Source organism: Haemorhous mexicanus, chromosome 3 (genome assembly GCF_027477595.1).
Source record: "Haemorhous mexicanus isolate bHaeMex1 chromosome 3, bHaeMex1.pri, whole genome shotgun sequence".
Lineage (NCBI taxonomy): Eukaryota > Metazoa > Chordata > Aves > Passeriformes > Fringillidae > Haemorhous > Haemorhous mexicanus.
The window spans coordinates 106,392,799-106,464,887 of NC_082343.1; the positions used below are offsets into that span (position 1 = coordinate 106,392,799).

The 72,089-nt window shown below is 38.6% G+C and overlaps 1 protein-coding gene across 7 annotated transcripts; it reads right to left on the reverse strand.

The window, feature by feature from the left end:
* Nucleotides 1–1,253: 1,253 nt before the first annotated feature.
* Nucleotides 1,254–57,600, reverse strand: CYRIA (CYFIP related Rac1 interactor A). Of its 7 annotated transcripts, none has more exons than XM_059842911.1 (13): nt 57,467–57,600; nt 41,687–41,737; nt 39,803–39,871; nt 20,735–20,814; nt 12,926–13,047; nt 11,908–12,013; nt 10,745–10,881; nt 10,583–10,660; nt 10,192–10,308; nt 10,018–10,097; nt 8,399–8,525; nt 4,546–4,616; nt 1,254–3,414 (listed from the first exon to the last, which is right to left on the reverse strand). In XM_059842911.1, exons 4-13 carry the CDS (start codon nt 20,805–20,807, stop codon nt 3,351–3,353), a joined length of 975 nt encoding a protein of 324 aa, XP_059698894.1. In that variant the 5' UTR covers nt 20,808–20,814; nt 39,803–39,871; nt 41,687–41,737; nt 57,467–57,600; the 3' UTR covers nt 1,254–3,350. The 7 variants fall into 7 exon arrangements, 6 of the variants coding, with proteins under 6 accessions (XP_059698894.1, XP_059698891.1, XP_059698892.1 ...); XM_059842908.1 differs by having other exon boundaries at nt 4,546–4,667; XM_059842909.1 differs by lacking the exon at nt 20,735–20,814 and adding an exon at nt 21,002–21,081 and having other exon boundaries at nt 4,546–4,667.
* Between the last annotated feature and the right edge of the window lie 14,489 nt (nt 57,601–72,089).

Sequence of the window (72,089 nt, forward strand, 5' to 3'; positions counted from 1 at the left end):
CTATTTAACACCTTCACAAATGAGCCAGAGGATGGGGCAGAATGACCCTCAGGAATTTTCCAGCTGATAGAAGACTGGGAGGAGCTGTTGAGACACCAGATGGTTGTGCTGCCATTCAGAGGGATCTTGACAGACTGAGAAATGGACATCTGTACTGCTTTGGTTCAGATGTGGCATGAAAATGTGATGCTCCATTTCCCAAATGGGAATCTACTGAACTGACACTGTATTGTCATAGGAATATATTGATTACACCAAACTGCTCAAGAAATAAATGGGGGAGGGGGAGGACAGATCATTTCATGTGAAGAATTTACGTCTGACATTGTTTAATTCAGAATGAATGTAAGAATGCAAGCAATTTCATACATTTATGTCTTACTTCCAGTTCAGATTTAGCTGAAATACAAGAGAGAAAGCAACTCAAGAAGCAAACTTCTTGTTTGCTTGTTTGTAAATTGTAGAAGACATGGAAAATGTAAAACAATTTATCTGAGTGATGTAGTCCACCAGAGACCAGTAAATGCAATTTCAGAAGCTATCTTTCATGACAGCCACTCAGTAGCAGCAGAAAGCTTAGAAGTCATAAATCATGTTTCAAACACATTCTATTGTTCAAAGTGACAAATCTTAGTCTTTCAAATTCATACAACCCTAAAATAGTATTTTCTTCCATCACAAAACTAGCAAAATTTTTAGGGCTCTTCTGAATCAAACTATTCACACTTATTAGTGAGCATTCTGAAGTACTGTCATTATGAGGCTTAAATATTTATCATACCATAAACATTTACTCTTACATAACAATGAGACAAAATAAGAAGAAGTATTGACAAAATGGAGATCAATAACTTTGACCATTGGTCTATATGGATCTTCTTCCAAAAGCTATTCATTTGAATTTATCTTACAATTAAATGAACAATCCTGGTAACCTTATTGATTATAATCACAACCTGAGATGGCCCCCACAGGTCAGGATGACTAATGTGAAGATATAAAAGTCAGAGAAGGGATATTCATGCCCTCAGCAATATCAACAACTCCCCTTGGCCAAGATGACAAACAAATGCTAATATATGTCAGAAAACCACAAGATTTTTTAAGTGATGTGAGGTTATACTGTTGTAGCACACAAGTAAAACAAGTGCTTTTAGGACACATAAAGGTAAACCTACTATATGATCCAAAACTTTAAATGAGGTATTTCTCAACCTGTTTATGTTGTCACTAAATACAGGGAGTCCCAAATCTTACTGTACCAAATTTTTTATTATTTCAAACAAACTTCTGTACAAAAACATCAAAGCAGGCCAAGAAATCCCATGACTTCACAAACAGCACATGACAACTCACAGAATGCTTTAAGGTTTACATTTTTATTATACAAGTGACAAATAGTTTTTCTCTGGGCTACTTAAAGATAAGACTTCATTGTTTGACAAAAAATTGCAGGTAAGCATATATTAACTTCAGTTACCAAAGCTCAACAGAATGGCCTGTCATCCACCTAATTTACCTAACTGGAAGTGACTATGAACAAAGCAGGATTTTCCCTAACACACATTTTTAAATGCCCCCCCATTAAAAATGGAGCCTGTAAACAGTGGATTTACTACTGTGAAAAAAGTGTGGTCATTGCTTTCAGAAAAAGAAAAAGATCTAATGTGAGTGAGTTCTAACTCTCTCCCCAACAACATCATAGCAACCGGCTGCTGCACCTGCAGGGGTGTGACATGAATGCTGGAGCTGTGGTGCTGTCCAGCATCAGGACGTGCATGACACTGGCACCTGTGGGTTCTGATCAGGTCTGAGAAACCTGACAGGGGTTGCTCTGCTCAGAAATAAGCTCTCAAGTGAATCCCTACTCCAGAGAACTTGACATAAATACTGTTTAAGGACTGAGTTCAATGACACAGTTTGTCACAGTGCAGCCGAGTTCCAGCAGACCAAATGCATCTTCAAAGTCTTAAGGTAATGTTTTTAGAAGAGATGTGCATGAAAATTCCAGTGAAAGCACACAAACCCTGATTTATCTATATGGAGATAAGCAAATACAAATCTGAATCTGTGCACAAGCACTGGAGTTTCCACACATACATGCAAGCAAAGTACACAAAATCAAACACATTTTCTGAACGTGACCTCTGCAAGAATATGTACAGCAACTGCAGACCACCCAGTAGACACACATAACAGAGCATGAGCACTTTGCTGCTTTTGGCAAAGTATTTCTATTCCATTAACTGGAAAATTTACCAGAAAGTAAGAACAAACAACTCAGCAAGGAACTTAACTGCTTGAAGTATCAATCACATCTTAAAAGCCAGTGAAGAGCAGTCAGCTGATAAATATTTCTGTGTTGACTCTGAGTCATCTAATGAATAATACTACCAGGAACTTAATGGAGCTCCTAAGAAAAGATCAGCTCCTAATTATAAACCATCCCTAGTCTGATGCAGCCGATATGACACCAGGGAAATTTGCTACAGAAGAGTGTATTAGTTTAGATCAGCCAAAAAATTACTGGCCAGAGCTGTCTGGTAGTTAATGTTCACTGTGATTTATTTACACTGACAAACCTTTTCCGGTTAAGTCAAGGCATTAGTATTTTCCCTTTCCTTTCTAAATCTAATAAAATTATACAGAGTTTTCAAAATCTAGCAATGATCTTTAAGCATATTTTCTGTTTATTTATACTGCACCTGAAAAAAGGATATTAATTTCCTCAGTTGATGAAAGGTACGGGTTATACTTAATTAAAAAGGTAAAATTACCTGTTTGAAATTTTTGGATGCCAGACAGCACATAATCCATAAAATTAGGTGGATCTCCACTTATTACAGGAAAGACAATGCATTTTATGAGTGATGAACATTCAGATATTCTCCTATTCATACTAGTTTGACAAGATCCTAAAACTGACCAAAAAACTGTGCCCATGTTCTTCAAAACATATCAAATTAATTTTGCTTTCTCTTATATTAACTTTTTTCTTCTTTAAAATTCCTTTTCTGTGGTACCTTTGACATTTCAGTTTGATTTCCATTTTGTCTTCACTACTACTTCTCTGATAGAGAAGGTGTTTAAGGATTAAAATGCACAGATAAACTGTCTTAACTGAAGCATCTAAGTAAAAAAGTATTTTAAAAGTCAAAAGATAAAGGCTAGAATAAAAACTTAGGTTGCACTATGTAAAGTCAGTCAGGTTATGAACAGATTCATATATTTTAGCAATGTGAAGAAAATGGTTATGTAAATACACACAAGTATTAACATCAAACTGTATTAAATTATGTAAACATACACATCTTCTGTGATCAATACAAACATCTGCTTGTCTGTGGATACTACTGCAGCATAGCTCGAATTTGTTTTGAAGTAGATTCATCATTCAGGTGTTTTGTAGTGAACCTAGAAATTACAAGTTAAAACAATAATTTATAAAATGAACAGAGATAGGAAAAGTCTGAACACTTGAGCATGTTTTTGAAATCACCACAGTACAGTTACACAAAGGAGGAATTTACATGTTCTTCTACTGATCACTGGAATTTAACTGGCAAGAATCTGGTGCTCTTTATCTTCTAAATACCCCATGCAATAAATTATTCCCTGTTAAAAGGTGGAGAACTGTGGCTAAATCCTGCTTGGTATCTGTCTATGACATTGTCATAATCTTGGGTCAAAATTATCTCTCATTTTTAGTAGTTAAAAGCCTCAAAAGAAGCAAAATCATGAAAAGACATAAAAAATATGGTAAATACTAAAATCACTTAGGAATCTATACTGAATTTTGGCATAATCTATGACTTTAAGCAGTTTTCTTAACTATTCTTAGAGGAATGAAGAGCTTTAGTGTGTTTTTTTCCATTTAAACCCAAGCATTCTCCAATGTTTATGCTAATAGGGAGACTGATTATAACATAAGCTTGAAACACATTTGATACCTGTAGATTTAACTCCACATCAACTTTAATTCAAAAGACATGATAAGCAAATGTGGAAGTGCAGCTCTCCCTCTATCCAAGCATTCAACAGCTAGAGAACTCAAAAAAGCTCTGAAAAACTTGGGTTTGACAACAACATTCTCAGCTTCAGAGAAGTGTCAGACCCCTCTGTGTCTTCCTTCCCAAGACAGCACCATGAACAGGACTGGGATTTAGGATGCTGTTTTCTTGAAGCTGAATAATTTAGGAAGATTACAATAAAAAAAAAAGAAATCTTACTGAGATGGAAAGAGAGAAGGGAAGTACTTAGGGCTTGAGAAATAGAAATCTGACACTTCATTTCTAAAATGTTCTAGATTCTGGGGGATTTTATATAGTGAATCTTGGCTAGGATATACAGTTTAAAATATTAACATTTATTGTTTATTCAAGTGAAATGAAATGGGAGGAAATTAATATTAAAAAAACCTAGGTGATGAAGAAGAAACATGAGAGGATAATTTTATTAAATCAATGTTCTAAAGCAAAGAATCTCAACTATAAAGAGTTTGGGAGAAAAACAAAGAGAAATTTTCTAAGGCTGAATCTCACATACCTGAGAGCATTCAGAAGTCCTTCCACAGAGTCAGGTGGTTGTTCCTTTAAAACTTTTATGCATCCCTTCATCTGGGAACAGAAGCATGCCACTATTGAACAATAATATATGAATTGCACTAGCTGAAAACAAGGAAAAAATTCACCATATACAGGCAGGTTTCTTTTCTTACTGAGTGTTAATGCTGCTTTACATGACACAAAAGCATTACAACTTATTAAAAATTATCTCAAACTTAAAAACTTAACTAAGTTAAAACTCAACAAAGTTAAAAACTTAAACATCTACTTTAATAAGTGTTTGTAGAGAGTGAATTATGTGTAGAGTGTCTATATTTTAACCTACACACTGTTTCTTCAATTCCAAGTAAAAATTATAAAAATCAAAATTATCTGATACAAGCTGATAAAAAGAGATTTTGGGAGTTCCCTGTCATTGCTGTTACGAACTCTAAGAAGAGATGTTTCAACTTTGACTTTTATTTTTATGCTTGCATACAAGGAAGTAATTTTCAGTATTCAGTTTTTAGTTGTAAACCTAACCAGTGACAACTTATTATTTGTTTCATAACTAGTGGTTAAAAGTTTAATCTAATTTAATCATGGTGATGATTTTAACACCACACTGAATGAACATCTTTGTGGAGACTGTAAAAACAGGCTGAAACTCTGTCCAAATTTACAAAAGGGGAAATGAGGCAGAGAAAGCAGGAGTAGAACTCTTTTGACCCATTGTACAGACTCCATAGCTAGTCAATAGAGAGAAACAAGGAATTTTTCTGACCTTTTCAGAATATATCTTCCCCAGTAGTACTTTTTTCTTCCCACTGTTATGAAGACATCGAATCTAGCTATTCAGAAATTAGCCTAGATTAATTCCATCTTATTCAAAATGACAGATAAAGACACAGCTGAGTCAAGATTTGAATGCTTTAGTTTTCCAAGTCACATTGGAGTGCTAAATCTACCTGTAGAAATTTCTTTGCAGCTGAAGAGCACCTCTGCCTTATTAAGGAAGCAGATGATGAAACACTTAATTTAAGTCAGGGTCCCTTTATGTGCCAGCAAAAATCAGTCAGAAAATGTAGCTCAGCATCCCAGACAGGGAGCAGCCCAACAAACACTGCTCATTGCTCAGCTGGCTCATTTCTACCTGGAAAGTGGAAGTAGCTTTGGAAATAACAGATCAGATGAGATTCTCAGGCTAGCACAATGTGTTTCGAAGTGACACAGTTATTTTAACTAAATTAGAGAAGCTCAAGTCTATGTGCACATCACCCAGTACAGGTTTACATGCCTCAGCAAATCTGATCTGACCAGACCAAGTCAAAGGAGATAAAAATTCAAACAATTATTTTTCATTTCTGTTAGGATCAGAATACCTAAAACAAGTAGGATAACGTTGGGGTTTAGGATTCTTCCTTTTGTTTCTTTCTCTCACTGAATATTTCTCCCATACGTGTTGCTAGGAGACAATAATGACCGGGTACTCCAGAGAGAAAAAAGGAGTTGCCACCGCTCAGTGGAAGAGAGCAGCTGCCTCCTCTCTCTTTTACCTGGGGGTTTCTCTGGGAAGGGCAGAGACACCACGAGAATTGGGCTGGGAAAAAGGGGTTGGGTGCAGCTCCCAGCTCTCCTGTGCTTGGCATTCTGAGGGGAGAGAGGCTGCAGTCACTGTGGGGAGAATTCATCACCATTGCAGGGTTCCATCTCCTGCTGCATTTCTTCTACTGCGAGCGGAGCTCTGCTCCTAAGAGCAGCCCTTGCACTGGGACCTTATTAACACCCCACCTTATTAATGCCTCACCTAGGCAAACAAAGGACTCATCCCCATTTGCTGGGGTGCCTCAGGGCAAACCCCAGGATGCCAAGCCCGCCTTTCCCCTGCTCTGCTCACTGCTGCTCACCTGCTCAGGCTGTGGCTGCCCTGTCTCGGCCCCTCCATTCCTCTTCCATGACTCCAGTTTTTCGGCTGCACTGTAGCCCCGCACCCCCTGCCTGTCAGGACGCCTGAGGTTCCAGCTACAGAGTTTCTCATACAACTCCACCCTCCACCACCCGGGGACTTGTGCTCCTTCCTGCCATTCCAGCTTGCTGCTCCCGAGGAGCCGCTGGGGCAGTGGGATCAGCTGCCCCCGGGTCTTTGTTCCATCCTGCCTTTGTTCCATCCCGCCATAACCGCGTGCTCCCCGAGCCCGCGCCACAGCGCCCCCTGCAGCCGCGGGGGAATCACCGCACCTGCCCTGCCTGCCAGGAGCCAGCAGCGCCCCTGCCGGCCATACCTGAACTGCACCCAAGGGGTGAGAGCAGGAAAATTGTTGGGTTTTCTGGGGTTTTTTCTTTTGCTTGCTTTTGCTGCCATTGTTGTTGTTTGCTTGCCTTGTTATACACATACATACTAGTAAAGAACTGTTATTCCTTCCCCCGTATCTTTGCCTTGCACTTAATTTCAAAGTTATAATAATTCAAAGGGAGGAGGTCACATTTTCCATTCCAAGGGAGGTTCCCACCTTCCTTGGCAGAGACCTCTCTTTCAAACCAAGACAGATGTCTAAGCTAGGAGACTGTCATTAATAGCTTAAAGTAAAACCTCCAGTCTTGAAAGAGTAAGGAAAGGGTAATATACTCCACTGTCCCTGAATTTCTCTTGAAATGGCTTGAATGGCTGAAGTGAATAGTTTGGAGAAAATAATTGTTTACCACAGTAAAACAAACTCATCATCTGAAACATTAGCAGATTTTTTGAATTACCAAAAAACCACGGAGCTAATTACGCAAACCAAGATTTGGAACCAGGTACTCATTTTTTTAAACTGAGTTGTGCATCTCCTGACTCCCATTTACACCTACCTAACTTTCCTGCACAATGATAGGGCTTTAAGATAAATGTGAGAAACAAAGTACACACAATGTACATTTGGTCCTATCAGAATTTCATTTGTGTTGCCTCTGTAGGCAAGAGACTGAATCAGCATTCAAGAAATCTGCATTCAAGTCCCTGGCTCTCTCTATGTGTTTCAAGACCTTGAGCAGATCTGTTCACCTCTGTGACAAAATCTTTCCCTCTGTAGAGAGTCAAAGAGGAGATATGACAGAATTCTTCTATATGCAGATGCAAAATGCTAAGGAAGACTGAGTGTCATGGAGGGCAATAATATATGGTTTTTTTCTTCTCTTTTTAGAAGTCTCTCTTGTGAAGCTAAAGACTTGGCATCTTTTTCATTATTAACAGCTTATTTCTGCTAAAAGAAGTGATTTGTGAGATTCACGTTTGTAAAAACATGTAGAAAAGACAAGAGTACTCTTTTCATATGTGCTTGTAATTTCTCAAATGAAAAAAATAAGACTGATTTCTCTGTGACTGGCCATGTCAAGGATAAAACTGAAGGGTCATTATCAACATTACAACAGTAACATTTCAGTTCTGTTACTTCAGATCTCAGACAAAGCAGAGACAACATTGAATATCTACTTATTTACAAGAGGACTACTGCCAAAGATGAGCATTTCAGCATCGATATATGACATGATTTAATAAAATTATGACCACAGAACATATTCCAGGCTAGGTGTAATATGAAATTATTTTAGCCTAACTAAATAGTTGGCAAAAAAGCAGAGGTATCTAAGAAAAATTATTATCTGTGTCTGGAAGAAAATAAAAAGGAAAAAAGCTGGTCCTTATTTTATTTTCAAACAAACTGGTGTATTAAAGAGCACAGTTGAAGACAAATTCTAAATTGCCATTCAAAAGTAATTAAAACTATTTCTACCGAGCCATAAACTTGTGCTGAAAAAGAGCTGCAGACTAGTACTTTCAAACCTACAGAGTATTAAAGAAAGGCTTCTCTTACATCAATCTTTGATGTCTTTGAGAAAGCTCCAACAGGGTGAACGTGATCGTACAGGATAATAACTCCCACCATTACTCGCATGCAGAACATAAGGGTCTCTTCACTGGTGAATCTACTCCTGTACTCTCTGGAAGACAAAACAAAAGAAATAAACATTCTAGACCTTTTACTAGACAATTTTAAAAACTATACTGGAAGTGCATGAAATCTGAACCAAAAGTATATTTTAGGGGTGCAGGTGCACATTAGTAAGACTCTGAATATCAGTGAATTCTGCAAGCCTGTGCCAATTTACAAGAATGGTTAGAGAGTAGATAGATAGTAGTAAACCTCTTGTCATACCCATGCACAGCTGAGATCCTCAAAATGTATGTGGTGATGGCTTCATAGAAAACTTAATGAAATATAATGGAGATTGATCTGAAACACTTCAGTTTAATCTCAGAAACACCACATGCCAGGACCTCAAAGGAAAGCCACTGTTTTTGCTTAAATTTCTACTTTGGAATAGTCCAGTGGGACCCAAGTTCAATAGTTGGGAAGTTCAGGGCTTCACCAAGATGGAATGCAACAGTCACGCTCTCTCTCTCTCTGTGTATTGTAGTAACCTCTCAGTCTACAATAACTTCAAATTTTATCCTTCCACCGCATTGTAACATGAACAGACTTAAAGGTGACAGAAATTTTGATGTGAAAATGCTTGATTATCCCACAACTGGAATTAGATATCACATAATCTTCTAAACAACTCACAACTTTTTCCTCTACTTTTGCCAAAAAAAAGAGCTGACTCGTAAGGCTACTTTTCAATTACCACTTCTATGATGTCTCAGGATTGTCAGATGAGTCCTACCCCTACAGACACTCCTCCAGAATTTTCATGAACAAGCACAAACCTCAGGAATTCTACCCTTTACATGGCTCCATGAACAAATGATTCATAAGCAGAAAGACTACCTTGACTCTATCTTATATGTGTTTTCCAGTCGAAGAGACATCTAACCTAAAATACACTCCACTAAATGCATAGCAAAATAAAGAACCCTACTGGCTATTACTGCCTACTTAAGCTGATATGAACACAATTGTACAGCTGAATACATTTATATGAATGGAAATGCATGCAGCTGATTTTTTTCATATCTAGAATAAGATGGCTGCATCCAAATAAAGATCCACTTAAATGATCCTTGAAATAGCCTCTGTGTACTTGCTAAAGTACTGCCTGGAAGAGCCAAAATCTTGCCCTCTGTGTGCTAATAATTGAGCAACATGGGCAAGAAGGAGGCCTTTTGCCCTGGTTAGACAAGACACAGCCACTGAAGCCTGCGAGTGGGTAAGAAAGATTACTACACTGTATTTTAACCTTTTGTGAAATGCAGGCTGACCATGTAAGCTCTCCCCAACAGAACTCAACACTGACTCATGAAAGATACCATAAGGTGGTAAGAACTGAAGGCGAGGCTTTCTAACACCAGGTTATGCTTTTTATGCAAAAGAAGTAACAACTTAAGGCAAAGATATAGGAATTCACTTGGAAAAAAATGTGTTATCCCAGGTGGCTAATTAAAATAGAAGTTCTATCATACAAACCCCCCAAGATTTAAGATAAAACTTACGGCGTTTCCAACATGACTTTACATACACTGGCCATAGTACTTAGACAGTCCGTTGTATTTTCAATTGGTAACGTTTTGTTCTGGAAGGGTAAGAAAAAGGCAGTGTTCAGTAAACTATCTTGTAAAATTAAAATCAAGAATGTCTGTGTTAGACCTTTCTCCCCCTTTACATACTTCTGATACAAAATGTGTTGTTGCATTACTGAGGGTTTTCAGCATTGGTGTGGCCTCTGCATAGAACAGGGACATCCTATTGGCCATTTCATTGTTCACTTCATTCTCAATGTCTAGCTGATAAAAACAGGAGAAAAAATAGTCAATAAAGCTCTTTAAATCTTGCCAGCAGAAAGAAAAAGATGCAGTACATGTTCATGTCAGAAAACAGATTGTTACTTGAATAGTCCTCTCTAATCACTTCATCCAGACTGCTGATTAACTCTCAGTGTGAAGGAAAGAACATGACAGCTACTAAATCAAAAGCAAAAACTTTACCAAAAATGGCATAAACACATCCTGATAAATATATACCTCACTGTGTGCAGCACATCAGAGTTTATTTACTTACGTGCATGTTGTTTATTCTGTTGCGACTTATTGTCCGCCTGTAATAACTGAAGTCATTCTGAATTGCTGGGTTTCTCATCTTCCAGGAAGAGAAACAGGAAATAATCAGTTTTGGTTCAAAATACACAGCAACAATCAACATATAATGAAAGACTTTATTAACCTTAAGTTCATCAAAACGAAGAGTAAAATGTAAGATTTCTGCAAACTCTTTTGCTAGAGCCTGTTCCCGTTCCAGGTGCTGAGTTGGAGTGTAGGGAGGGCATGTCAAGGATTCCAGTAAACTCTGCAGGGCTTTCTCTGAATAGAAATCAGAAGCACAAACTGTAGTCAGTCCACACAAAGTTTTAACTACGTATCTAAAAATACTGCATTTGAAGGAAAGAAACCCTCCAAACATGCCGAGCCCTAAACATGTTTTTTCTTACTATTCTGAAGTGAGAAGCATTAATTAAAGACACCTGCCTCTTCAGGCTCTGCTTTTTCCTCTCCATTTTGTATCACTGAATTATTTTCCATTTTTGTCACCCTTTATCTGGGATCCTTATCAAAAATTCTAGAGGAGGCATTTTTCTTGCATTCAAATATTCAACACTTTCATTCTCCTCAATTAGCCATCAGCTCAGTATAGAGATTATTCTGGCATCTCTGTTACTAAAAGTGAACTCTTAGGCACTGACAGCAATATAAATCAGCTTCTGTGCCTGTAATTACTAGCATAAGTCAAAAAGTGAAAGACATAGTTAGAGGATGTTGTAGAAGAAACCCCTTGCACTAGGAGCCTTCTCACTTCATACATATTATTTTCATTACAGAGTGCTAATTCAAAGAGTAATTACATCACCTCCTGTGTTTGTTGGGATGACAAAGTCAGTGTACAACACATTCAACTTTGGATTTTTACCCTGTGAGAGAGTTTATTGATACACTTTCCCCATTATCTCTGCTTTTAAGAAGTCTCAAAAAATGTCTGGCTTATATTCCTTTCAAAGCTCCACGGGATCCAAATTACAAAAAATAAATTGCATTGGTCCAATATGGACCAGAGAAGGGCAGAAACATGGCAGGAAATAGAGAAAACCAGTGTAGTTTTATCATGTTTTTTGCTTGTATGCTATTTAGGTAATATACACAAACTAACAAAATATGAAATTAGGATTAAAGAGACGCCTTGATAAATGCAATTGCAATTAAATGTCCATTGATATCAAAGAGAAATAATATTACCTCTAAAAGTCTTCAAAAAAGTTTGTGGAAAGACAAAACTTCCACTTTCATTATCTATAAAAAAACCCTATAAAACAGAGGTACTAAAACAGGGCTCACCTAATCTGAGTGAAAACTCATAAAAGCGCTTTAGCCTTACAACCAGGGGACAGACTGAATTCCATGCTTTTTCTTGCAGCTGGATATCATTGGGATTTTGTATTGCCTGAAATGAAAATATTACTGTAAAGACCTGTGATAAATAAATAACAAGCAGGAGGTGGTTTGGAATTTTCCTACATTATTTTAAAAAGTATTGTAAAACACAGAAGAATTCTGAGAAATGACATTGCATAGGATTCAAAAAATACCATGTTTTTCACCTTCCCTCTCCCCCTGTAATGTACTGTTTCAAAATCATTCATTACAGTGAACCAATGACACATAGAAATACGTTCTAGCATATTCTTTTGGGAGCAAACTATTGTAAAAGCATCAAGTAAAACCTTTTGTGTAACTACTGGTTGCAAAAGTAGCCTCTTTTTTTCAGGTTTTAATGCTTTTGAAAACTTCAACATGTTGAGGTTTTTAAGTAACCAACACCTCACACTAAGAGTATCTACAAATCTGATGCAGGAGAAGTTTTGGTCACTTGAGAAAAATTCTAAGTTACAGTTCAGAAGTGTACTTCAGGACCGGTTTCAGAGAATAAGAGGCCTCTAAAGTGGATGTGAAGTTATAATTTACTGAGGTTCCTTATTCCACTTACAGAACAGAACAACTACTATCTGTATCATGTATTTCTGACACCTGAGTATTACTTCTTCCATGTCCTCAAATTTAACTTCTGCCATGAGATACATGAAACAAGGTATATGATATGGCGTTTCTTGAAGTGAAAAATAGTAACTGATTACTAACAGAAAACCAGAAAGAAGTTCCAACAGCTATCAATTAATGATTTCAAGCTAGAGCTTTATACTGAATGTTGCACATAATCTGGTAGGTATTTTATAAATAAATTTTAAGGAGATTTTCACTTCAGTTCATAGAATGTGCTTGGATAGAGAACAGAAGCAAGGAACACATTGAGTTTTGCCTGATTTTGCTTCTAAAGAACTGTCATTAACAAACATACATCTCTAATTTCTTGTCCAGCTCCTTTGTAAGCCTGAAGGTCTGCAAGCATGCTTTCTGAGTCCTGTAAAACTGCACTGATCTGATTCCAGACCTCCCTTTCTCCATCCGTGGGCTGTGCATCTAAGAAAGAGAAAAGCAAAATGCACAAAGTCAAAAGGAAGCTGCTGTACAAATGGCAAGATTACTCAGTTCTACTTAACAATACCATATGCAGCTTGAGTATGTGTAACTCCATTCTGATGTAGTTTTTTTCCAAATATACAATTATACAGCCATTCTGCTAACATCCAAGCTTCTGCTTTTTATAGCAAGGAAGGAAGAACAGTACAGTTTTTGTATGCTCTGGCTCATAATGCCTCTTCTCATAATGCAGCATTTTAAAGAGCAGCAGTATCATAAAGCAATGTTATTAGAAAATAGGATAATGCATCAGTTCCTCTCTTTCATGAGCTCCATGGCTCAATTACAAAGAATTGCTCACTTTTCTTGCAGCTTGGGGATAAAATCAGGCCTTTCAATGGATGGAGCAGTGGGATATTGCTCCACTTTGACTTTCCTCCAGGCTTCCTCAACCAGGGTAATTTATTTCTCCTTTTGTAAAACAGATACAGTACTATTAAAAATAAATTTTTTCTTATGTATGTCAGGGATCATTCCTGCCACTAAAATAAATCCAGCTCTGCCAGTTATCAGTATCACACTCAGGGTGTGAGTGACCTGTAGACCTTTACTGTTGAGAGAAATGACATTTGAAAGTAGATCAATTTTCCTATTCAAATCTCTTCCTATGGGATTTATACAGCAGTGTGACACCAGGGAGTGATGTTATACCCAGAACACTGACACATTAGACAAGGTAGAGATCTTCTGTCTTCTTTTGCTTTAAAAGATAAAGATGACAGGCACTGACCAAAGACTGGATGACCTACATATGGGATTGCAGTCTATATGTGAAGGAACAATGAGATCTCTATGGAGACCCAACTATTTCTTCCCTTAGATTTGTATTAGTTTGTAAAGATAGAATGTTAATTTTTATGAAAGGAAAAAAATCACCTTGAAGTTGGATCTTAGAACTTAAAGACTATTTGTTTGAATTAAAAGCAGTGAGGTAAATTCAGTTCAAAACTCACCAACTAGGATGAGCTACTGTATTCATGTCTACATTAACAGACAAGAAATATTAAAACACTTATTCTATTTTGTTGTCTCACTCTCTTTAAGAAAACTGACAGTTTTCTACCCATGTATCAGTATGGGATTAATTTACCCAGTCCCCCTTAGAAACAAATGAACTGGTTCACACTGGAGTATATGGAAAACAGGCATTCTCTCCATGATGTTTCAGGTTAGGATAATTTGTTTAAATGTATGAAGTTACCTATAGATCTTGCACAAACAGGATACAAACGTAAATGAGATTTACATGTCTTTAGCTTCAAATCAACTCATACTTAATAACCCTTCCCATATTCCTATGGTACCATGAGTTCCGTGAGTCTGGGCACATAATACTGATAGGACTTTCCTTTTGTTCTGGAAGTTTTACTTTCTCTTATTTAAAAAGTGAAAATAAATATAAACTGGGCTTACTTAGCTGGGTGTTATAGTCAAAATATTTCATGTAACTAAAAAAATTCCACTATTCTTCAAAAAGTGAAGGAAAGGAGCACCGAAGAGAAAAACTCCCCACAGGAAAATCCCATCTGGGACATGGCTGTTGAACTGACCCATCAGTCACTTTAAATTTACAGTGTTTCAGACTGGTTCTTTCCTCAAGCTGCAAGAAATCTCAGGAACACACCGTAAGGGGTCTGCCATCTTGTGATAAAGGAGCAAAACAGAAAACTCTTCTGACTTTAACGAGGAAAGCAGTGATCCTGAGAAACAGTTGCACACCATACAACAACAGAGCAGGGGAAGGTGAGAGTCACATAAAAATCAGTATCTATATTTTATTAGTTAAGATAATGAAAATAACATTTCAGTGAATACGAACACAAAAGAGAATAAATAACTTGTTAGTGCAGTTCATTAATGTCAAATTTGCATGTGCAGGTAACCTGAAGCATCTTGTTTAACCTTGTTGGTTAACAAGGTACTTCTATGTTAATTTTTACAATTTATTTGCTTTAAAAGTACTAGTGCTTAAGGGGGATGCAAATGCTATAGACTGCCCAGCACTTTGGGACTTCAAAAAGGCCTTTAGTAACATCCTTTATTTTAAGTCTTTTTCAAAAGTTCCCAATTCATCTTTTGGAAGTTTGTGGAAGGAAGAATATTTGAAACTCATTGAGCTTTCTGTAGTATCCCAGCACCTGGAGATAGAGTAGGAGCAAGAGCCAGGTAGGTGTGTGGAAGAGGAAAAGAAAGGGCAGGGAGAGGAAGAGGGCTGCAAAGGCTCCAGAGCAGCAGATTTAGCTTGCACTTGCAGAAGCAGTTCATATTTATGTTGGAAGTATTTAGCTTAAAAAGAAAGGTAGGGAGGATGATTCAGGCTTCTTCTTTTTTAAAAAAGCATGCATTTACTTATGAAATAGAAGTTATGCAAACAGATGTTCTGATAAGACCATGGCCATTTTTCAAAAGGGATTTTACAAGAAGATCCTGCCAAAAATGGTCAGCAAAAAAAACTGAAATGGATCACTTTGAAAACAATTTCATCTTACTGTCAACAACAATAATAACAACAGCAGCAACAACTAAAAGGAATTGAGACTTCTTCATGACAGATTTTGACTTGTAGAACTGGTTTGCAATTTCAACAAAACCAAAGCTTGTTTTTCTGCTCTGAATTAAACAATGCCAGCCCTGAACCATGGTGTGGAATCACAGGTTGGCCGTGCTCACCTCTTATCCCCACAGTGCCAGAGAACCAGCATGAGCTTCAGAAACCTGAGCCCATTTATAAATGAAACCACTTCCATTGGCCAACCCATGTGAAAGCAAGCCCCCTCAGTAACAAGTTACCATAATGGCCAGACTCACTGCATTTCAAGGCTGAGTTTTTAGAATGCTCATGATTAGCAATCAGAGCATTCTATCTTTAATAAGACAAAACAGAAAACCCTTTACCTCCCTTTGGACAAATGTTTGTAATGTGAACCCTAAACCAAACAACTACATGAATCCTGTATCAAATTAATGCAAGAGTCAGATGAGGCCTGAATCTCCCATATACAGATTCTACCAGCAAAATTTGAAAATTTTAGATCTGGAAAGAAATACACTTCCAGTGGCTCCATCAGAATTAACCAAGACATGATAATTCATCCATTCCAATGAACACATGCTCTTTTTCACATTTACACATGGCCTATACCATGTTTTGGATGGAACTTCAGACTTCACAAAGAACAAGAGGAAACCTGGACCCAATGCTGTTCATTTGTGGATGCATTAAGAATTTCAGATGAATGCTGGGGGGGCATGAAAACGGGGTCATGATTAATTTTTTAGCAAAATACCTGTCATTTTTTTCAGAAAACCCTCCTAACAGAGTTAGTTAGGGTTAGTTATCTACCTCATCCTTCACCAAAGGTGCATTAGAAACAAACATAGAAACTTCTAGATAGGTAAAACATTAGTATTCATAGGATAAGACTAAATATAGAAAGGATGTGATGCCTTTATCAATACCAAATGAAGTACAAAAATACCTCAGTAATCAATTTTAATGAAGAAAGAACAGTACTATGAAGAGTACTAACAACAGGACTACAAGAAGCACTTGCAACTCACACACCCTTTCTGAATCCGAAATGCAGAACAACAGCTGAGAACTTCATTCTACCCTCAGGTGGTTAAGAAGATTCCCACTGAGGCTGGTTAGTTCTTCCATTTCAGTGAATGTAGAATCATATTTTTCATAAAAATACCATGCTCTTCTGGCCTCCTCAGCATAGCAAAAGAAAGTGAGTTCAACAAAAGCTTTCATGGGCTCTGCTTTCAGCTTTTCTTGTCATGCCCACTGCTGAACATGGCAAATAATTCCTCAGTCAGCTAGAGAGCAGTATACATATTTAACTGCATCATGCTAAAGCCCTATTTCAGATCTGTCACCATGACAATGATTTTTTCCAGGCCAATCTGGGACAAAATTAAAAGAAAAGCTCAGAAATGAGCAAAGGCATTATAATTACAGTGAGTAATGCACTTTAGGAGGGTTCCAGAACCTGCTACACTCCATACATTAATGAATCCCCAGTGTTGGATAGAAACAGTACCCTATCCAGGCTACACAGGATTTTCTCATTTCATTCTCTCTAAACTAGCTAGAATAAAGTGAAGCTCACAAAATTGTTAATACTGGCTCCAGGCAGGGTACTGTGCCAGGGAGATCAGTGCCCAGCTTCAGCTCTGTGGTGGATGGGGGATGGACACACAGCACCTCTCTGACTGAGCTGCAGTTTCTGCCTCAGGGCACTCCACAGCTCGGGAATTGAGTGCAACCTCCCACAGGCTGGACCCAGATTATATCCTCAGCCTTGCTGCCTGTGCAACAAGAGTATTAATTAATAGCCTATTATGTGAAAAGTGGGCAGTTGCTCTGCTGCCAGACACATTCTAATAATAGACCCTTTTAATAGTACATGAATAATAACTGAAAATTTCATTAATCTTTCTGGGGATGTGGGGGAATCCTAGAAAATAAGATTCTTGGAAGGGATGAGAGAGATTTAACTAGGCTCAAATGAAATCCACCTAGCTAACAAAAAAAAAAAAAAAAAAAAAAAAAAAAAAAAAAAAAAAAAGCCTGCTCACATTAGAAACATCTTTTGAGAAGTATTTGAGGAGAGGATGGGACTGAAGGTGTCACTTAAGGACATCTTCGAATAATCTATAAGCCTTACTCTTTTAGATTCAATTTAAATTGTTGCCTCAACTTTCAAATTATTTCCAAGAATTCCTGTAGAATTATTTGTTTACTTTGCCTGAAAAAGGCAGCAGTGATTTGACAATAGATTTTCTGCAAAAAAGAGCAATTTTAAGATGGTACAGAAAGAGCTCAAATACCTAGAATTAATTTATCTGCAACTAATTTAAATAAAGTCAACATAGAAAGTACAAAACAGTTCTTGAACTGACAAAACTAACAAATCCATTTCAAGAAAATTTGATGTGAAATTCTGAAAGTTACAAACTCTCAAGACTTGCCACTCTCATGACTTGCCAGGCACTCACTTTTCCTAACACTATTTTCAAGCTGAGCACTAAGAAGGAATTAAAGTAAAGTAAATGATATATAATCAAACTAAGAGGTAGTAGCTTGATTTAAAATACTCCCATCAGGATCCAAGTGTAAAAAGCAAAATGGTGCACTTTCTAATAAGGATTAAATTATTTTTCTCTGTTTAAACCTTTCAGTAGACCTTAAAAAAGAGTAATTCGGCTGAATGCATTAAGTCTGCAATACCCCTTTAAAGAAAAGGCCTTTCCACCTGCATGGAGAATGCTGTTCTCCACACAGACCCAGCATACCTGCCCAACTCTAAAATGAGTACTGGGGAGCAAACAGAACTGCTTTTGCTATACAGCATTAACTGAAATTAATGCTGGATTCAAGTTTTTTCAAGTATGACCATGGAGTTACAAAACTTGATTTTCTTGTATTGAAGAATAATGTTAGGTGTCAAAAAGAATTGCAACTGACAATGTGGACACCTGCATGAAAGTAGGGGAAAAGAGGCGATTGTAAAACTGGTTTAGTTTTTTTTGGTTTTGTTTGGTGTTTTTTTTTGTTTTGTTTTTTTTTTTTTTTTTTTTTTTTTTTTTTTGTTTTTTGTTTTGTTTGTAGCCAGCTAATGAAAAAGCCCACAGAGACTAAAAAGCAAGATGCTGATGCAAATAATGAATACAGTAAACACATCAGCTCAGCACGTGTCATCCTCTGAATGGCCAACTGTAGTGACCACGTTCACCCATGAGCTCTAACTGACAGCTCAGGCCACAGAAAGCCACATGTCCAGCAAACCCACACCAGACTCAGACCCATGTCCACTCACTCAGAGTGTCCTTTCCCACTGTACAACAGCCAGTTACAGGAGACCAAAGCACAAATCCACAGCCCTTTTTTTTAATTACATCTCTTTGTGCCAATACAGATTTTGTGCCACTAAAAACCTCTGGGACTGTATTTCGAGAGAAAAACTTTTAAACTTTCACTTACAAGCATTTAATTCTCTAGAATTTGGAGATGACAGTTTTGTTCCTCTCCAGGTAGGTGTGCCAGACTAGTGTGCCCTAACCACTGGCACCTCCTGTGGGAGAGGGTACTTCATTCAGTTCTTTGTCACATGCTTTTGGAACGAAAAACAACCTTCACTGCCAAGGCAACAAATTTGGTATTTCCTCCTCACCACCACCTCTACCAAGGCTCCCCACTGCCAGAGCACCTTTTTCCTGCCAAGCCTGCAGCCTGGGTCAGGAACACTTTCTTGCCAACAAGGACACAATGGGGCTGATTAAACCTGTAAGCTCAGAGCAGCTGAAAGCTTTTGCAATAGCTTGGCAGAGCCACAGAGCACTGCCAAGGCCCTCAAAAGCTTGGTAGAAAAAAATTAAGTGGTGGTTTGGATAGAGGTTTGACATCCTGGGATGACAGCAAAGATTTCAAATGATATAGACAGAGAAGAAGGGATAGGGCTCCTCCTAAACCCAAACTAACCAATTAACCTTTTTTTCATATTTTAAAACTAATCTTTCATAATGAGGTAATTAAGCTCTAGATGAGAAGATTAAGGTATGTGCACAGTTCAAGTCATACATTCTAGCTCTCATCTAAGAATGCATGTTTGAACAATTTCATCAGATTTAAATATGTATTTAAATGACTTTTTGAAGCAGTGCTTCTGAATGTACACAGACATACATGCTCATAACATGCCAGTTACTTATTTCAGAAAATAATTCAGGATTAAATGATTAATGAACAAAACTATTTCAAGATGATAAAATATGTGTCTAATCACCTGAAATGCTCTTTTAAACCATGCTACAAGAGGAAAGCATTTTTAAAACACTAGATTTTCTCAAAATTTTTTGTTTGGCTTATTTTTTTTTTAGAACAGAGGTATTAAGAGACAAAATGTCACACACTGTTCCTGTTCCAAATAAAGCGTATTTCATGTATGTGGTGAAGACAAAGTAAACTCATATGAAAGGATTTGGTGACAGTGTCTAGAAGTAGATGCAGGGAAACTGTAGTCAGCAGAAGTGAAAACAGCTTTGGATCAAATAGAGATGTGACAAGAGAACTGGAATGGGAAACACTGTTCTGCAACTGATAACCATGCCTGATAACTGATAACCATTTAGAGAGATGCAATCAAACACATACACTGACCATTTCACTACTTTTTAGAAACTATAAACCTAGCTAAATCATCACTGAAGCAAGCAAAAATAGTTCCACCTCCACTGCTTTTTTTTTCCATCTTTTTTTTCCCCAGCTTTTTATTTCCACATATATTTCCATTCAAGAAAGAATCATCATTTTTTTAAGTCTGATTTGTTAAAGAAAGCTGAGGTTGAGTTCATTCATATGTAAGTTTAACAATGGCTCATAAATGTTTTGAATTTAATTCAAGATAGGATTTTACTTTCATATCTGCCTCTCTGCCCTTTTCTCTGCTCAGAATGAAGTAATTTTGTATGGTTTTATAAATATCATAAAGTAATATTCTACTGAAATGTAATTTGATTTGTTTGCAAATCCCTTTTGAATTGCTTTATGATGCATAAGCACATGCAGTTTATTAGGAAATAATAAGCAAAGAAGGCAAGCCAGGCAAGAAGCTTTGCTCACTTTCAAAGTCAAGGAAAAAATTTGGCCCCTGATCAAGCTCTGTGCAAGTGAGAACTTTTAAAAGATTTCCCATTTGGCTCCTGAAAAATAGAAAAGGAAGAGAAAAGGAGTCCTGAGTGAACAAATTATTTTAGAGACAAGGACTTGGACAGATTGGTTGTGCTGGAAAATACACACTGTAAGCAATCCGATTTTAAGGTTTCTCCTCAGTTTGCTGCTAAGTCAAGGAAAAGATTTTCTCATCGTCTTGTAATTGTTTGAACTTACTTTCAAAATCCAGGAAAAAATGTGGATAGTTTTCAATTTCCCTGGTAAGGACCTTAAGAAGATTACCCATCCCAGCAAACCTAGTAAATGCAACAAAATCATAAACAGTTATACATGTAAACTCAAAATGCTACAGCTAAGAGCTTGACACAGTCTGCATCATAAATTCAACATTTTGGCAAGTTCTGGACCATGAGAAACATTTTGATGGTCAATTCTGTGACATTTATGCAGGAAGAGGAAGACCTCAGATAAACACAGAAATAATTCTATTCAACAAATTGGAATTTAAACATCAGGATAACATCCTAGTGTATAAACAGATATTTATGAACTTATTCACTTAGCAAGAGAAATAAACTCAGAGCTATATCTCTATTTGTTAATTTTCTAAATTGCTGGACTCCAGATTACTTAATATCATTTCAAATTAAAAACTGACATCTTAACACTTGTCTTAGATCTTCAGCAAAAATCCATGTAATTTTAAGAAAATAACTCACTATAAAGAAAAAAAATCTAGTTGTTTCTAGTCAGTAAGATTTATAAAAAGATGACTACAAAATTCTATCAAAGAGGACAGCTAAAAAGCTTTTTAGCTTTTAAAAGTGTATGCATGCATTTTAAAAAAAGAAAGAGAGTAAAAATGGGAGGTCTGAACCCTATTTTTTATCTGTTATTGCTATCTTTTATTATCTTGGAATTGTTTGCATTTCAAGTTATGAACAACTTCCAAAAGGAAAAGTGACCAGTTCTTAAAAAAGCAAGTCTCTACAGAAGATAAAAAGGAAAGAGATTTGAAAAAAGGGTTTTTTGCCAGTACAGTCCTTAGGAAGGGAAGTTATTTTAACACCGTGTAGAAGAAGAGCTTTCTTGGTCAAACTTAAACTTACTCTCAGAGGACAGAAAAATTAAACCATGAAAAGCACGTATCAGGATAAAGAGATCTGCCTGGAGGGATGTAGAAAAATGTAATTTTAGATTTGAAACACAGATTGAAAACTGATTTTTGCCTCAAAGAGAAATATTCTCATCACTCTAAACCACGGCTCTTGGGGATCACATCTGATGTTCATCTGTGATTCAATTTAACTCTTTTCCCACTTAAGAAATCAGACCACAAAAAATTATTCTAAGCATGTACATGGCTGACACTCCACATAAGGAGACAAAGCTTTTTTCAAGTTTTCCCACATTACAGTAGGAAAAGTATCATCAACCCTAATTTCTATGTGCATATAAAGGATGTATTTCTACATCAGTAAAACCTAGGAAAGTTATGTGAGGCTTGGAGATTTCAAAGCAGCCACAGTCATAACATAAAATGATATAAATTTAATCAATAGTCTGTTCAGAACATGCAGTTTCATGTAAGCAAGGTTATTGTTAAATAAATGGCTTTGTTTTGCATTAAATACTTCTTCAAAGTTTTCTCTCCAGAACAAATCCAGTGAGCAGACTGTCAAGCCCTTCGTAATTAGCAATATCTTGCATATACAAAATTGAAACACAAAGAAACATTTTCCATTATTCATAAAGTTACTTTCATTACATGCAGGAAAAATATTTACACTTTTACTTTCAGAACAAGATCAGCACCTTATATACTGAGTTTGACTTTCTGATTAGCCTACAAAGGGGGAAAACATGCAAACAGAGCAAAATAGATTTTATACAGTGTTAAAACTTATATCTTCAGTAATTTAATATTTTCATCACACTGGTATAATACATTTTATCAACATCAGCTAGGAGAAACATGATAAAGTACACACACATGTTTTCCTTTTCATAACCTTGAAAAAAAAATATTTTATGTAATACTATCACAAAAAATTATTTTATGTAATACTATCACAATCGACATGACTGACTCAGCTTGGATGCTTCACTTTCAACTCTTTTTATGCCATAACTTACCTCATCGCCTTCAATCTTCAGAGAGTACCCAAGCATTTCTTCTGCTGCCAAAGCTTGCACTGCATCCAGAACTGGTTTAGCTGATAGCATGCTTCGAACAGCGAGGAACCCTCTGTGCCAAAAACCTGAGGATACGCTCCCTCATTTGCATTGAGTCGCTTGGGGTCATGTGCCCAAGCTCTGCCTCTGATCCTTCTTAAACAAGTACAGCACATCTCAGCTTGGGAGATTTTTGAGCGTTTTTCCAGAACTTTTGTTACCTTTCCTAGCTTGTTTTTCACTTTATTCCCTCTCCTTCAATTCCTCTGTAGAAACTGATCCAGCTATTCAGGTCCCAAGTATGGAACAGAAGCCTACCACAAACTTATACACACACATGTTCATGCAGGTGGCATTTTCCAATGATCCTGGAGGCTCTGGTTCGACACCACCCATTTTCAAAGCACATCAACCCCAAAAATAGTCATATTCAACATCAACATCCAGAAAAATATGGTTCAGGCAGCTGCTAAACCTGTTTTAATTATTTTTTATATAATTTCTTTATGGTTTCCTAAAAAACAAAACTAAAAGCAACATCTGGTTCCATGAAACTTTCACTTTCAATTGTAATTCATCATTCAACATTAAATTTTAGTTTCAAATTAAAAGGCCAAACATAAAGGAAGTGCTAATAAATGCAAATCTTTGCCTCAAACTGAATTATTTCATTCTGCATAGCCTGCTGCTTCCCAGTACTTGGCTCTTTCAAACTGGCTTTCCTCAAAAACTCTAATAACATATTCCAAACCTCAGGAACTGAAAGTCACCTCTAGGATAATTCTAATGAGATTTCAGAGTAACTAACGGCACACATTCTGAGCAGGTCTATATATATATCCTGTGACTGCAAGAGAAATGCAAATAACAGCTGATGTACAGAAGCAAATCATAAAGGTTTAACGTAGGAACATAAAACTCTATTTCATTAAACCGGAAAGCATTTTATTTTACTTACTGTAAAATCAGTTTAAATGTTGAACTGAGACTCAATGCATATATAAAAACATTGCTGATGCTGCACCACTAAATGCTAGCAGCTTCTCTTTAGTGTTTTAATCCCTTAAAATTCCAACTTGTAACTATGCTGTAAAAACTATGACATGTTGACAACGATGTCTGCATTTTTCCCTACTGTTTTCCAAACCATTAAAGCTTACCCTAAGATATTATGTAAGCATATAGAAAATAGTTTTTAAACTATTGTTGACATTTTAAAGCTCATTGCTTAATTTTTGATGCTCAACATTTAATTAGTAGCACAGAGACATAAATAAACCATAGCCCAGCAATGAACAGGAAGGTACATTTAGCATTTTGCATTTTATTTACCATTATCCAGTAGCAGGTTTTAAAACTTGAGCTTTGAACAAAATATCATAGGCTGTTTTTCCAACAAATAACTGTGTTCCTAAAATTCCACTGATTTAGTTTCAACATTTTAGAGGTATTGCCTTCTTTGGGAAAATAAATTCCTTCTACCCCACTAAAAGAATCAGTTTATTTCTAAACTGTGATATATAAAATACTATCCCCCCCAAAAAAATTAGAATTCAACCCTACAAATCTGCCATGGATTTTACATACACATACTGAAAGTATACTGAAATGTATCTATTATATACTTAAATCCACTTTTGAAAATATAGTAACTGTTCCCAAACTGGGCATTACTAACTGAACACTGAATATTGTGTTATTCAACACTTCTTTAAAATTTTGGTTAACACACTGCTTTAAGCAACTACACAATTCTCAAGTGTGGAGTTTTGCACCACTTTCAAGTAACAGCTACAATACTATACAAATTGCTAGAGAAGTACTGATTGATTTCTTCTCTTACAGGACTAATTTAATCAGTACCAATTCAACACCATCAGCAGCACTGCAGTACACTGAAGATGTAACAGAGAGACAAAGCTTTAAAACTTTGTGTTAGTGAAAAAGGACACATTCACCAGCTCAAGCCTTTGCAGCTCATCAGTGCTCCTTTGCCAGATAATATTTCCTAAATCTGTCTGCTCACATAAACATGGTCTGAAAGGCTTTTGTCAAAATGAGCTGGATCAGCAAATACCTACTGCTTAACCTCATTTAGATCATCCTAACGAAAGCAGGGCTTGTGCATGTTTTCATGAGCAGCTCCACTGGGAGTTTCAGGAGAAAGGAGTGGCAATGGAAGATTCAGAATGATAACTTCTGGTGGCACACCTAGGCTGGTAGAGGCAGGAGGCATCCAGTCCACAGTCTGAGGGAAATATACTAAGCACATCAGCATCATTAAGGTAGTGGAACTGACCTTACTGCATGAATAATTAATCATGGTTTCAAAAATATACCAGCATCTGAACTCAACATCTCTCAGATCAAAAGCATGATTCCAGATCACTGTGATATTCACTCATACAGTTTGCTGAAGTGCTTGTAAGGAAACAGCAGAAGTGCAAGATTCAGAAAATTATCTTGGGGAAACTGGCTGCTCATGGTCTGGACAGGTACACAGGGTAAAAAACCATGGTGGTGATGGAGTTAGATCCAAATGGTGGCTGGACACCAGCAGTGTTCCCCAGGGCTCAGTACTGGGGCCAGTCCCAGTTCATATATTTACATGGGATCTGGACAAGGAGATTTGTAGTTGTGAGGTCACACCTCAAGTGCTGTATCCTGTTACTGAGCCCCTCACTACCAGAAAGGCATTGAGGTGCTAGAGTGTGTCCAGAGAAGGGCCATGGAACTGGGGAAGGGTCTTGGGCACAAGCCTGATGAGGAAGAGCTGAGGGAGCTGGGGATGTTTAGCCTGGAGAAAAGGCGGCTCAGGGGAGACCTTAAAACTCTGAGCAACCACCCGAAAGGAGGCTGAAGCCAGATGGGGTTTGGTCTCTTCTCCCAGGCAACTGGTGTTAGGATGAGAGGACATGGCCTTGAGCTGCACCAGTGGAGGCTCAGGTTGGATACCAGGAAGGATTTCTTCATGGAAAGAGTGGTTAAACACAGGAACAGACTGGCCAGGGAGGTGGTGGAGTCACTGCTCCAAAAGTGTTCAAGAAACATGGCACTTGCCTCTAGCTGGCATGATGGTGTTCAGTCAGAGGCTGGACTCAATAATCTTGGAGCTCTTTTCCAACCTCAATGATTCTGTGATCGACTGCACTCTCAGTCAGTTCACAGATGACACCAAGTTGGGCAGGAGTGCTGACCTCCTGGAGGGCAGGAAGGCTCTGCAGAGGGGTCTAGACAGGCTGGACTGAGGCTGAGGCCAGTGGTGTGCCCTCGGGTCGCAACAACCCCTGCAATGCTATAGGCTGGGGAAGAGTGGCTGGAAAGAGACCAAGAGGAAAACAACCTGGGGGTGCTGGTCAACAGCAGCTGAACATGAACCAGGCTGGGCCCAGAGTGGCCAGCAGGACCAGCAAAGTGGTAACGAGCAATAAGACAAGAGGAAATGGCCTCAAGTTGCACAAGGAAGGTTTAGATTGGATAGTAGGAAAAATTTCCTTTATGAGAGGGCAGTCAAGCACTGGCACAAGCTGCCTGGGGAAGTGGGTGAGTCAACATCACTGAAGGTATTTAAAAGGCTTGTGGATGTCATGCTTAGGGACATGGTGGATTTGGCAGGATCAGGTCAACAGCTGGACTCAATGAACTCGGAGATCTTTTCCAACCTAAATGATTCTATGTTTCTATTACTTCTTTCCACCAAATTCCACAGTAGGTTTCTTTTTAATAATCTCTTCAATTTTCTTATACTTGAGACTATTTGCATGGATATGGTAGTATTACTATCTTCAGCTTTTTTACTGCTAGGTGTTTAAATCTTATAAACAGCAGTTGCATTGATGAAGAAAAATGGAACACCTGATATTTAATAGTCTCAGTTGTGCAAATACTGTTAGTTTTCAAAAATGGTATTACTTCTTTATGGACTTTATTCTAAAAATAAGTTTAAAAAGGTATAGCTATACTAAGAAAAAAGTAAAAATAGCACACATTTGTGTTGGGGTGATAATTGCACAAAACCTCCAAAGGTATTTGAAAATGCAGTATGTACTGTATTGTGTAGAAAGGCATAGATAAGACAAAAACATAACCAAACTCTTTTCAGAAAGCAAGCCATATTCATTTTCCAGGAAAATGAAATTATCCCCAATGCTGGCCTCTAAACACTGGATTTATAAGGTTTTCGTAATACAAATAACATACATAAAGAGCACCAAGTGGCAACCTATACACAAGCAAAGAAAAATCAGTGCCACACATTCCTTAGGCAGGTGAAGTATAAACAGACAAAAAGAAACCCCAACAAAACTCAAAGCCAGAAAATAGCTATAAAGAAGTAAAAAGTACAATAAGAGAAGAAAGTTACTCAAGGTGAAAGCAACTCAAGATAAAAGAATCATTCCCTCTTTGAACAACCATTTTATTAAAATCCCTAGTTAAAGAACACTTCCAGCCAAGAGCTTTTGCTGTTAACTGATATGCAGATTGCAGGACACAATTAAAACCTACAAAAAAATGATGCAAGTCAAAGGGATTTAATAAATGGGTTGTAATGACAAATATGTTTTTCAGTAATCATAAAATGTTTAAAGAGTTGGCCAACATTAATACCTGTAGCCTCAAGGATTACAGAGCTTGGCTTGTGGTTTCTCTAAAAGTAGAAAAAGAAAAAAATTACCTTAGATGAACCTAAAACTTATCCAGTAGCGTTTTTTTTCTATATGCCAACCCTCACACCTGAATTTACTTTGAACTGAACTCCTGTATATTTTCAGAGTCTATAATGTCAGAGCAGCCATCATGAAAGAATGAAAACCAGGCATCCAAAATATCTGGATTTTGATTCATATGTCATAATAAAAAACAAAACAAAACACGGACCAGACAAACAAAAAAGCACCAACAAAAATGTAGAATGGAATCCAATTAAGCAATTAGAGTAAAATTATACTTGAATTTAAGAAAGTACTGCTGCACTTTGATCCTTCTGCCCGAGCAGAGAGTAACGAGAGTAACCTAGTCTGAACTGATGCTTTACAAAAACCAGGGACACAATTCCTCTGTACACAACAAATGGAGCCTCTAACAATTTTCACAGCAGGGAGACACCTTTAGAAAACACAGGACAGGTTTGGATAGTTTGAGTGTTTCTTCCTTCAAAATAAAATCACTATATTTTGTTCCAAGTGGAGTTTTACTTGGTTCCTCCAAAATCTTGTAAGAGAGCCACACTACAATCTTCCTCTTAAAAGTTTCTTGTCCTCATCATCTCCCACCAAATTCATAATGGGAAAAGAAATAACCCATCTTAGAATCCATTCAGTTTTGGAAAGCTAATGATTTGAACATTTGAGAAGGTATCTGGTTTCAATATTTGTGAATATAATGAGTGCAAAAATCTATGCTAGATCAGGTAAGAATTAGAATCAGAAACAGGACTTTTGGGTGAAAATTCAGAAACAGGAAAAAAAAAAAAAAAAAGTTCCTGGTCCCTTCTGACTGCTGATCATTCAGTCTTCTGACTATGCCACACAGAGTATTTTTATTATACCCACAGAAAATCCAATGCAAGTGTCTGAAAGACAAGACGAAAAACATCATATTCTAGTTCTCCAGGCAACTATGGTAAAAACTTTCCTCCAAATGATTTTATTTTCCAGTTATTTCTTGTGCCAGTTGATAACAGGAGTAAGTCTTTACATGCTAGCTAGCTTTCTTGTCTTTCTATTTTACTTCTTGTTTTAATACATAAATGCCAAAACAGCACATCTAATCCCAGTAAGTCAAACATAAATCCTACAGGGACTGGACTTCTTAGTGCATACTTCCTAGTGATATGCTCTGAATGTGTCAGTATGCAGGATATAATGCATTTTACCATTTTGTAATTATGGTTTGGAGGGTAATAATTTATAAGATATGTATCACAGCAGTCTTTATAAGTATTGTTTCCTAGGAAAGGGAAAAGTTAAAGAACATCTTAAAAAACTAAAAGGACAATTAATTTAATCAAAGATATTGACATTAGTGGAATTAAGACAGATATGGCTGGCAATAGTTACCAACAGCTTGAGATTTGAGGAATTACAGATGAAATGTGTATCTTTCTAGGGGTTTGCTGCTTTTAGTTTAAAAATTTGTCATAGTGGTCCTATTTAATATCTCATTACAAAAATAAGAAAACTTGCTGACCTATTACAAGGCTGTTACAAGGCTGATGATGGAAATAACAAGAGTTCCACTAGAAAAAAAAACAAAACAAATCCACTTTAAATAAACTGGAGGATAATGTATACTTTTAAAATGTATTTAAAATTTCAGAAAAAGGTAAAAGAAAAATTTCTATGTGTGTCTGGGTGAGGGAAAAAAAAGAAACAACAGGTAACATCCCAAAAGAGCAGCTTGAGAGACCACCTAACCCAGGGAACTGTTTAAGAAGGTTCTGCTGAGTGTGGAGGCATTTGAGTAACAGAACAGGGCAAGAAACTTCAGGGGGATTAATTAACCATGCATCTCTACAGACTTCTGGAGTAATAAATGTCCTTCTGAGAGGCTATTATTGACTTTTATGGTAGTTATGGGGAGACTTAACTGAATATAAGGATGGAAACACAAGAAATTAAAAATAGAGGAGGTTACCAAACAAGGAGAAAACAGCAAATTAAACTGATTTCACAAAAGCAGTTTCAGTACTCTCAGGTACCTGGAAAGAGAGGTCTCCTGGGAAGTTGATTTAAGGGATAAGGGAGTGCCAGAAACTTAGCAGAAAATACACAACAGGTTATTCTGATGGAAAAGAGAAACAAAACGGAGGCTCAGGAATCAATACACCTGCATAAGTATAGGGCAGAATTGAAGAAATATACAGAGGGAACTTGGACTGGAGATGAGGAAAATGTTATTTACTACCATAAATTTGCTAAAACACTGAAAATCTGAAACAGTAGCTGTCAGCAGTTTACTGGCAAAAAAAGGATGATGGTATTTTAAACAGTATTTGTTGTATAGATCTGATTTTGTTCAATACTTTTAACTAGTGACAGGCAGAGAAGAAGAAAATACCCTTTTAAAACATGCACTAAGCTAGAAGGGAATTAAAATATTCTGGAAAATAGTATTGTAATTCAAAATACTTTAATATACTAGAGATACTATCCAGAAGACATTCCATAAATACAAACGTAAATTATTCCACTCAATAATAAAACCAAATCAATCCCACAGAGATAGACAGACTGGTAAGCACAAAGATCAAGGAAAAATATTTAATCATTATACTGGACTATAAATTAAACATAAGGCAGGTTAGAAAGGTGTTAAACTCTGGAATTTTTCAATGACTGCTCTCACCATTAAGGGAGGAGGAGGAGACTGAATATTGGACAATAAAAGGTTTTCTCCAAAACATTACTCTAACCTGTAAGTATGCAGGAATTGCTGAAAATTATAAATTTCAATAAACACCTCCTTTCTTTCTTAATTAATTCCATGTAATTTTTTTAATCCTTCTGATATTACTTTGTTAGTGCACATACTTTCAAAATAAAGACTCAATTCATTAAGGCATACAGAGCAGAATGGGTATGTGGTATTTTTCTGCAAAAGAGCCTGCCCTGAAAATTGCGTTAATAGACAAGAACATTAGCCCTCTTAATCATGCAAACACAAAGAGATTCTTAATTTTGCATTGTGCCTAATACTTTAAGAAGTACATTCCCTAGTAAATCTATTTTCAAATAATGTGTTTTACACTGATTGGCAAACAAGCCTTGTGCCTCTACATGAGCTGCTAAAACCACTGCAACTTCTCTGGGTATATTAACAATTCTGTCATTTGCCTGAAATGACAAACAGGGAAGGACTAGTATGGATGGTGCAGAATTAAAACCATCCTTTTAATTAAAAATTAAATTTCTTATAAGTGTAAATGAAAATTGAAAGCATGTACTGACCCTGGCAGGCTCTGCAGTAATTAATTCTAATCACTCCTGGAAGCCATTCCTAGTATAGTAATGAAATTTGCACAATAACTTTTTATTAAGACAGTAAAATTGATGCACGGTAGTGACTTCATACCCTACTCTCACTTTCCTGTACCTATGTATGTACTGCTGACTGACCAGCGCGGATGGCGGCCCGTCCCAGACCCATCCATGCCCGTTGGTTCCCCACCCTGGGAGGCGCCCAGGCCTGCAGAGGCTCATTACCCGTTAGCCATTATCCATTATCCATTATCCATGGAAAGCGGAGCACGGACGGGACGGCCTGGGAGCGCCCCCTGCTGCCGCACGGCCGCCACCGCACCACCCCAGGCTTGAGGCAGAACGATCCACAGCCCCTCCGGGCGATCCACAGCCCCTCCTTGCTATCTACAGCCCCTGCGGGCAATCCACAGCCCCTCCGGGCGATCCACAGCCCCTGTGGGCAATCCACAGCCCCCCTTGCTATCTACAGCTCTCTGGGCGATTCACAGCCCCTGTGGGCGATCCACAGCCCCTGCGGGCGATCCACAGCCCCCCTTGCTATCTACAGCTCTCTGGGCGATTCACAGCCCCTGTGGGAGATCCACAGCCCCTCCTTGATATCTACAGCCCCTGTGGGCAATCCACAGCCCCTCTGAGGGATCCACAGCCCCTCCTTGCTATGTACAGCCCCTGTGGGCCACCCACAGCCCCTCCAGGCGATCCATACCCTGCCCGGGCCATCCACAGCCCCTGCGGGTGATCCACAGCCCGCCTGGGCCATCCACAGCCCCTCCAGGCCACCCCCAGCTCCTCAGGGCAATCTGCTCCTGCACAGAAAGTTCTTCCTCATGTTTAGGTGGAACTTCCTGCGCATCAGTTTCTGCCCATTGCCTCTTGTCCCACTGCTGGGCACCACCAAAGAGAGCCTGGTCCATCCTCTTGACACCCTCCCTTTCACACACATTGATGAGGTCTACTCTCACTTTTCTCCTCTTCAGACTAAACAGCCCCAATCCCCTCAGCCTTTCCATATATATGAGGTGCACCAGCTCCCTGACTGTTTCCATAGCTCCCTTCCCACCTAAAGAAAGGCCATGGAGCCCCCACAGCAGCTGAGATCAGCCCAACAGTACCAACCTCCCTCTGCACGATCAGCCAGCAGTTCCGCATGGGCTCCAGCTCGAGGGCATGACCTTCTCCTCTATTCTTGCAGCAAAACCCAAACTAATCCAGACAATATTATAATAACCACATTTCAGAACTAACAATACCTGTATTAGAAACCAAATCATATTGCTTTCCTTTTCTTCCTGCTGAAACTCAGGATTTAGCTTGAAGGTAACTGTGACTGCATCTGAAATTATCAGAAGTGTCATTTCCACTCAAAGGCTGAGTGGAACACTCATGGGGGCTGCTCAGGCTTGGCACAGCAAGATCCCGAGGCTGTTCTCAGCAGGGCATCCCCGCCTGGCATGTGCCATGTGCTACATCAGCTCTGGCACCAGTACAATCTGTACAGAAACACTGGTTCTATTTACACTTTTTCAAGAAGTATGGATTAAAATTATTTCTTTTGAATTCAAGAAGCAGCTTAGAAGCTCAGAATTAAGAAATGGTTTAGTAGTCTGACTAAAAGAGATACACAGGATGAGATCTCTAATTTTAAAATGCCAGTTACCTGCTACCAAAAAAGGAGGGAAGCAGTCACATCCAAGACTTTCTTACTGCCTTTGCTGAATCCCATTTCAAAGACAAATCATGCCTTCTAGAACTAGGAACTATACAAGATACACTATATTTAGGTTTAGAGCAAAATTTAAAATTTCACTTTTGCACAACCCTGTTTCATTTTCACTTGTAACTAAATTGCCACCACACTTAGAGGTGAGAGAAGTCACATCTAAAATAAATGCATCCTTGAAAAGGCACCATCTATTAGTTGCTTCTGAGAACATTTCAAATTATAAATAACTATTTAAATTGGAAATGTAAAAACATTTTAAAATTTTGTTGAAAAACTTAAATTTTGTAAAAACTAAACATGCAGACATGCAAACACTCACCATGTGCATGTACACAAGGACTTGCAAATGATCTTGCTTAACCAAGAACTCAAAACTGGCTGCTTATTACAGAAAGAAAAAGTTAGATACATCCAGATTACAACTGCAACAAAATCAAAAGATTCAACACATTGACTTAACCAAAGCTTTCTGTTTGGTGACTGAGAGCCATCTATGGGCAGGAGGAATGCCTGGGTGACTTCAGCTGCATTAAGAAGAATCCTACAGTTCAGGTTCCTCTTATCTCATGACTTATGATGATGTGAGTTCTCTGGAGGAGGCAGAAGGCAGATAAACCCCTGCAATTATTCCAAATTTCATTGTAAACAAATGGAAGATAAGAAATTTTCTAAAAAACATTGTAACTCACATCAAAAGTCTTTGTATTGTCTTTCAATCTTTATCATTAATTTAACCAGCCTGTAATACAGCAGTAAAACGTCTGCAAATTGAATTTTTTTTAATTTTCCTCTGAGCCAATTACTATTTTAGTTGCAAATTATTCAACTGATTTACTAATAAAAAGAGAATACAGAAAAGCCTGAGAGATGAGGCAAAAAATACAGTGATTGAAGATTATCAGGGTTGATGGAAAATAATGGAAATTTACTGAAGTAAAAAAAAAAGTTCAAAGAATAGAGTTCACGAACTAAAAAGAAATTGAAAGACTTAAATCAATACATGTTTTAAAAGTCAAAAAAATCTTTTCCATAAAAAACAGCCTTTAAATTGCAAAAAGGATGATATCTCTTTTGAAACACTAACATTAGAAAAAAATAATTATACAATATAGATTATATACATATATATGTATTGGTATCAGATAAAAAATGGAATTTTATACATTTACATTTTGTATCCAATACCCCAAGTTATTAATACTACCATCCAAGCTACTTACAAAAAAAAGAATCTATATTAAAAAAATATATTCAGGAAATGATAACTTTCACTGACAGTGGTAGAACAGACATTTGGTGTCTATCTCACCTTTCAGATCTTCCAAAGGAGAGTTACAGAATCACAGAATATTGGGAGTTGGAAGGGACCCACAAGGACCATTGAGTCCTGCTCTGAAGAGAATGGCCTGTGTGGGGATCAAACACCCAACCCTGGCATTATCAGCATCCTGCTCTCACCAGTTATTTGAATTGTGAAAAAGTCCAATTACAGCAGAGCCTATCCCACTCCCATTTTGGATACATCAAACAAAAGGTACTCACTACTTTCTTCGAATCAGTTCTTGAACTATCAGCTTGTTCCAGTTCACTGTTTGCCCAGTCACCAACCAAAAGGGCTAAAGCAAAGCATTGCCTAAACTACTAAAATTATCACCTTACTATCAATTACTATTTCATTAACCTAAAGAATCAGTGCAAAATGACCAAGACTGTTGTTTAATGTTTCAAATCACATTAAATATGCAATTAAGATCCTTATTTTTCTCTAAGTTCAAAATTCTGTAATAAATAATTCCTACACACTAATAAATTTAATTTAAAAAAATGAACTAGCTGTAATTAACTTCCTAAAATGTACCTGATAATTAAGTTATTTGAAAACATGCCATAGTCAACATATTCTAGGCAGGAGGAAAACTCCAATATACAAATTAAGAAAGCTGTCTGGCACCTGATTTGGCCTTGGAACAGGCTGCAGTTAAGGCAGATATCCACTAAGTGGCATTAGCAACCCAAACACCTAATTTTGACAAAATATAATCATAATACAGAACACTTTATTTCCCACAAACAAATAGATGGAAAACATTTCCTTTGAATGATTCATTTTATTCAATTTTGTCATAAGCTTTGGCATAATTCCAAACAGCATTGGCAATTCCTTTTCAGATCAAGACACTTGCAAATATTTAACAGGATGGTCTGATTAAAAATAAAACCATCATGACAAACATATTAAACAAAGCAACCAAAATATGGGAGCAATGTGAGTTCAAATTAAGACACATAAAACTACAGCAAGATATTTTAAAAGTAGTTGGGGGTTCAGAAATGCTGTAAATCAACAAGCCTGTTGTGAAGTGCAAAAGTACAAAAGTCACACCAAATGTTTGCTTTACATAAACCCTTAAAAAAAAAAGATAATTCTAATAATTTAGATGTACTGATGCTACCTGATTCTAGGGAGTATAAAAGATTATGACAACTGGGAAAGTAAGAAAACTACTACACTAATTATTTAAGGATTTGTTTTCAAAATATTAATTACTGGTTAATAACTGTAAATATAGGGTTCTGAAAATTGTTTACTGGAAAAATGCCTTTAGGAACAATATAAATACCAGAGAAAAGTATGAGAACAGAATACTCATTTTAAAACAGTTCTCCCCTATTCCTATTGTTTGTCCGTGGTCTTTTATCACTGTCAGTTTGTTCATACATAAACAGCTCATGAATATAAAGGGGGTGGAAAAATCAGTACTACTGTATACAAGATTACAGAAAAATTTACTGAGAAGTACTTCCGTCTCTCTGCCTCATCAAAGCATATATTTTAAGCTTGTGAAATATCCTATATATGCACTCAAAATTCTCAGCATACTTCAATGCTACAAGGAGTAAGACATTCCTTTTCCTTTTTTTTTTAAGTGATTTTTTTTTTTCTCCTTGCTGGCCACAGAGGAATTGCATTAGGACAGTCCTTTTTCCCTACATCCGCCTACGACCAACATTTGCTGCAAGTCAGTGACTCCAAAACCAAATTGTTTACAATTAACTCAAAAAGCCATTAAAAAATTGTTTCTTTGTTCCAGTTGGAAAGAGAGAGAGCCAGATGTGTGGCTTGTTGATCTTGCTCTTTGCTGACCTCTGAGTGTAGGAAGAACTGCAGCTGAGGAAGGAAGTCAGCAAGTTGTGTTAATGAAGGTGAACATTGCAAAAAAAGGTCTTGCAATATTTTCATTAAAAAAACATATTTGAAAGACTTTTTATTAAAAAAGAGATAATACAAGGCCTTGTTTTTTCCCCGTGGGTGAAAAATTAGAGCCTTTGTTTCAGAAGAAGTAACTGAGTTCATGTCTTTTGCTACTTTTGAAATATGTTACCCTTAATTTCAAAAACTTCATGAAGTTTCACTGAGGTGCCTGTAAATTAGCAGACAACTCATCATTAACACCTGCTGGAAAATCATCATTCTTTGAGGATGTAAAACTCAGGAAAAGCCTTTTAATTTTAGGCTCTGAGTCACAGTCTAGCACTACCGACTGAAATCTGGCATAAAGCTGAATTCCAGATTGAGAGTTCTTGGGAAAACACATCTGCCCAACAATACAAGGCAATCCCGACGATTACCACAGTACTTTTCCTCACAGTTCTCCCTGAAACACATTTATGCATTATATCTGTAAAATACCTGGCAATGAATTAACTAGAGGCCTGTGTTAAAAACTTCATTACATGGTACTCCTCATAACCATACAGAACAGGCCTGTACAAGATACTCTGTGAGATAAAAACAGCCTCAAAAACTGAACAGCAACAGGTGCGAAACGTTATCAACTTGTTTATAAACTTTTAATTACTTTCTAAAAAATAGTCTGAAATGCATTCTGAAATTCTATGACCACAGTGCTCCTCATTTTATCAAGATAGCTGAGATGTTAGTAAGTTATCGTGGCCTAAGGTAAACTAAGGGCACATTTGTGTGTGAAGTACAAATTCACTCCAGAGATTCGGCTTTAGATATTAATTCTGGCACTCAACATCAATCCTTAAGCAGTTAGTGAAGCCTACTTCAGACATCCAACTTAATTGTCTGGATTAGGCTAAATGTTTGATCTTGCTCTCCCTGCATTGCTAACTTCATCCTAAACACTTCACACTACTTTTGGTGGAAAATGATGCCTAATTCTTGTGAAGCAGTTACTATTATAAGAACGTACTTATCATGTAAAGACCAGAATAGAAAAAAGACCTTAATTAAATAATATCATAATAGACAGTTCATCTTCCAACTGTCTATTATGATATTATTTAATTAAGAAACTTTCCAATGTATTCTTAGAAAACAGGAAACTGAAAACGAAAAACAGTTTACTCCCTTTCCAGCCCATATTCTCCTGCTCCCAAGGTCATTTAAAAAAAACAACAGTAATAGATCACCATACACATGTATACACAAAAGACTTCTGAAAGCAGTTATACTATTATTTAATCTGATAGGGACATTCAAACTCTGGAGAACTAAAGCAATAAATCATGTCACACTTTTCAAAAGTTGTAAGGAATACTGGCCATTTTAAAAACAGGCTACAAGATTCAATTTTCCTCTTTGAAATGAAATGAAACCCTTATCCTGTAAAGTTCCCTGCACAGCTCAAACAGCTCACACTTCAGAACACAAAAAATTGCTTCTGCTGCATTAGTATTTCGAATTTAGCATTGGCTTTTCACTTCTATATTAAGATTTGATTTTCAGAACTTTACACACAAAAAAAAAATCTTCACATGTTTCTGTTTCTGCAGCTCGTATTTAGTTAGTCTGAAAAAAAAATCTTTAAGATCAGTAAAGTCATGTTTGAGGGTTTCATTTTGAAAAAGTCTTAACTGTAAAATGTCTAACAGCCAACAGTTAGGACTTCAAAAATATATCAGGTAAAAATAAAAAAACCTAACTAATTTTCTTACCAGGTGTAATTCCTACCAGTTTATCACTTTCTACCAATGAATTTAATAAAAACAGTCAACCATGCCATAGTATTATTAACTTTATATGGAATAAATACTAAATACTCCATAATTTAACAAATCTTTATTTCCTCATTTCACTCCCTTTTTTCCCCTCCCCATTTCCTGTTCCTTCTGTCACATCAAGAGTATTCATCTCCATTCCTACAATTTTTCTTTTTATTTTTCCTTTTCATTCTACTTGTCCTGTCTCTAAGATATCCCTTCAGCTCATCTCAGTACCAGCCACTGGAGTGGATAAGTCCATGCTGAATACCCGGATTTGAGATTCTCTCCTCTCTGGCTCAGGATCATCCTGGGCCATTAATCTTAGTTGAAATGCTATTATAAAATTTAATAGGTATGTCATGTACATAATTCCCATTTCAACTCCCATATGACTGTAACAAAATAGGAGGTTGGAAACTTTTTTAACAGAGAAAGTAAAACCTAAAAATAAAATATGCAAAATAGCTTTGCTGATTGTGTATACAGTCCTTACAAGTTCACATCAGTAGTTTAAAACACAGAGAATAATTTTCTACCCTGCAGAAATTTTAAAAGCTCTGACTGCAGTCTTTCATCTTAAGTCTCTCCTGCCACCCCTCCCATCCACCTCCTCCCTTGGACCTGGGTTTATTGACCATCCAATGAAATGAAATGGGAATACTGCTGTCTTGAAGCTACGCTGGTTCCACATCCTTTGTGACCTTGAAGTGATGAATCTCTACACCTTCCACCTCTGCAGGTGGCTTTATTTCTTTTGAACAAACCTTCACATGATCAGCAAACACCTGTACTTTGACAGACTGCCCTGACTCCACCTGGGTACTGTGAACTGGCTTTGACAGAAACCCAGTCAGGCTGCTCCTGTGTTGGGCTTGTTTTTGTCTGCAAATGGAAGTTTTTGTGGTCTTTTGCCCACAGCACCACTTACTGGATGCCTCTCACAGCAAGCTGAATTAACGGCAGCATTCACTATTACTAAAGCAGGGTTAAATTCACTATTACTAAAGCAGGGTTAAATCCGCTATTACTAAAGCAGGGTTAACTTAGAGAATCCTTTCCAATCTCAGTGGCTTCCATCTCTCTGAGAAACCACTGGATCAAAGCTATCTCACACAGCCTTACTACCGACAGTAGTTAAGATATCACTGCCTTTCAGATTTTAGGTGTTACACGCTACAAGCACTCCAGGTCAAATGTCCTGTCTGCTTCACGCTTCCCAGGAATCCAGGAAGGGCTGGCAAACAGCACTGTTTGGGTCACAACCAGAACCAATGTCTGCGACTCTCAGCCCTGCAGCCTTGGTGCAGTGCTGACCACAACTCGGCTGCATGTGAAGTGTGACAGAGATGTCCCTTCTGGTCCCTATAATCTTTGTAGAAAACACAAGAAGCCGGACTGGCACAACCTCTAGTATTTCACTAAGAAGTAGTTTGTTTCCAGTGACAAATTTTCTTTTAATTACATCTACAGATCAAAACCTTCTAGTTCATCTCTATCACCCTCTGCTTCCCCCTCAGCTATTGAAGTTTGCAGCTGTTAACAACCTCTTTATAGTCCTTCTCATGTATCATTTTCTTGGAGCAGAGAGAAATAAGAAGTTTAAAGCCAATAGAACTACTTGCTACTGCAGGTACTGGCACTGATTCCCTTGTGTTGATACCAGTACTTGTGTGAATCTGCAGTGAGCTGATGCAGAGGTCTAAACTGACAGAAGAGTAATCCTCTGGGAAGCCTTTGCAATCCCACAGATTTTCAGCAGCAAATTCCCTAAACCACCACATCCTGCTGAGTGAAGGTGTTGCTGCAAGAGAAGGGGCAGACAGCACTCAGCTAACTCCTCTAGATGGCAATGAGCTAATAGAACAACTACACACCTGATCACAAAATAAAATCCTGTACATATATTGACCATACAGAGTGGCTGGTGCGGTCTCTCTCAGGGAACACAGACATTTAGGGCAAATGAACTATAAGCACTTAAAATCTCAAGTTACATTGGATTCATTCAACAAACACATAAACACTGCATAAAGGAAAGTCCAGCATACCTCACTCTTTAGCTTTCTCACAATTCACATATAAAAGGAAGAGGGTACTTAACACAAACACACAGTTATGTCTTACCTAGAAATAAAGTGGTTCCAATTCACATTCAAAAATCCAAAGAGGCGATGCTAAACATTCAACGTCCGTCTGTCATGAAAAACATTCAAGATTACACTTGGGGTCAGCTTTGCTCTTCCCTATCTCAATTTTGCAATAAAAATTTCTAGTTTAAAAAAGAAATTTCCATGAGAAATGGAAGTTATTCTATTGAAAGTGAGATTTATACCATCTGAAAATTTTTGTAGTCATACCATTAAAAAATGCAGCTGGGTTGAAATGATCAGGTATTCAAACTAAATTTTAAATCATATAATTCTGCTGAATAAATTCAGCAGATAAATTGGATTTTATAACGAGCTGTTGCCAAGACTGGTACAGCCAAAGGAAAATAATGTGCACTGATAGTGGTATGCATTATATTAAGAATTAAAAGATATAATAATGAAATCATGGAAATAGAATACATTTTCAAAACATTTAGCAATTTAGTATAAAGGCTATATTTATTTAAAACAACATTTATATTGAAAAAAGTCCAGTCAAAGCAGTTCTAAGTTCAGAAATTATTTTCCAGTCTTTTGAAACTACTGAAATAAAGAATGTAATTTAAATGTCCAATAGTGATAACTTCATTTTCCAAGTGCTGGGGCAGGGGATGTCTGTCACTAGAAAAACAAGGGGACCAGGTCCTTCATAAGGTTCTATAGAGACAGCTATTTTAACGCCACTTTTTCAACTCTCTAAATACAATAACTTGAGAGATGCAAGCTTGCTGCCGGAATAAAGGTGAAAGTAATAAGGAAAATAAGGCCACTACAGAAAAGCTTGGAAGTGAACTTCAATTTCAACCATAACCTTAATAATGGTAATATAGCTTCCCAAACACTTTTCCCAAATATTCAGTTTCATTATCCTCATAGCCTCAGAGGTCAAGCTATCCAGTTCATAAATCAGCTTAATTCAGCTTCATTAGGTTTTGGCTTTGAAAAACACGCAGTTGTGTTTCTGCAGCTATATTTATAAATATGGAACTAAAAACTTGGTTTAATCTAATTATGGACTTTTATTCATTTAATTTCAAAATAGTAACCTTGATTGCTGCCTAAAGAGGAATTATCTCTTGAAACTCATGTGGTGCAGCGCAGATTCGTTTTTTTTTTTTCTCTAAAAATACTTTCCTTACTGCAAATTGTAACAATTCATTATAAAAGCAGATTATATCAAAATGTAACACTAATTTCTCAAGTAGAACATCCACACAAGGAACTAATTAGGAAGTGCTCCTCTGTGTAAACAAATCTTTGTACCAATTAGTAGCTGGTCAAGTCAGGGAACTCCCTCTCTCTAGGGGAAAAATAATTTTTTTTCAGCATTTAGCATTTTAGATTTATTTTGCTGCTGGCTGCAAATTCTCTCCAGTTCTGTAGCAATGCATGGTATTTGCAACTTGTATTTCAGACACTTTGATGGGGACTCAGTCAAGATTTGAAAAAAAGATAAAAAAAGGTAGTAGAAGACCCATAAAAATCACAGAACCAGGACTTCAAACAGGATGTGAACAAATTCTGCTCTCTGCCTAAGCCAATTCTGTCCCAAGGGTTTAGACAGACCAGAACAATAACAGTGAAATGACTCAAAACAAACAGTGGAGTAAATTAAATAAGTATATGGGAAGATGAATTCTCAATTGTTGTTCTATAACAAGAAAAGCAAACAAATAAAAACTCAAGGTGAGAATATTATGCCCAGATAGCATTCTGAAAGCATCAGTGAGGTGCAACAGTAAAACTGCATAAAGGATGGTATTCAAGGAGGGCTGAGCATTCATTTATCATTGCTGTCATTCAAATCTGCTCCACAGCTGTTCTGTGTAAGTCTGAAAGGACCAGAGTTGACTCTTACCTTGTTGAAGATGATCCAGAGCCTTCCCAATACTTAAACAGAGGCTGCAATCTGTGGATTTTAAAATTTATTTAAAAGGATCGTTATTAATGAAACTGTTTTAATTAATGAGGAAAAATCAGAAAAGTTACTTAAATGCCTTCAATAGAGAATAACTTCAATTTTTTCAAAAGCAAAGAGTACTCTACAAGGTGTCTTCTACTGTGCATTACTCCCAGAGCCAAAGTTCAATTAATCTCATACTAGTGCACACCAGGGTAGTGAAGACTGTTGCAGAAACACCTCAGGGCAGAGAAAGGACTGGCAGCACTGCACAGAACCCAGACACCCACCCCTTCCCACAGAGCAGTGATGGAGTATGAGACAACTCCTGACCCTCCAGTGCTATAGGGCTGCAAGAATCAGCTGTAAATACCACTGCTTAATACAGCATTTACTACTTGAAGATGTAAGAAAACATGTCCCCTTCCCTCTTAACACAACATCAACAAAAATTAGAGGTCTGAAAGACTATGGAATTCCAGCACTAATTACATTTATATAGAAAAACTAAATTTTGGAAAGAAAACCCCAGCAACTATCAAGGACAACCTCCTGTTCATCTGAGTTATAAAACTACAAAACTTTTGCATATTATGCAGAATAGCTATCCCTCAGCACAACTCAAGTAGTAGCTAGAACTGAACTAGATTTTTAATCAAATACAACATTCTGGAAGTCTGCTTTTTAATATTTTAAAAAATATCTCAGATATCTAAATTTTGTTCAGTGTAAAACAAAATAAAGCAAAATCAAATGGGATATAAAAACAATGTCAGTGTAATTTACAGGGTTAATGTGATTAGCAGGTATGAAATGGGCATTAAAAAAAGATGCCAGAAATAATTTATTGTCTGTGAGCAAAAACTGCATGGAATGGGCTGCAAGGCAAGTTCACTGAGGTATCACATTTGGATTGAGAGAGATGCCATTGAGTGAGAGAGCCAATGCCATGGGTGGGAAGGAAGATAAACTACTCTGAAAAGTTTAGTTTCCAGTTTGGTATCTGTAACATATTCCTTTAAAAGTGGAGATAAATATCCCAAGATTGGTATCAGAGTTTTCCATAGGAAAGCTGAGGGAAGGAAGAGGAACACTTTATTGACTTCAGAAAATAACAAAGTATCAAAGTATCAAGTCACTTTCTGTGACTTGACTGCGGGGTGAAGAAATGTATTTATGAGCACCCACTCTTGTTCTTGGGAGAATTTGCAAGTCAGAAAGAAAGGAAAGTGACCATTTCTGAAACACCAGCCGGACAAAAATGGACTGAAGTAAATAAGGCACTCTGAAACTTTAGTAAAATGCTGCTCAAAGGGAAGGATATATATATAATATATATGATATATGTATTAATATATATATCATATATTAACACAGAAGAGAAAATTCTCTTTTACTATTTTGGGAAGCTACAGCAAGTCAATTTATCTCTAGTTAAAATGCATTTATACAATGAAACACGGGAGTCAGTTCGGTTCCCTTAGCATAGTAGTCTGGGGGACCTGCTGGGAGTAAAGCTTATTATCCTCCCAGGGATTTGAGCAGTCGTAGTTCACAACCAATTTGACTTAAGGAAAAACACAGCTGCTATTTTGAAGGTTTCCTGCTGTGTAAGAAATAATTAAGGCTGTACGATCAGTATTCAACAAAGCATAAATAGCAGAGATGCTAAATTAATTCTATTTGGAAATAAGGAGTTAAGTGAAGCTACATTACAGAGAGGACTACATAATGTTCAAAGGCAAAAGAGGAGAGTTAAATGAGAGGAAGTGTGTGTCAGAGGCCAAACTCTCTATCCTAACTATGCAACCACAACATTATTTCATGTTTTATAAGTCCTTTACTCAAGAAGTAGATAGTACAAGTTCCAAAATGAAGCAATGAGTTTTATTCTGATTTAAAATACAAAAGCAAAAAAAGGAGCAGCAACTGAACACACTTATCAATGTAAAAACTGAAAAAAGCACAGACTCATTAAAACCTCTACTTCCAACGTGGTACTATTTAAATCTTAGGCAGAAAAATGCAAGAGATGGCAATAGCAATCCCAGTAATTCAGGGCAGCTCATCCTTAGAGCATCCTGACCTGAGCTTTGATTCTCTCCCCACACAACCCTCAAAGCACAAACTGCAGCGGGAATTCCCAGCCCAGGAATGGCACTGTCTGTGTGGGGACTGGGAGGTCAGTTTCTGATCACTGGACCACAGCCAGGTGGAGGAACACATGACAAGGTTACCAAGAAGCCTATGCCATCCCAACAGCTATTCCTCATGTCCTGTAGAAGCGAGGTGGTGAGACAGATGGCTGAGCCCCACGGACTCGAGTCAACCCGCGAGGTGTCTGTCAGACCAGACACTGTTAAGTCATTAGGATGCTAATAGCTTTAACACTGCTTAAAGAAAAGAAAACACCCACAAAACTTGACACCTTACAGTTTTTGCTAAATATAAGGTTAGACTTGCATCTCCCAGACAGGAGGCAAACAGACAATTAGAAGAGGGCCGAGACATCTGCTGAAGACAGGGATTCTCCAGGGAAAAGCTAAGGATCATGACAACTCTGGTTTGCACTAGCACTAGCACTGCCCCTTTAGCTAACAGAAAGCAAAGCTTAGGTTAGGGATAAGTTTTACTCTACTGCCAGGATACACTGCCTCTGGTTGAGGACATTGTAGATGCCATCTGCTTAATACTCAGGTTATTCATTTTGATTTAAAATGCCAGGCCATAATTCTTCAAATATATATATATATATATATATATATATATATATATATATATATATATATATATATATATATATATTTAAACAAGTGCTTTCATTTTTCCAGCTTCCCAGGCAGAGCTTCTCACTTCCAGGCTTGAAAGAATTGTTCTTCTACCTTCCTAAGCATGCATTGACAATGCTGCTACTGCCTCCCCAAAGAAGCTGCTGAATCCCAGCTTCCTGGAAAGCAGGATCTGTGGCCACATATATGTCAAAAAATAAAACAGACCAGGGCACAGAGCCATGTTCTGGGCTTGGAACCAGCAAACACGTTACAGCTTGTAGCTGGACAACTAAAATCCTATTCCTCCATACAGCCCAGCCAGATCCAAACAGGCTTTTGGAAACAGTCCATCGTCTCTCCCAACCCCAGAACTATGCTTGGGCATTATCTGGGAGAGTGTCAGTTGGCATAGAACAAAACTGTGTCATGAGCAGGACTAAAAATGTAACAGTAGAGTTGCATACCATACCCAGTCCTTATTTAGTTCCTGCTGTGAACATGCATCACAAATACAGTACTCAGTTGCTTCTGGTGAACATCATTTTTAGAAGTTAATTCCATAACCAGCCAAATGCATTTCAGAATTAACAGATCACCCTTGCCTAGGTGGCCGTTGCTTTCAAATCAGGGGAACAGAACCACAAAATCATGTAACATCTGAGCATTTGTGTTTCCATGAGTATCATACACAGCACATGTGAAAATTTGCACTCTCTAGGTTTTGGAGCTTTTTAATGTGTTCAGATGGACTGAACATGAGCATCTGATTTCTTAATTTCAGCAAGCCTGGACTGCTGCCAGTACAACATTAGCCCTGATTGTCAGCTGGTATAAAATGGGCATAGCTCTATGAACCGCATTCCAATGCACAGCTGAGATTCTGCTTCTCCAAACTTCACCCACATAGGAGTGATGGGCAAGGAAGAAATTCATCTTAAAAGATCAGCATTTTAGGAACAAATCTGTGGGTTTATTTCAGTAATTCACAAAATTATATATGTCTTCACAAATTTGTTTTCTTACATTTAAGTCAGAATTCCCAAATTAGTTACCTTAAAAAAACTCATACAACCTGAATTGAAAACATTTACCCTTATTTTGCACAAAAAGGAACACAAGCAAGAAGTTGTTGTAAAGACAAGAGAGGTATATAAAACTTTGAAAGGAAAACACAACTACAGTGGTGCAAATATGGATGTAAATATTGTACTTGGCAAGAATTACTGTGTGTAAAACTTTGTATAGGTGTGATTATGCAGTGTCATAGGGGACTGAAAAATCATTCTGACAATAAAAAAACATTCAACCCTTTCACAACTGCTGACCCACCAATCATCATCTTCAGTGCCAACTCCTCTCTTTGGAACCTTAAGTGCAGTGGCACTGTGTATTGGGTTTCTGTGGCCAGGTTTTGGTAGTGGGGAGGGCAGTGAAGGGGAACAGGACGGGATGATACAACTTACAACTGGCCAAGGCCGACCCCATCAGTGATGGTGGCAGCGTCTCTGGGATAACTGAGATAAGAAGGGGAAAAATCTGCTACAGAAGAGCAGCTGAAGAGAAAGCGAGAGCATGAGCACAACAGCCCTGCAGACCCCAGGCCAGTGCAGAAGGAGGGGCAGGAGGTGCTCCAGGTGCTGGAGCAGAGATTGCCCGCAAGTCCCTGGTGCAGCCCATGGTGAGGCAGCTGTGCCCTGAGAGCCCATGAAGGACCATGGGGGAGCAGAGATCCACCTGCAGCCCATGGAGGACCCCCACAGTGGAGCTGGGGGTGTCTGAAGGAGGCTGTGACCCTGTGGGAAGCCCACCCTGGAACAGACTCCTGGCAGGACCTGTGGCCCATGGAGAGAGGAGCCCACACTGGAGGAGGTTTGTGACCCCATGGGGGACCCATGCTGGACCAGCCTGTTCCTGAGGGACAGCATCCCTTGGGGGGATTCACATTGGAGCACTTCATGAAAAACTGCAGGCTATGGGAAGGACTCACATTAGAAAAGTTTATGAAGAACTGTCCCCTGTGGGAGGGGGCCCATGCTGGAGAAGAGAAAGAATGTCAGGAGGAAGGAGTGGCAGAGGTGGGCTGAACTGACTGCAGCCTCTGTTATACTTCTCTCATTTTTGAGAGAAAGAAGTAGAAAAATTGACAGTGACGGTGAGCACAGGAAGAAGAGTGGGTTGGGAAGAAGGTGTTTTAAGATTTGGGTTTATTTCTCAATATCCTACTCTGATATGACTGATAATAAGTTAAACTAATTTCCCAGGTGAAGTCTGTTTTGCCCATGACAGTCACTGGTGAGGGATCTCTCTCTCTGCCCTTATCTCAAGCCACAAGCTTTTCATTATGCTTTCTGTTCTCTGCCAGCTGAGGAGAGCAGTGACAGAGCAGCTTTGGTGGGCACCTGCCATCCAACCAGGGTCAACCCAATCAATATTGACAAAACTGCTTATTACTCTCTAAAATCTTGACACCCATTTATAACTGTTGCAATACCAGCTGCCAATCTGGTCCAGTGAGTCCACCCAATAATCTACCTAATAACCATCTGCTCCAACCTGATAGTCTCAGATGAACTCCACACTCTGATTTACCCATGAATACTTTAACTGTAGTGCCTTCAACTACAGGTACAAGTTCAGTCTTCCAAAGAGATGAAAAGATGACAAATACATCTCAACAATGACATCAACACTCAACTAAAGACCATCACTTCAATAAACTATAAAACTGTCAGATCTTTCAAGAAAAACAACCAGAAGTCTACAACACAATAAAAACCCACCCACATACATGAAGTAACAAATTTATTAAATCCCAGTGATGATAACACTGCAGGCATGAGACAGACATCTGTTTTTCACAGATCTTGGCCTATATCCTAGTTCTGATGTAAAAAAAGAAAAAAGCCAAAACCCAACAGCTAGAGAAAAAACAAATTACTTTAGATCCATAATTAGTATGGTCCTTTTGCTCTCTCCCCAGCATACCTACAGCTATACTAGAATAGGGTGATGTTAGGAAATGTAGGATATGACTGTTAATTACTAAGATCTCAATTTTCTCCAGTTCCCTTTGTACTCCTTGACAAAATGCTTCACTTTGTATGAAAGTAAATGTTTCGGTCGAAGATCTCCATACTTGTCAAAGAAAAAAGTCTGGTTTGCACAGATATTCTGCTGCTATTTCTAAAATTTGTTTTGGACTGAGTGAGAAGAGAGACAGATGATTTGTATGTTCCCATGTCAAATCACTTCACAGCATCAGTAAATAAAGGGAACAGCAAGGCTGACTAAACCCAAGCCGATCAATACTGTGAATCATCGACTCAGAGATGGCTTTGAACACACACACAGGACTTTAGCTGACAGCATGGTTGGGAGTTGACCATCCTGGTAGTTGCTGTGCACTCTGATGCAGAATCAGTAGCCCATCAAACACCATCTAGTAACCCATGCCAGAAACTGGGTGGAACTCACTCAGAGCTGCTAATTGCCTTTGCTCTGTGGAGAAACTGTGACCCTCATCAGTGGGAGGGCTGTGCCTTTTGTCAGAATATGTCAAAGGAAGGCAGGCAATTCTTGCTTTATTGTAAAAGAGAGTCACTGAGAGACTGCAGAGTAAGAGAGCTCAAGGACTTTGTGAAAAGGCACAGAGTTGTCTAGATTTGATCTCTCAGCAAATCTTCAGAGAATCACCTAATTAGTCTGCTTTCTGGAAAAACTGGAGATGAAGCTTTTTAACAGTGCAAAATTGGGCAATGAATTCAGGCATGCCTACCTACAGTCACTGGCACAAGATGGGAGAATACCACATACAGTCATTCCTTAACAACCAGCAGGAAAGTGTCTGCAGGTTTGGAGGACAGCCTAATCCCTAAGAACTGAAGTTATCTCCTTCCAAATTAATTTACATCCCTTCCCCTCAGAATCTCTCATCCATGGAAAAACAAAAACAAACCAAACCCCCCCACAAAAAAAAAAAAAAAGTTATTATAAGAATTAAATGTCTGATTACAACGACAGTTGAAGGAAATACTACCACATACTTTGCTAGTAATACCACATTAAACACAAAAAGCAGAATGCTTTGTATCATGCACAAGAAACAAAGCTACCTGAATAACTCCCCCCCTCCCTCTGGCCCCAACCTCATCTTGTGATTCTCTCTAAAGCGAGTCATATGGCAGCACTTTTCTCCTTTTATGGGCAAAAAAAAAGGATAAAGGAAGTCAGCAACTGAGCAGGACTGCAGTGCCACATGAATTAAGCAGCTCAGAGCTGTGCTACTCCTCTCACATCCCTACCTCAGTGCATTATGGATAGGTACTCTCAGAGAGGGACACTATGAATCAACATCCACTTAATGCATATATAATTACATGTCACTGAGTGTTTCACACTGAACTCGTCACCACAGCATGTATTAAAAACCAAAGGATAGAAGGCATGTAATATATTTGCATTTGCTTATCTACCATCTCCTTCCTTTCTGTGAATGTCCTGTCAATAGCAGGCAAACCTCTTCTTTGGGAAACAGCTGCAGTGATAGGATGACACTAAGCAGCAATTAAAATTATAGTACTTTCTGCAGCAAGAATTTCCACGTGTTCCACACTGCCCCAGTGCCTACCACCCACACCCACCTCAGTCCTTTTCACCAGCAGCTCTACAAGATGGAATCGGAGAAAGTTATAAAATCCAGTTTAGCCAATTTGGCCTTTTTTTGAGAGAGAGAACTGTGTAAATTTCATTAGCTCAATGTAGGGAAAGGTAAATGACACACAAAATTCCCTATGCATCGAGAATAAAAGCCTTATTGTTATTTTATCAGTGGAAAGAAAGGAATCATTGTTTCTGCCTCAATAACTGACACTAGACAATATGAGGACTCACATCCATAAAAACAGCTACAGTATTGAGAAATTATATAGAAACCCACCTCCTCTCGATGAACAGGTGATGGGATCAAGAACTTATAAATACTCCCATCTCCCACACAAGCACAGGCAACAGGATCCTTCAGCCAGAGAACCACAGTGTGCACATGGCCATGGACAGAACCCTGCTGCGGGTCTTGGAACACACCTGTCAGCCTTACAGGTACCACCACTGAGTCAGAGCCACCCTGCTTTCCTCCAGCTTTTTATCCATGCTCATTCCATATGTGACTATTACAACTTAATTTGACTACTAGAACTTGACTACTTTGTTTGGAAGTGATGCTGAAAACAACTGAATTCAATTACATGAGCTAGGCTTGCTGGGTCACAGCCCACACAGTTCAAAGCTAAAATGTAGATAAGCATTTCCAGGGTCAGAGGCCTTGTCCTTAAAACTTTTGGGTGTTTTTTTTTTTTTTTTTTGGCTTTTTTTTAGGAAGGAAGCAGTGGTTATCAGATCAATATCAGGTCAGATCAGATGGCCAAAACAACAGAGTTCAGTAAGGAGTTTAAAATAATCCCATCATTTTTTGAAGTCTAGCACTGCTCTTGCATGAAACATGAAATTTGTTAAATATATGTATATATTTCTTATTGTTAAAGATTAATTATTTACTCCTTAGAAGCTTTCAAGTGTTACTACAGTGTATTCAATTCTCTATTGACAAATGTTATTTCTTTATAAACACTGACTATTCCTTTAAAAAGTAGTATTTAAAATCTGTAGGTGTCCCTTTGCCTTATGAATAAATTAGAAGACACTGAATAACAGCAACCGACAAAGTACAAACACTTTATTACAATTGTGGTGACTCAGACTGTCAGGATTTGGCAGCCCACAGTGTTCCTCAGCAGCAGAACAAAAGGGGATTTTTTTGGGCAGTTTTACTTCTAGTTCAGTAAAGGACAACATGATACTGTCTGTGCCTTAATGAATCAAAACCTCTGTAAAACAAAGGCATAAGTAGTCAGACCCCAATCATTTTCAGTCTCACAGTATTAAACTGGACAAACATATCACCTATACAACTAGGACCTCTAATATGTGTGCTCTGTCCTTGTCTTTCAGGGAAAAAATAAAAGAAATAAAGGCAGGAAGATTATCTAGCTATAGAAATACAAATCAGTTCTACAAGCAACACAGTCCCAAAATACTTAAGATCAGGAAATATTTTCTGTTTTCCTGTTGAATACAAGAGACATTGATAAAAAATTCTAAGTGGATTTTTAACACCTTCACTAACTAAAAACATAAACCCCAAAGACCTAAATATTGCACTATAATAACACAGTCTCTAATGTATTCAGAGCATAAAACACATTTGGAGGGAGATTCATTTTCCAGCATCCCCATCATGATCTCATCTGGAACAGCAAAACCACCCCTGCAGTAATTGGTATTACAGAGCCCTGCTGCAGCACAGCCTTGGGAGAGGGAAGCATTTCAGTCAGTCCTACAGGGCTTTTATGCTTTAATAATTTAAAAAAAAAAAGGAAAAGAGTTACAAAATATCAGAACCCATTTCCTCTGCCACCATCCCAGTTCCTAGGGAGAGGATTACAGACTTATTTCCAGAAGCTTCTAAAGATGCCAGCATCCATCATGAAATCTGTATTTGATGAAGTCGCCAACTGCCTACAGATGATCCTTGAAGCAAAATACTGCAATTACAGAGCAATACAGTACAGACTGTGTGTATGTGGGTGGGACAAAGTACAACTGAGATAAAATTAGACTGTTCCTGGAAATAAAGCATAACAAATTCAACAATCTAGCCTTCTCAAATCTAAACAGATCTCAACAACTCTGAGAAATGTTATCGAATTTTCCCCTTGTCATTGCTTCCACAGTGTTATAGCAATCCCCTTTGAAAAATTAGGACCAACAGATCACCCATACCAAATAAATACTACTGTATGTCTCCCACGGAGGCTATTTAAATACAATTCTGGAATCAATTTACTGGAGATAGAATCATAAGGATCAGTTACCAGAGAGAATTTTCCTTCTTCTCCAAAACCAATTCTGCTCTGGAAGTGGTACCATCACTCAGCATTTTGGTAACAGCTAAAAAATAGTAATGAATTTTTGGCCCAGAGCTCTACACCATTATTAACATGCACAAGAGAAACCAGAAGATGAACTTTCTCCCCTCTTCCCAGAAAGCCATTAATTCAAGCTAACCTTCCAGATTTTATCTGGGGCAGCACCAAAATGAAAATTATAATGATCAAGCTAGGTATTAAATACACTTCCTATAAAGAAAATAAAACAGAAACCAGGTTTGCTCTGACATATCTTTGAAAAATATGAAAACAACCCTTTCCTCCCACTTCTCAGAATAACCACATACAGCTTAGGCAACGATAGTCTTAGGACACTACTGGGCTCAGCTCAGTAGCAGAGGAAAATAATACTGAGCTGTCCTGAAATATCCCAGTAGGTGCTCCAGGACATGGGTCTATGCAGGACATGGGTCTTCTGGCTTCCTTGCGCCTGCTAACCAAGTATAGATGCAACAGTTGTTGCAAAGCATCTCATCTAGGACAAAACATTTACACTGGACAACTGAATCAAACCAGACTCAAACTGCATCCTAAAACCAAAAGAAAGACTTTCTCCAGAAGTCCTCAGTCTTGCAAAGTCTGGCCTTCATCCCTTCAAAATCTACGCTCTTCCCAGATTTACTTATCCATATAATTTTAGAAACCCAAATTGGACTCAGAAGGGAATTTTGAGCATGGATGCAAAAAATGTGGGTATAGAAGGGAAAGCAAGATAATTGGGATAGCAAGCAGGAAGCCACCTAACCTAATAGGTAAGAAAGTTGTGAAGGCTGTACCTTAAACTGATGTCACCTATTCCTGGAAGCTCAAGAGGTACCTATGTTATTAAAAAGGGTTGTAAAACCCTCAGGCCTCTCTAGAAGCAGGATACATTCCTTTCACAAGCTCCTGAGGAAAGGAGTCATGCAATTTTGAAGTTTCAGATGAGAGGGCAGGAGCATGCCCTCAAGCACCATGGAGCTATTTAAAAGCATCAGGAAAGCAACCACAGAGGAAGTAGAAGTGGGTGGTAGGCTCCTTTCAGGTTGAGAGACTGCCTCCCAACCACATCTCTGCACACCAGGGTAGCGCAGGCTAAACCACAGGCTATTGTCTGTCCTAAGACTATTCCTGAAGAAGTTATGAAATGGAAAAATATTTACGGGGTGAAAGAATGAAACACCTATAGAAACCAGATTTCCCTCACCTGAATGCCTTAATCACAGGGCAGGAGTTTAGGCCTCTGGCCTAATTACTCTTTTGTTGTTTTTGGTTTTTTTTTTCCCAAAGGTTGCAGGTGAAATAAAGGACAGCTTATGACACTCTGTTTGTTTCAGTCTCCTGGGAAGAGGGTGAATTGAGCTCAAGGTACTTAAAGCTAAAAAGGACAGAGAATAAAGTGTCACACTTGATGAATGTGGGATGCAACTAATGCACCATAAAACATAAAGAGAAGAGAGACGAACATAATTACAAATGCTTTTACTCAAGTTTGAATAAATAGATTACACTTATTTCTTAGCAAAACAAGCTTTTCTAATCCTGAGGGAACATTCCCATCTCTGGATGCCAAAGGCAGTGAAGCAGGAGAGAGATTCCACTCTCCAGAACAGTCTCAGTGGTTAATAGCTATGGATGGATGCAGAACAGAAGCCCTGTGCATCTCATTTTCTTCACAGTAAAAAATGTAGAAAAGTGTGCTTTCAGGCATGGGGTTTAGGACCATCAACCTCAGCTTTGAGGCATCTAGTTGTAAAATAGGCCACTCAAATAATTTATGAACTCAGGCAGTAATACAGCAGAGAGAAGAATTCCCCCCCTCCCCTTGAGAAATCCCATAAATTATATATAAGAAAGCTTCTAACAACTATTTAAACTTTAAGTTAAACCTATGTGTATCAGAGAGATACAGGACAGTACAGAATGACTTTTACCTAAAATGTCAGTTTAAGTCTACACATTTCCTTAAAAACACCAAACACCAAACCACCTCCACAGTGTTTTTATATTGTGCAAACTTGCACTCTGTCGTCCCGAGCTCATCACAGACAAACGGGATCAAACTGAAGATTTCAATATGCTCCATGCCATATTCTTGTCACAACTACTGCCATGCTGAATGGATGTTACGGATGTTCTTCACCAGGCCTGAGGAACACAGCTTCATGAATTACATCACCAAGACTTGAACCAAAGCAGACTAGCACTTTGGATAGGCACACTTAACACCACAAGCTGCACTGCTACTGGAACCTTCAAAATTAATGTTTCACACATTATAAACATTGCAAATTCCGTACACAGATTTACTCAAAGATAAGACTAGGACTTATGCATTAGCTACACCTTTTGCACTGCTGGTCTTCCACTCCATGTTGTTAAAATCTGCCAACCCCTCCAAAATGAAAATCTCTACAGAAGTACTGTCATGGACAGGAGAAAAAAAAAAGGTAATATGCACAAAGAAGTCCCTCAGAGCACTGGTTTTCTAGTCTATTGACAAGTTCATAAATTAGACAGGAGTACTTCAGTTGTTAGCATGCCAAAGTAACCATTCCTGAGTTAAGGCTGAGTGATGTTTAACTAAATCTCATGGTTGATATCTTCATGTTGGCATAATTTCTAAACATTTTAAACCTACAATACTAAATAAAAATCTTTCAAGCACTTGTGTGTCAGTGCTGCACTGGGTCAGTCCTGAAAGGCTAGGTACTATAGCTATTACTGTTATTTTTTTCTGTAGGATCAACTGCTGCTACCAGTTTAAATCAAGAACTTGTATTGAGCAGTATGTAAAGACAGAAAATAAGACACATTTTTCATCTTAACTGGAAGCAGGAATTGGAATATTGTCTAAGTAGAAGAATGGTAAATTCCTGGTACTTCATAACAATTAGGACCTGTACAGCTCAAATCATTCAGATTGCTCTTGTCACCATTCACATGAGTGCAGAGCAGCTTCTATTACAATTTTAATTTAAACAACAAAATTCAAATTTATGACTGCATTTTTTTGCAGCTCTCAAACTGCCCCATATATTAAATATTTTAATTCATTCCTCTCAAACTGTTTTCTCTGATTTAGTGTTACTGTTTTGCATTCCTAGATAACATGAGTAGAAAGCACTGCTAAAAGAATGATTGATAATACTGAAATGGATCCAAATACATACTGAATTCAGTACAGAGGAAACACTAAGATGTTTGGCTGCTTCAAATTATCATACATTGCTAGCATCCATACACCCCTACCCATTGACATTATAGGTCCCAATAAAAAACCCTATTTGTCTCCAGGGATTTTAACAGGAGACTTAATGATGTCTGGATCATATACAGGGCTTAGATATAGAATAGCATTTTTCTGGTTGTGAATGAATAATAAAAATAAATGTGAATTAAATGATTAAGTTCATGTGCTACTGCATGTAATACACATCTAGTGCTCAAGAATGCCAGTAATTCCACAAAAAATATTCTACAGTTTCTCCAAAAACTAATTAGAATGGCATTTAGAAGTAGATAAAAATAAGATCAAGAGATCTTACTTATAATACCTGTACACCAACAAAATATTATTTCTGTCAAAGTACAGGAATGGTTATTCATCTAAATAACACATAGCATTTAAGCTCATTTTGTATATCACACAATGTGGAAATCTGCAACATACTGCACATGCAAATCCTCAATGCCTTTGTAAGGCTGCCATACTGCTGAGGACAAGATATTTCAGCCTGACAAAACAGCGTCAAAAGTGATGTCATGAGGACAAGCTAAGCACACTAACAATGAATTATCTTCTCAGCACTGTAAAATTCACTATTAGACTCACTGTCATGGCTAAATGACATCTGACGACAGTAATTATGCAATAGTAGCCAAAATGATCACCATTTTTCCTTTCTGACTTAATCAAGGGGGTTTTATTCCAATTACTGGTATACACTGTCTTTTCAATCACTTGTGGTTTGTTTATTTTCAGTTTTTAATAAAGAGCAGAAGTTTTTGGGGGAAAAAACAAAGCATCACTGCAAAAGCAGCACAGGAGAGTACTGAAGAAGTACAGAACAGAATACAGTAAAATATTGCACAGTCTTTGAGAAACCATACAAGTAACTCAGAAAGCCTTGCTTATACTTGCCATAGTTTACATTAAGTGAAACTTCAAAGACCAGTGGTTAAACTACACTACAGCAGTTTAAGTTGAAGAATAAAACTATTAGAATTTTATTCTTGGTTGCTACTCTATGCTCTTTATAAAATTAAGTCAAACTTTTCACGATGTTCCCATAATGTGTAATTTATTTTCATTAAAACTTTTTTTTTAAAGCCTATCATAGGAAACAGTAGGACTTTATCATTAATTTTTAATTTGGGCCTGGTGAGATGGAGGATTGGGCCCATTACAGGAGAGGAGAAAAGAGATTTAAATGTGAGAAATTACAAGGTTTGTTTTTAAAATTACTCTTTAAAAGTACATTGCTGATGTAACAGTCTTCCTTACATGTTACAGAAATACGAAAGTTTCCATAACAGAGAAAAAGGAAGTATCAGCTCAGTTCTTCCCTGTGTAACAGGAGTTGGAGTATTTTTGTAGAGCTGTGCTGAGCATGTGAAAATCTTTGCCCACAAGGCAACCTCATGTCACAACAGCATTTAATTCCAAATCTCCCCCTCTAAGAGTTCACTGCCAAAGTAATTTTAATTTTTTATGGCCTTGCGGATGATCAAAACAGAAGAAGTAAAGCAAAGATATCTCCGTTCCCCTTAACCTACCCTTTCCCCAAACATATATAAACTGACTTTAGAACTGGTAACAAAAACATAGTGTAAAGATGGTCTGTATGGCAGTTAGAGACCAGGAACAGGCTGGAAATCAACTCACATCACCACCCTCGGCAAGTTATTAGCAGCACCACTGAAAGTCTGTGCAGTTAAGAGCCTCGCTGTGTTGCCAGTGAATTACGGAGCATTCGATTTTACACAGTAGCACAACGTATTACTGAGACCTTAGCAAAACAAACCCCGGATAAATACAAATAAAACTAAACGGTCTTGGAATCAAATGAGGAGAAAAACAGCAATAGGAATAATAGATACAAGCGTGCTATCTGTTCGCTGTAACACCTCCCAACATGGACAGCGATTTAAACGAGATGAATGCAGCACTACAGAGCCTGTCTTTCATCTCCTGTCTAGGTACATCTCTCTGGAAACACCACGCTTATGGCACCCTGCAATCACCAGCAGCTGGAATAGAAAGTTTTCGGTATAATCAAAGTTTGAAGCTTAATCTCCTTTTGCCCCCCCCCCCCCCCCCCCCCCCCCCCCCCACCGCGCCGCACTCAGTCCAGGCAGGCACAGCGACGCGCTCTATGACCGACAGCCCGGGCCCGCGCGGAGCTCCGCCGGGCTCCCCGGGCCCTGCCGCGGGCACGGCCGGCTCCGCACCGCCGCTGCTCGTCCCTGCAGCCGCGGCGGCTCCGGCACCCACCGGCCGGCAGAGAAAACCCGGAGACTTCCACCCGGGAGAGCTCAGTGGCCGGGAAAGCGTCTCCCCGGCTCGGCGAGGCCAATCGGGAACCTCCGCTCGGGCTCACACCGCACCCGATGCCTCTCCAAGCCGGGCTGGGGCGAAGCCAACCCCCGGCGATCACCGCCCCGGGGCCGCTGGCAGCCCCCGGGGCCGGCGCTTCCCAGGCAACAGTTGGCCGTGTCCCTCCGGGTCCCTCCCGCCACCGCCCGCAGCCCCCCCCGGTGCGAGAGCCAGGGGCACCTCGGGGAGGGCGCCTCGGGGCCGGGGAGCGGGCACAAAGGCGGCTGAGGAGGCTCAGAGGGCGAAGGGAGCCGGGAGACTCCGGAGCTGCAGCACGCCGTCCCCGCCCCGCCGCGATGCGGGGGCGCCGAGAGAAGGAGCAGCAGAGGCGGCTCAGCCCCCACCCCGCGCAGCTCCGGGCTCCGCCGTGCCTCCCCGCTCTTACCTGGGCCGCCCGTCGCCGCTGGCCGCCGCAGGTACCCTCGTCCATCCCCCGCCGCTGCCTCCAAATCAGCCGCCGGCGCTGCGGCGCGGCCCAGCCCGCCCGGCCCAGCGCGACGCTGGCAGACCCGCCCCGCCCCGCGGTGGCTGCGTGCGGCTCCCGCCGGCGGCCGCCCCGGGCGCGGCTGCCCCAGACCCGCCTCCCGCCGCCGCGGGGCGAGGCGCCCTCCGATGGGGATGGGGATGGGGGTGGGATGGGGATAGGGATGGGTCTCCCGCCCCGTGCAGATGGTACGCGCGGACCCCCTGGCTCCCCCGCCGGCGGGTCGGGGCGCTGGGCTGTCCGCTCGGCGGAATCAGGGCAGGGGTGCGTGTGACTGTCACCCGCGCTGCGCCGCGCCCGGGGACATCGGCGCTGCCCCGGACCCTTCCCATTAGGCTGGGATCCCATCCCCCTCTCTCCCGTGGCCTCTGTTGTGGGGTAGGGGGCAAGTGGGACGGGAGGGTTTCTGTGTGATTCTGCGACTCTGAACCCTGGAGTTTGGAGCTTCACATACATTTTTTTTTTTGTGTTTCTGGCTTTGCAGAAGGCAGCGCTTCCTCAAGACGTCAAAACCAGATCTGAGCCCATTCACAGCTCGTGAAAATACTTTGTACTTCCTCTTGCTGTGCTGAGGGTTAAATGAGGTTAAAGTCGCCAGAATGGCTGTGCAGCACTTGGTTTCCCCCTTCCCCAAAAGCCAGTCTGTGCGTCATTTACAGTGAGAAAGCAAGAAAAGAAAAACAAAACAAAAAGTGGCAATATTAGAAGTACAGCTCAGAAATACCTGCTCAATTGTTCAAAGGGCTTTGCTTGCTGAGCTCTTTAAATGTGAGAAGCTGTGATGCTGACCACAAAGCCATCACAGCTCCGTGCCAGTGAACCTGAGAGTTCACAGCTGCGTTCTGCCTTGGGCAAATATGTTGAGGAGAGCTGTGTGCTCAGAGAGGTGTGATTCTCATGAATAAGGCAAGTTTTGGAGCGCTGCGAAGTGGAGTGGTTTGGTGGAGCTGTGAACATGCAGGCCTGCTACTGCCTTGACCCTCTGGCCTGTCCCTCCATCTGAGCAAGCAGTCCAAATCAGCATCACTTGCATGATTTAACTTCTTCCCTTTACCCAGGCTTGATCCAGATGTCCTTGAACTGTTCTTTTTTTGGTCTGAAAATTCCAAATTGTCTAGTTAGAAAATAATTCAAGTGACATACTTAGTCTATTAAAAGGCTGTGTCTCTGTTGCTGTAGCACATTTAGTATAGCTACCCTTACATCACCCAGCTTAGTAGAACACTGAGCTGCTGGCTTGCATTTTTTACCCAGAAGTCTCAAAGTACCTTTTTAAAGAAGTAAATAGCATTGCTCCACTTTAAAGCAGGGAGAACAGTCACATGGAAAACTTGAACCAGGAGAAAGAACTGAACCTCAGATTCCCAGCTAGCAACGTAATGTCCCCTTTTAATTATTTTTCTGGGGCATGCATTCTGACTGCTTTTATAATGGTTGTGTCTTGAACTGGATGCTTTAACAAAAGAAGAGGCAGCTGTCACCCATCTTTTGGAAATATCCTAACTCTATGACTGCATGCTATATGTGCTCTCAAGTTGTCTGTACTGAGTACATCCAGAACTTAGCCAGAAGAATATTTTTATTCTGCATACTGGTAATATTTAGGAGTTAGAAAAATCCAGCTTTTAAATCCTGCCAAAATAAAGGGACTGCTAGATGTTGATGAAGAGAACTGTAGGACATCTACATGTAGTGTCACATACTACCATAAGACTGAAGTTGATCAGCCTGTAGGGGAAATGGCAGACGAGTGATAGATTTCAGATTCTCAGCTTTGGACAATGATGTTAGAGACCAGGAAACAATTATTTAACTGCCTACTGGCATAGTACCCAAGCCACAACTGTCTGTGTGAAACTGTTACCTTCTTGCTTGTGTAAGACAAAATCAGTTTGCAGCACATTGGGTAGGGATTAGATTCCTCAGTAAAGTAATTTCTTATCACATAGACTCTGTGAATGATCTTACATATCAGCCAGTTTTTCTTTGAAAAGATTCAGGATACCCATGATTTTCTGTCTTATCTCTGCTAGCCCCATCCCAATACCTCTAGCACCCTAAACTTTGTCAGGTTAAAGGATGTGCTTGCATTTACACTGGCAAATTTTGCCTCTAAATTTGGGTATACAGACACCTCTATTTCTTAGACATTACTAAGGTGTCTAATCTCCCATTACAGGCAGTACTAAAGTCCAGGTCTGGTGCTTTCATGAAGTAGTTTCAACATCACAAGAAGCAGGTAGGCATCTAAAATCAGTTTTCTGGTGAGCAATGCAATGGGCCAGCCAGTAACAGTCTGGTTATCACAGCTTAAAGCCACCCCAGTCCTAATCCCTGGGTGGGATAAGCACAAGCATCCAGAGATTTTGAAGTTACCCTTGGGTATCTTGCCTTATTTTCTACTTATCTTCCAGAAGCACCTGCAGGTCCTGTGACCTGTAGATGTAGGTCAGAATGCCCATTGCTCCCTAAGTGAATCTGTCATCACTGCAATGGAAATTTAAGTCACTTAGCTAAAGGCACCTGCTGACAGACCTCCAAAACTTAGAAGTCTGAATCTCACACTGAATCCCATCCAAATTGAGTTGCAGTCTGAAATCTGAGGGGATTTTTACACATTTTATTTCATGGGTATGACAATGTATACACAACCAGTTGCCATGGCTCAACTGGGACATAGGAGCATAGCAGCAATCTCTGGAATTTTTTAGGTGCTGGTCTTATCTGCTGAAATTTGAATGATGACATAGATTCTTTTTTTAAACAGGAGTGATTCATAAAGGTCATCTGCAATACTGGTAAATACTTGTGTTTTTATCTACCTGGAACAGGGTTGTTTAGTCTTTTGTAGAGTATGGTGCCTTGCAAGTCCTGAAACTCATTGCCTTATGCAGAATTGCATTCAAAATCACCTGGATGCAACCAGCAGTCTCCAAACAGATGGGCAAATGACTTTTCAGCTTTTGATGTTTAACTTGCTAAGCAGAACTAATGTATTTATCTAGCACTTTTCTCCAGTATTACATGTGGGAGTTTATTTGTAGAATAAAGGGAAATCTTCCTTAATGCTCATTTTAGCTCTGTGCAGACTGAAAGGAAACAGGTTATTAGAAAGAGCATTTTGAGGAAAAGAAAGGTTTAGAGCTCTGTTCAGAAATTACCAAATTCAAAGGAGAGGGTCTTTAATTTCAGTGCCCATTCTATCAGCCTCTTAATCATTTCCTCAGTCTGGAAGCCCTTTATTTTTGTGGTTAACAGAGAAAAAAAAAAGGATAATTATATATTCCATGAAGTAAATTATATGAATATTCAATACGGTCCTGTCATCACTTGTATAATTCACAGTGCCACTGATATTGTTTGCAATGGCAACTTGTGAAGAGGAACCTCAGTGCTATTTTATAATTTAGGAACATAATCTTCTTTTTCAGTTATGTGACTGAAAATTAGGAATGAAGCCAGTAGCTTCCAAGATACAACAAATCTTGGAATCGAGGAGAGGAGAGGAGAGGAGAGGAAAGGAGAGGAAAGAGTTAATCTATGATTTTACAACTCCGAATTGTTTCTGAAATTGTTTCTTATGGAAGAACAGTGCTGCTGTGGTTTTGTCAGTATTTTTCTCTCCTATCAAAGAACCAACCATTAGTAAGAAGGTAAAGTTCCTCATCTCAATTGTCTCAGGTATCTTCAGCATGAAGGGTTTTTTCCTCAGAGCACACTAAGCATTGACTGTAGTAACTCCCAGTTTCTCTCTGGTATCAAGTGGCACGTGACATTGGCAGAGGCAGGCCAGCCAGCCCTTTGCTGACAAGGGACCAGCCATGGCAGGTCAGAGCAGCTACACCACTCACCAAAAGACACTGGGGTCTCATCTGAATACAGCTGGAAGTCTGATCCCTGTTTATCTACCTGTTTGGAAGTCAATGTATAGGATATATGATCCCCTTTTAAAGACATGTATACAACTTAAATGGCAAACAACAAAAATGTAATTATTTTATGCATTAAGTATCTTCATTAGGCATTCAATGTAAATTAAACAAATTTACTCATTAAAGTGATATAGTTTAACTTCTGGTACATGCTTTTAAAAATATTGATATGGATGTGTACAGCTTAAAAGTTGAGATTTATAAAATATAATTCTTCAAATAAAGATAAATTATATTTTTGTCATTTTTAGCAAGTCAGAATAATATATATTAAATAAGTTTGTCAGTGTCATTGTATAGAAATTGGTTAGATCCTAGGACTTTGTTATGGTTTTGAACTATAACTACTTTACACACATATTAGGCATGGGAACAGCATAATAACAGTGTTTCTATACATTGATAGATGCTTGTTGTTATGGCTGTAGCAATGAAAATCATAAAAAAAATTAACAAAAAACTTACCATTTAAATTCAAAAGTTTATAAAAAAGCAAGCATGGAATACTCACTTTGAATGCTGCTTCTACAGTAAAACCTCAGGGTATTTTAGTAGAATTACATTGTACAACCATTAGTTCAGATTTGCTTGAAGTAACATTCCTTTTGCCAAAAAAATATTAATAATTTCAATAGCTCACTGGATATGTAATGTTTCATTTATCACTGTTAATGTTAATAAGAAAATGTCTTAAGTTCCAAACTACTTTAAGCTGGTCGGCACAAACCCATTTTCATTTGCATCGAGCAAGATGTATCCTGGCAACCGTATATTTTTGGATTCGTAACAATTTATTCTATTCATTTTATGCAAATGAGGTAACCAATACTGCAGGAATCATGAGAATACGAGATGGATAGCTTCCATGCTTCAGAGCTATAGATAGATGATTAGGAACTTATGTGAGTTAGATTTTTTAAAAATAATCTGTTAGACATTTTCTTCAGTGTGTTTATCTAGCTTAAATGTGTATCTGGCATGATTCACATATTTTTTTACTCAAACATGGAAAGCAAGCAGCAGCCCCACCTGAGTCCTGTGCCATCATGATTATCCCAAACCACAGCCCTGCTTCTTCTCCGTTATTTTCTGTGTTGAAAATCCTGTATTTTTCACCAAACTCACATAGAACTTAAGCAGAGAAGCAGAAGAGCAAAGGCTCCCAACATTCCCACACCTAGGAATGCTGACTTGAAAGCTTGAGAAGCTAACACAGCATCTACAGCAGCATGAAGTGCTATATATATGTGTTATATCATGTGTGAATGTCATTGAAAGGACTTTTTTCAGAGAGCTGTCTTCTGGTTTTGGTGGCTATGTGTCAGGTTTTTTTTTACATTTGCTATAGAAGGCAGTTTACAGAAACCTGTGTATCTTTGGTATATTACAGTATTTCAAAACAAATTTTTAAATTTTTTTGTAAGATCTGGGGAGTTCATCAGGGACAAAGCTTGTTTATAGAAATGTTCCATGTATAATACCCTATAAATGCAGAATACTTATAAAAATTGATTATTCTTTCCTGGTTTTTTTAATTAGTGTTCCTCAAGAGCTCTCAGCCTGGATCAAAATCACGGAGTGTGAATACTCTGAACAGCCAGGCCTACGTGGTTCCTTTCAAAGCAGCAACAATAGATGAAGCTTTTTCTAGCAGCATGGCTGGTAAGCTGAACCACAACCCTACAGCTACTCCTCAGTGAACATGATAGCTATTGTTGTTCTACTCCTAAAATTGTTTTCCTCAGCTGACCAGGACTCTGTTATATCCAGAATAAATTCAAGTTAGACAACTAAAATGGTCCTCAGTCACTTTTGCTATGCTCATGTCAGAGTTAAATGTACATATAGCAAGACAACTGTATCTGAAGCAACTCCTGAGCCACTGAACTCTAGGTGGCCTAGGGTCCTTCTTTCAATTTACATTCATATAGCTACTGACCAACACAATATTCAGAATATGCTTCAGAAAATAAGCAGTAGAGCTTTCCTTGGGTACAAGAGGCTCTTTCAAAAGAGAGGAGGACAGAGCTGATGGAAATGGAAATTTCAGCCATCTAATTTTGCTCCATTACTGGGTGGCAGTCACCAAACTTCAATTGAGCTGAAATCTTTGTAGGTAATTTAAAAGGCCAGGACTCCAATTTGAAGATGTATGAAGTGATGAGCAATTGTTATAGGAAATTACACAAGTGTTTTGAAGTAACAGTTGGGTTGCTAAATTAGTCTTTTGTAATAGGAAAAGCCAGGCTTTGAATTCCCCATAGTAGTGTGGATCCAACTTTTGCAAAATCCATATACATGAATGCCCATTGTTTATAAACCAATTCCCCAAGCCTCTGCTTTTCAGACAGAAGGAAGGGTAGGTGTCCAACTGGACTATGCCCAACTGGAAATGTACGTGAAAATCTTGATTCTGATATTTCCTAATTGCTAAAATCTTAACTTTGCAGCTTTAAATACTGTTTTTACCGAATGCTTTATGTATGCAGGACCATTGTTTAAAGAATACATCAAACCAAATATGATCTAATACCCTGTCTTGCATTAACTATTTGGAAAGGATTTGCAGGATCCAGACCCTCTTTTGCAGGAGCATTAAGGTGTGAATGGATGTCATCTTCTCAGTTCCATTATGTTGGTACCATCACATCACCACTCACAATGTGCCTCTGTTTATTGTCCCCAAAGATTTGTGGGGGTGATTTGCTATCGTAGTCAAAATTAGACAGGTTAGATGACACAGTTTAAGTAGTAGTCCTCTCCTGGATCACTCCATTTTGGCTGAACCATATTAAGATGTGCTCACCCTGTCAGCTCTAGAAGAAGATATGAGTAGATGTGACAGCCTCCAGCACAGTATGGAGAGAGATGGGCTGATTGTTCCTAGAATGGGCATCTGCTTAGTGCCCAGCAAACTCAAGGAACTTAAAAAGCTGAGTTCTCCTACAATTATTTGGCTCTTCTCCTATAGCAAATAACTTAAAGCACATGCTATAGCTTTTATCAAAGTCACTTGGATTTGTCTGTTCTTTTCTGTATCAGGATGTATAAAAATTGCTTGGTGTAAATCTAGTGAGGTTTTTTCTGCAGGGCCCTTTTTTCTCTTTGTCAATGTTTCCCAAAATGTAGAACATCTATACTACATGCAAGCCAGTAGGAGACTGACCTCTCTCTTTTTTTCTCTTTTTTTATTTATCTGAGAACAAGGAAGATAAGTTTAAAACTGTCTTATGTGTCATTTGACCAAAAAAAAAAAAAATCCTCACATTCCTATAATCATTTTTTTCACCTAAAATCTGAAGAATCAGGAATGCCACCTCTTTAAAAAGGAGTGAAAAAATTCAAAGAAAATATAAGTGTATCAGTACTGTTAAATTCCATTTGAGATGCTACCAACATGAAAACAATTTAAGCTCTATGCAATTTAGACTTTCCAAGCCTAGACTATCACTTGTCTAGCATGTAATACAAACAGCACAGCAATGGAAGTGTTAGGAACATTGAGATGATGCTTTCCTCACTTCCAAAAAGTGCATTATTCTTTTTTTTATCTTATTAGAATTAGAATTATTATAGCTCATATACTATTCTTTGGCTAGATGATGTTAAAACTACTTTTAAGAAAAGTAGATATTCTTAGTAAAGTATTTTGGCCTTTTCTGGCATCTGAACTAGAAAAGCTGAACATGCTCTTCTGTGTTCTCTAAATAACCTTACATCCTTCTTACAAGTACTGAGTCTATATGTAAATGAAAAAACTCACTAAACTGAAAGGTAAATACAGCAGTAATTATGGAAAGTCAACAGTCAGCAGTGAAACAGATGTTTATAATGAACCGCAGTGAATTTTGAGTCAATTATAAGGATAAATGGAAGGTTCATTTATATGTGTGGAAAAAGACCTGTGTCCACAAAAAATTGAAAAATCTTAGGCTCACAGGATCATAAAGTCCTGTTGGAAGGGGTCTCAGGGAGTTTCTAGCCCAACATCCTATTCCAAGTAGGTCAACTCAAACCATATTGCCCTGGTGTTTGTCCAATTGGATCTTGAAAACCCTCAAGGAAGTAAAGTGCACAGCCTCTGTGTAAAAGCTGTTCTGCTCCTGACTGTCCTCGTGTTGAGGACACTGCCTTACAATCAGTCTGAACTTCTGTTTTCAGCATACATGTTGAAACTCCTCCACCTGCCATGCACCACTCAGGAGAGCCTGTCCCTCTCTTAGAGTCAATCACAGAGTGGTTTGGGTTGGAAGGGACCTTAAAAATCAATTCCACCAGGCCATGTTGCTCAGGACTCGATACAACTTGGCCTTGAAAAATTCCAGGGATGCAGAAGGGATGGCTCTTCTTGATAACCTCCTCAAGGGCCTTAGAGAGCTGCTATTAGTTCCCACTCAGTAGAGATAAGCAACAGATAGTAAAACTTTGCCTCATTTTCCCCATCAAATGCTCTGATTAAGAAATAAATATCTTATGCCATCTCACTTTCTTCTGTTTACCCAATAACATCACCTTTCCTAATCCCATCCCCCTCCCTGTTTTATCTTTGGAGATCCATTCATCCCAAAGCCCACAAAGCCATCTTCCATGATGATGTTGCCTTGAGCTTTCATTCTGGGGAGAGGAGCTTCTCACCCCTAGGGCTCAGAGGGCCTCGTTGCATTGGCACTGCTCTTGCAGTGGTCCTAGTTAGACATCCTGCAGTTCTACCTTGTAGAGTGATTTCAGTTCATCACTTCATTGCAAGATAAAGTACATTTCAGATAACAGGTTATGCAAACAGTCTTTTCTAGCTCATTAATAGGTGGCAATAGAAAACTATTTCTCTCATGACAAAAATTCTGCTCATTCAATTGTTAGAGGAGCAACTGAGCACTTGAATTATAGCACAATTGATTTTGCAACAAATGAAACTTAAAAATGGAATGAAGCATATTCTTTAAGTCTTTCAGTGTATTTTCTTCATATCTTTGCTCAGAATAAGTGGTTACTGCTGCTGGTACCCCTTTAAGAAGGATCTGTTAGAACCAAGAGCTCAGTCTCAGTGCAGCCTTAACAAGAAAATGCTTAACTGCACCACAGCTTCCATCGGGATGAAAATTGAAAAAAGATTAAAAAATTTCCTGGAGAAGACAGCCTCTATGTCTCAAGGATGGCACAGAAGAAGTCAAGTAAAATGGCTTTTCTTGTCATCATTACTAGATCAAATCCCAGGCATATCTATCTGTATCACAAAGTTTGAAATTCAGTTAAAATCTGGGGGGAAAATGTGATTTAGTTGCATGCTAGTCTTCCTAGTAACACATGCAGAGCAGAAAAGAGCCCTGCCTTTTTCTGAGGTTCAAGATGAGGGAATGAATTTCCTTTCTGTGTGTTCTATTTGTGCAGCCATGATTACAGATGGTATTTTCTTTATCCTGAAAGCTCAGCAATAATAGAGAAAGCCATGCAATTGACAACACTTAATGTGCCATTAGAGTTTTTTCCTTCCCAAGCATTAGTTTGTATCACATTTTGTGCTGAATTGTACCAACTCCTTCCCACCAAGTAAAGCACAGCATAAAGAGAAGGCCTAATGCAAAAGAGTCAGTGAGGTAATTAGTATTTTATTCAAACAAGCAGGTTCAATTCATGCAGTACCAAATAAGCATTTCCAGCTCTGCTTCCCTGACAATCTTCACTATTAATTGAGCACATCTAGCTTGCATTTTGCTGAATAGCACAAAGATGACGCCATGGGCCACGCTGCTGCACATGGCTTGCACTCCATTGATTACCCTGCAGCAAACAGAGGGGAAAAAAAAGAGAAGGTTAAAAGTTGTATTTTAACCTCTTAATGGCCATGAAACCTACAGAGTTTAGGGTCTGTTTCAGGGTTTCAGTATCTGGCAGTAGCAGCTTTCAGATCTCTAAAGGGTTCCTCTCCCTTGGAGGGGAACTGCCCTGTGAAGCTCGGGGAGAAGCACAGATATGCATATTCAGTCCTGGGCACAATAGCTCCATTCTCACTGTCAGGTCAGCAGTCAAGTTCAGTGTAACTCCTCCTTCTGTTTCTGAATCAGGACTTTATGGAAATGCTGAGGATTTTTAATAAAGCAACTCTGCTGTGAAACAAATCTGCCCTTCGTGACAGCTCTTTGCTAAGCAGCGCCACTGCAAAGCTTATTAAGTCAAAATTTTAAAGTTCAAAGGCAGCATCAGGTTTCAGTAGGCGTCTCTCCTCATCTGCTCTTCACAGCAATATAATTTGCTACCACCCATATTTTTATTACACAAGTAACGTCTACAAGCTCTTGCTGTTGTAACACTCGGTCTATTTTAGTAACTAGTGAACCATTCACACTTTTTTTTTTTTTCCAAAGCTAGAACTTCACATCTTTATACTGATTCTCAGCCTTTTTGTTCCTAAATTCAGGTGCACTCAATGGTTTCTAATTGGTGGCAAGCTCTTCCATAACCCTGGAAATGGTCATTTTCAGTGATCCGTACCACTGCACAAAATTAAATTCATGCATCACAGAGCAGAGAAGAATATTATTCCGTGATTCTAAATTCAGTCATTCATATGAGGTGACTTATGGTCAAATCTTGCTTCACAGGATATAATTTATCATGCGGGTAAATGACATCCTTTTAAATTTTAGTGTTATAGCCTTTGCAAAAGAGCAGTTGCAGGTGATTCTGGGGTGGAAATCAGCATCCAGAATTTTCATTTTTAAAACAAAGATGCAAAGTTTGCCATTTCTTGCAGCACTCAAATTAATAGTTATTTTCTAATTGTTTTTTAAATACCCTAAAAATATTTTTTTAAAAGTAGTTTTGGCACCAATTCATGGGAATTTCTCCTGGTTTTATATTAATTTCAGTGCTTTGAGTTGCAATCACATGGAGCCCAGTTTTTTAGTACAGAGGACTTGTAGGAGAGTTAAGTGCATGGAAAATTATTTCCCTTAAATTTCCAGTTCCTGTGCTGCCAATCTGCAGGCAGGGTAACTGTGAGCCCTGCAGTTCCCCCATTGTTATGAATCCAGCCACTGGCTTGCATGTGGTGGCTCCAGCCCAGTGATTGTGTCTCTGGGTCCATTTTATGAGGATTTATTAATGCAAATTTACTGCTGTCCTTCTTTATCCCACTGTAATCCTATAGATAGCTGCTGAGGATCATTGTCCAATGCCACTGGATGTTACTCCTCTGTCCAAGAATCCTTTCTCAGCAACTGCCAGAAAAATTAATCTTAAGTCATAATTAAAAGGTTTTGGAAAAAGTATTTTGAAGATAGCCAGTCCTCTCAGTGAGTAGAATGCAGTGGGTTAAAAAAAAAAAAAAACTGGGCTTTTTTTAATTACACCCAATAATTCTTCATAATCCTCTGTGATCAAGTTCATATGTGATTAGTGGGCTCAGTAGAAGCTGGGTGGGTAGATCTGGGGAAAGATCTCATTGATACATTTTTTCCCAGGGTAAACTCAGCTTTTTTTCTTCTTCTTCTTCTTTTTTTTTTTTTTTTTTTTTTTGGTGAAAATTTCCATTTTGTGTGCAGGAAGTTTTCACTGAAAGAGCTTTGGTGTCTGAAATGGCATGTGGCATATCATGGGAGGTGACAGTAGAGTAAATAGGATGCCTGCTAACGAAAGTGAGTTTCCTTCTACACAGTCATTACTTTTGTCATGCTAACTTTCCATATCCTGTAAATATGAATCTCACCTCGAGCAGGAAACACATGTGCACACGTTCTTGTCATAGAAAAAATTGATAGAAGGCAACGTTAGCTGGCACTGAACTTTTAGTCTGCAGTGTTTAGAAAAGTCGCAGATATACCACAGGGAGATTTTATTTAGAAAACACGAAGCATGAAGTTGTAAAATAAAAAATGAAAATAAGCTGCAATATTAATTAGATTTTCTTAAATAAACCCTTTTCTTCCAGTTGTAACCATTTCTTGTGCATACAACAGAACCTCCAAAACCCTCTAATAGTGAGGATTCAACTTTGAAGTCTTAAAATGTTATGATACTCTATCTACATAGGCACATAACTGTCAAGGGTATGTTTATGTTAGTGCAGGCTGATAAAAACCCAAACTGCAAACAAAGTACTTGCATGTGTACAGTGACGTGTGTTCCTGTATACAGAAATATTAAAACTACTTTAAAGCACAGCAAAAGCCCATCACTTCACAAACAATTGTTCTCAAGGGGACTTTATACCTTGCACAGAAAAACATTGCACAGATTGTATTTTAATAAAGTTTGGGAGTGGAACTTCAGGGAGCCATGGGAGAATCCAATGAAGAAAATCTCTGGTAGCTTTAATTACTACCTGCATGCAGCAAGGAAAAATGTGACTCCATCCCTGATTTCCCATTCACAGCTGGAGCATTAGGACTGTGCTGTGCTATGTTCATCTCAGCAAGTCATAATGGCTATCATGGCCTGGAGAAGTTGTTAAGAACAGCAATAAAGGGCTGGGATAATTGACATAGCTATAGCAGTGATATCTGCTTTGAAGGAAAGAAAAAGAAGAAATTTCACAATGTATTTCATAAAATTGTGTTGTGATTATAGAAATCTTTTTTTTTTTTCTGTAGCAGCTGTCAACTCAAAACATATAGGTGATGCTCGTAGTGTAAGTGCAAGTTTTATTTGTGACTGAGGCTGAAATTAGACATCTTAATCTGGAAAGTAGTTCTCAAAATCCCCACTTTATTTCACAGATACCACAATATTTCATCAGATGTGCTTCCTACAGCCTTGGTTGAAACCTTTCCTTGAAATTACTATGAATTTAGAGCAAGCATCTACAAATCAAGCCCATTCTAGGAACCAGGAAGAGACTCTCTGCTTCATCCTGGTGATGAGCACAAGCTGTCAACACCTTCTTCATGCCCATGGAGGGTGGGAGCAGAGCTCTGCCTGCCAGCCCAGCCTCCCCTTGGGATCAAAGCTGCCCTTGGAGGTCCCCTGCAAAGGATGCAGCATATTGAGTGAGCATATTCTTCATTCATTTTCTCCAGAAGGCACCTTGAGGAGGGCTGGGAATCTCTGTGTTTCAAATGAAGTGTCACAGAGCAGCAGGGTGCAGGGCAGGGATTGGTTTGAGGAGCACCAAGGGTGCCCTTGCTCTGCCAGCACCAGTCCCCAGTGCCAGAGCCCAGGGTGGGGGAACAGGGTCAGTCATGGCCCCTGCCATGGTGCCATGTGGCCAAGGCCAGCAAAAAGCAGTCCTGTTGTTAGTATTTAACAGTATATTTCTGTTAGAAACATGAATTTTAATGGAATTTAGTGTCTCAGGCTCAAGCAAAAAGTTTTCTAAGAAAAGAAAAGCTCCTAAATTCTGTCTTCCCACTGGTTATGTCAGAAAGTAGTAATTATTTTTCTTAACTGTTAAAAATCCAGTGGCTCTTTTTTGTACGTTCTTAATCTTCATCAGAGGCCAGTGTTTCTGTCAGACCTGCAAATACCTGCAGGAGCTTTTCATCCCTTTTTGCCTCAGAGATCCATATGTGGCACTACAGATATTCAAATGTAGTGTGAGGTCTGTCACAAGTCAAATGTTTGTAGGCAGTTGTAAAGGCACAGATTGGTTCTTGATCAAACCTTGTATGGCTTTTCTTCTTTATAGATACACACTTGAAGTTAGTCTTGTTTATAAGCATAGTAAAAGAAAAGGAACAGAGTGTAGGGCTGGTGGCCCAACAGCGACCAGAGGGGTCACATGAGAGAAGGCTTAACTGTTCAAAGAACTGGCAAATATGGGTCTTGGCAGCTTCTGTGCAACCAGTTCTAAAAGCCCTTACAAAAGATCGAGTGAAATAGGATCTCCTTAAAAAAAAAAAAAAAAAAATTACTGCACATACTAAAGTGCTGATTGTAGAAAGTGACACTAGGACCATTAGGTGTTTGTGTCACAGTCAATGAGGACAGCCCTTAAGAGTCATCGCACGTTGTTAAAATGTCCCTACTTTTTTTCCTTTTTTTTTTTTTCCCCTTCTGGGATGCCTTGTAACAGAGTCAGACCAGTTATGGTAGCAGGCTTAGGGTGCAGGAGGTATTCATTCCAACTGTGACAATATTTGTAATAGAACATTCCAGGGAGGTCTACTGGCTTATTTCAAGATGATCTTTTTTATAGATACTATCTTTCATATGAATACATGTTTAAAGCTTTTTTCCCCTTTGTTCCCTTTTTTTTTTGTGAAAAAAGCTAGGACGCAAAATTCAAGACAGCAAAATAAATTCAGTATTCACAACTTTCCCAGAGACACAATAGTTATAGATAATATAGAATGCATGGAGGTGCAACAAAAAATACCATGTTACAATATTCATCAATGTGCTTTAAAAGCAGAGCCAAAAAGAATTCCTTAGGCACAAAACATCCCTTTTAATAAAGACTCACATCTCCCTGACTACTGCAAACCACAGGTTATTTTTGCTATCTCTTTTTCCTGTCTATGAAGCTTTTTTTTTCTGGGTCTCTCAGTTTTCCATTGTGAAAGAAATAGCAAGGTGCTAAACATAACTTTAATCCATTACTGTGGTGTCCAACTCTTGCAAGTTCCAAGCTTTGGGGATGTAGAATCAGGTCATCC

Excerpts from the sequence above, each read along its gene's own strand:
- CYRIA (XM_059842907.1), bottom strand. Across the intron at positions 10,661-10,744 it reads TTCGTTTTGATGAACTTAAG|ATGAGAAACCCAGCAATTCA; the intron begins GTTAATAAAGTC and ends TCTTCCTGGAAG. Across the intron at positions 10,098-10,191 it reads CAACACATTTTGTATCAGAA|AACAAAACGTTACCAATTGA; the intron begins GTATGTAAAGGG and ends TTACCCTTCCAG.